The following is a 72,089-nucleotide window of genomic DNA, read 5'->3' on the forward strand; positions in this document are numbered from 1 at the left end:
ATATATGTAATTCAATTCAAAATTCGATTAATAATAATATTTTCTTTAAATGTCGAAATTATATTTTATTAAAATTCGTTATTTATTTCATTACTTATAAAATTTATGATTTATAAAATATTAAATTTTATAATTATTTATCGATCTAGTACTAATTCAATTATTTACTATTTTTAAAGAAATTGGACTCGGAGCTCAGGACGAACGAACCAACGAAAATCCTTAGCAAAATCGTGGAAGTGAGGTAACGGCTATTGCTAGTACCCGCAATCCCCTTATAAATATGATTTATGAAATTATGACGTTATGATTGAATTTATGAATTAAATGTTTTGATGTGTTTCATGGATTGTGGGATGAAATATGATTTGTTTGAATTGTTTATTATAATATGATTTGATTGAGTTTTCTCATAAAATTATGTTTATGCAATGCTTTGAAAGAAATAATATGTTTATTGATCCCAGGATCAAAATGATGTTTTATGAGCTAAATGAGTTATGTTATTTCGAACTGAAATACAAGCCAAGGCTTGGTAAAATTATACAAAACATGATAAATGAAAGTGAAAGACCTGGTTTGTCTGGCGGTATATAAACTACCATCTTCCTATCTACCGGTCATGCATGCACCACGGACACCTGTCCACCCATGGATTACGAGCCCAGGCTCCCATGGTTTATGAGCCCAGGCTCAGGGCCCAGGCCCCATGTTACGATGAGCCCAGGCTCTTATGGGCCCAGGCCCAGTGGAGAATTCCTTCACGGTTCGTACTTGCCGACAACTAGCATGTTAAATTGCAAAGTTTATGAATGAAGTGAATATGATGTTTTATTAAATGTTTTACTTATTCTATTCTCCCTGTGTTATTAAATAAAATGAATTGAAATGAATTTACGCTGCTAGAATAGTTCGTTACTGAGTCTTCGGCTCACCGTTTTGTTTTCCGTTTTAGGTACTGCGGGGAATGATGGGCACGAGTAGTGGCGAGGAGTTTCACTTTAATATTATCCACCTAGTTTATGTTTACGGTTCTAATAGTTTAATAAGTTTTAATTAAAGACTTTAGTAAGTTATGTACTTTCATCTTGGTAATATAAAAGATTATATATATTGTTTTGGAGTATTTAAAGGCTTATGATTGATGTTTGCCTTGTAATTTCCGAAAAGGAAGTTACGGCAGGTAATGTCCCGACCAATTAGGTTAATTCCGCTGCTAATTATGCTTTAAATTATTGAATTAGAGGTCGGGGCGTTACATTATTATTATTAGTATTATTGTAATTTTAATTACTATTATAATAATAAGTGTTCTGGTGTTGAAGTAGGTGAAACAATGGGCTTCGTGGAAGGCCCTTTTTAGTGTGGTGAAGATCTTGGTAGCTCGAATGAGTGTGTCCGAATACAACCTGCACAATAAACAAGTTACTAGCCTCGGGGGTGTTTCCGAGGAAAGCCCCTCCGATGCCTAAGTAAGAACAATGCTCAGATTCTAGAGAGAGAAGTTCTCTAGAAGAGTAGTCTTAAGGCGTGAAATGGACGTACCTTGGTATGTGAGCTCTGGCGGCTTATTTATAGTGTTTGTACAGTAAATTCCCTTAGGTCATTTATTGCAAGTGGGCCTTGGGCCTTGTTTGGCGGCTGAATAGCCTGTTTGGAATATAGTGGGTTTGATGTTGTTGCTATGAGCCCTTGGGCTTTGGACTTAATGGCCCAATTGGTATCCAATTGGGAGCCCAAACAACATGCCCCCCAGACCCGGCCCATTTTGGATTAAATGGGTGGGTTTCCAGCTCTCAGAAGTCCAAAGGTTCCCTCTCTTTTTTCAAAAAGAGGTTACTTTTGCATTGATGACAAGTGTTGGAACTTGTTGCGAGTAGTGGAGATCATGGGTTTGAGGGAGTCGATGCGTCCTTCCTTTCTATAAATACGGGGCACGGCTTCTCTTTAAATCTTTACTTTCTCTCTCTTTCACATAAACCTCCTCTTTCCGGCGATTGCAGCTTCCCCAATTCCTTCAGATCTACGGCTCTGCGTTAACTTTTGTCTTCGGAAACTTGGTTCGTTAGCTTTGTCGGCAAATTCCGCTTCGGAAGAAGGTAACTTGCTTGTGAATTTCATTCTTTTTCGTGCTCTTTCTTCTACCCCTCCATCTGAACCCTAGTTTTAGGTTTCTCAACCATGTCGAAAAACAAGGGTAAGGGTAAGTATGTCGTGGTTTCTTCTGATGAGAGAGAGGATGTCTTCTCGGAAAAGGTGCAGCTTTCTTCGAAGGGTTGGCCTTCGGAGAAGCCGGCGAAGAGAGTATCTACTGGTTGGGATGCTTCCAAAGGTGGAGCTATTGGTGGATCCAGTGGTTCCGATCGTGCTGCCTCTGGTAAGAAGGCTGGTTCTTCGGGTCACCGTCGTCCTTATCCCGAGTTTCCCGTTCACTGGACCGAGGCTGATCCGAAGGGCAAGCTTGCTCCGATCTTGCATGAGACCACCAAAATTGATGGTCCTTTGGAAAAATCAGTGGATGGTAATTGGTTGGTGGAGGCGAAGCTGGGAGCCTATCATCGGAAAGCTGAAGAGCTATATGGGATTCAGCATGCTTTGGGGTATTGGTGTGAGCTTCCCGAACAAGAGCGTCCACGGGTGACTCATCCGCCGAGGGGTTTCATCTCCGTGTACACCCATCAGTTGGAAAATGGTCTTCGCTTTCCCTTGGATCCGTTCATCTCCGAGCTCCTGGTGTCGTACAACATCAGCTTGGCCCAACTTACCCCCAAGTCCATGAGGCACATCATCGGATTTCGATGGGTGTGCGATTTTGTTAACTTTCCCTGCCCTGTCGCTGTTTTTAGGGATCTTCATGATCTGTCTTTCAACCATGCCTCCAAGGGCGATGGGTATGGTTGGTGGACAATCGTCAACAAGAAGTCCCGAAAGAGGGGTGAGCCGAACTATATTACGGCTTACCCTTACCTCAGCTCTGACCACAATTGGAAGACGGAGTGGTTGCTCGTTCGCGTTCCAACGGATCCGAAGCATCCCAACTTCTACCGCCCTCCTAAGTGGTTCGTAAAGGCCGATCCCGACATGGTGGGGGTGGCTGCTCCGAATCGGAATCATCAGCACTACGTGGATCTCCTCCAGTGGTTTTTGGCTCGGGAAGACAATTACAAATTGCCGTCTAGCTGGCTTCCGAACCTTAACTACATTCTGCGGGAGGACATTCTTGTTGTCGCCGGTCTCAGCAGGATTTTTGACAGGGGTAGGTGTCTTTCGGCTGGGACCGTGTTTCAGTAAGTTTGGCCTCCTCTTTTTTTTCGATTTACTGACTTGTTTCTTAATTTGTTTTACAGAATACGGTTTTAGTCGCGTTGACCCTGCGATTCTGGGCATTTCTTTGGATCTGCGGACCATTCACAACTCGACTCCTGAGTACAAGTTCGGGAAGGAGAATCCTCGCAATCCTCGTCTGAAGGATTACGTGCTATCCTCTTCCGCCCTTGCTCGAATTTCTGAAGTTCGGGCTGATCCATTTGATTCTGCTTCCTCTCCTGAGGCCGTTCCAGTGAAGACCGTGCCGCGTCCTCTCCAGACAACTTCGGATCCGGTGTGTGTTTCCACCTTTCCTCTTTTTCTCTTTTTTTTGTTTTTATTCGTGCTTCGGTTGGCCGTCGGCTAACGTCCTGGTCCTGACCCGTCTTTTTAGGGTCCTGGAACTGACGCTGCGCCGCGTGCCGTTCCTTCGGTTTCGTCCCCGGCTCGGATAGATAGCACTCTTCTAAGGAGCCGGGTACTTCGCTTTCTGTTTTGTTCTTTCTTTCTCGTCTTCCTCTGGTCAACTGACGTTTGGTTTCCTTTTTAGGATCAGAAGAAGAGGAAGGGTAGTACCCTTTTGAGGTCTTCTACGCATCCGAAGAAGGCGAAGGCGTCTCGTGCTTCGGAGGAGGTATGATTTTCTCCCTTGGTGCGTTTTTCTTGTGTCTATGCTTCTTTTTCTCCCTTTTTGAGGCTGACCTTTGGTCGATTCCTTTTGCAGGGAACGATTTCAGAAGATATGCCTCTTCCCGACGACCTTCTTGATTTCATGCCTTTGCCAGGGCAGAAGTTGAAGAGCGCGGTGGTTTTGGAACCGCCGCCTGTTGATCAGCCGTTGGCCGAGGAGGCCGATGTCCCTTCTCCGTTGAAGCCCCTCACTCCTTCGGGGATTGTGATTCAAGATATCACCAGGGTGGTGGAGGCGCTCGAGACGGAGACAATTCCTGGTTCGGACGTTCCTCTCACGGCCGAAGCGGTCGATAAATCGGCTGATATCCCCTTTGAGGAGGAGAAAGGGCCAGAGAAAGTGACGGTGGATCTCACGGGTCCCGATGATGATGTTCCTGAAGCTTCGGGTGCTGAGAAGGTTGTCCAAGCTGCGGATCTCGCGAAGGAGCAGCCCGAGCAGGGTCGAGGGACAAAGAGATGTCGCGAGACTTTGAGCTCCACTTCTACTTCGGCTCTAGATAGGCTGATCCATGCTGATCCTTGCTCGGACGTTCCGCTGAAGCGAATTTCCGAGGAAGTGAGGGAGGCGATGGCTCGATATGCTCGTCCATCGACTATGGGAGAGGACCCCTCGGTCCATGCTGGCTCCATAGTTGGTCCCGAAGCTGCTCGGGAGAATCTTCTTCGGGCCAATCCTCAGTGGAGAGTCCCTGGAGCCGAGGAAAGGAACCCAACCATGATGGCGCAGTATTTCCTGGGCGAGGTGAGTAACTGAGTTTATACATTCGTTTGTTGTGCTTCTCCTTCGTTTCCGTTAGATTCTTGCTTTAACTTGTTCTTCTTCTTCAGGCCGCTTATTGGTCCTCGTTTGCTGCGGAGTGCAGTCTGGTGGAGGAGAGGAAGCTGAAGAAGTACCAGGCGGCCTATGCTCATAATATCCCTATCCTGGATCGGAAGGCCGAGCAGATCTTGGACGAGCTTACCGAAATTAAGCAACTGTACGTTAAGTACAGTCGAGAGGTCTGGGATTTATCCGAGAGCGTTGGCAAGGAGGTCGGTAAGCTCGCCTTCCAGGTCGAGGAGGATGCTGAGAAGATCTCCAACTTTGAGAAGGAGAAGGTAGATATGTCTGCCAAGTTCGCTGCCGAACTTGACGCAAAAGACAAACTTCTCAGAGATGTGGAGTCTAAGCTGAAGGACAAGGAATCAGAGCTTTCCAAGGAGAGGGATCTGCTCGAAACCTTCGTCAAGAATCGGGAGTTGGTCCAGAATGAAGGAAATAATGCCCTTGGTCCAAGTATGCATTCTATGTTAAGTCTAATAAATGCGGTTCAGTATTAATTAACAAGTTAATAATTCAGTGAGATCAAGTGAGCTGAATGCCTAGCTAGAGGCCGCTTCAGTTCAAGTGGAATTAATGATATTAATCCACAGCTTACTCTTGACTGAACCCGTAGGGTCACACAAATAGTACGTAAACGGATCAAGTATTTAATGGCATTAAATACTCTATCTATGGATATTCGGAATCGACGGATCTTGGTTTCAGTGGGAGCTGAAATCGTCACAAGCAAGAAATGAATACTCCGGAAACGATGATATTGCCGGAAACGGAAATATGGATCGTATCGGAAATATAAATACTATCCAAGTCGTAGATATTACCGGAAACGGAAACATGGTACGTATCGGAAAATATTATCGGAAAAGGAAATATTGCCGGAATCGGAAATATTGCCGGAAACGGAAATATTGTCAGAATCGGAAATATTATCGGAATCGGAAAATAATTCCGGAAACGGAAATATTAAATATTTGTTCGAAACGGAAATTAATTCCGGAATCGGAAATATTAAATATTGTTCGTATCGGAAATGAATTCCGAAACCGGGAATTTTATTGGAAGCGTATCGTACGAATAAGCATCGGACGAGGCCTGCCGGACGAAGGCCCAGCACGAAGCCAGGCCATCGCCCAGCAAGCAATGGCGCGCCACAACACAGCCCAAGGCTGCGGCAGGCCTACCGCAAGGCAGGCCCAACGCGCAGCTTAGGCCATGGCAGCCTCGTGGGCTGCGGTAGCTCGCATGGGCTTCGTGGGCGTGTGGGCTGTGCGCGGGCATAGCCTGCATGCTTGCGGGTCATGCTCGTGTGTGTGTTTGTGTCCATGCATAATTCCTAAAACTATTAGGATTTGATGTATGATTAAATTCCTATTCCTATTAGGATTATTTAATTAATTAGAGTCCTTGTAGGATTCTAAGTTTAATTAAATCGTATCCTACTAGGATTCCAATTCCCTTTCCAAACCTCTATAAATAAGGGCCTAGGGTCATAATTTATACGTACGATTGAAGTATTCAAAGGGTAAGTTTTTGAAAGAAAATTCAGCCACACTCTTGCAATAATAACCGAAATTCCTAAGCACCTTAAGGGCGATTCTAGTTGGTCAATCTTGAGGCGGATCCGGACGTAATGTGGACTATCTACGGAGGGACGACACTTGGAGTCCTAAAGACTTGTTCTTGTTCGGTTCGGGCGCAGCTAGGGAAGGCACGCTACAACATGTATGCATCTATTCTATGCTAAATGATTATGTGTAAATAATATGCTTTCCTGGCTTTATGGTTTTTCCGCATGATTTATGAATTGTCATATGTATCATAACCTAATAGTGGTATCACGAGCCTCTTATTATTTTCATAATCTAAATTGCATAAACATGGTTAAATATTACAAATTTGCAAGAATTAAAAGGGGTGATTAATTTTCGTAATTGTTAATTAATTGCAAATTGCGTTTATTTAATTATGCGTACGCAGTTTTTCGGCAGTTTCTTCGTTACTCATCCAAATCGAGTGATTTTTGTGCCAATTCCGCATGTAAAAGGCATTCTAAAATTTTGACAAAAAGAAAATTTTTCGGCCGAACCCAGAATTCTCAAATTCGAAGCCTAACTATGACTTTTCGGAAGTTTTAGTTTTTCGAACGCAAAATTTTGTAAATTTAAGATGTTAAATTCAATATTTGCGATTCTTGTTGATAAATCTTGAATTTTTGATTGACCTACTGTATATGTTTAACAAATTTGAATGCCTAGCCTTGTTAATTATGCAATCTAATTTGTAATGATGATTAATTGTTGAAAATTGGAATAATTTAGAATTAATTTGATTTTCATAATTAGTTAATAATTTAATTAGATACCTATGATTAAAAACCACCATAGAAATTGTAAATTTGTGTTAAATTTTAAATTTTTATGACCTAGACTTGAATCCATGTTAATCGGAAATCAATTAATTAATAAATTTTCGATTTTTCGCCCTAAAATTATGAAATTAATATGATTTATTAATTTGTCATTAATTTTGAAAATAAAATTTTAATTTTTATTCAATCGCTCATAAAACTTGCACACACAAAGCAATGGACGCTACGTGTTACCCTTAAGGGGTGTTGTATAGTGCGGGCGTGCGACGACGAGCAAGGGAGCTCGTCGCCCACGCGGTACGAATGTAGCGAGCAAGGCGATGGCGCGCGAGCACAAGGCAGCAGCCCTGCCTTGTGTCGAGCGCTGTGCGCGATGGGCGATGGGCGAAGCAATGGCACGCTGTGGGCGCGCGAGCGAGCGAGAGCTGGTCGCCCAGCGATCGCTGCTCTGCGCACCACAACGCGTGGCCTCGCGCGAGCGAGCGAGCGAGCGATGCGAGGAGCATCGTAGCTGCTGCGATGCCAGGGCAGGCAGGCTACACGCAAGCGTGGCTTGCCTTGCTGCCTTGCGCGTGGCTGCTGCGATGCTGTGCCATGGACCTCGATGGGTCGTGCACTCGACGGGGCTTGGGCGCAAACCCAAGTGCTCGTCATGTCACGATTGACGAGTTTTAAAATTTTAATTTGAAATTTTCAGTTTACGTAATTTTAATTAATTTTAAAATTAATAATTTAAATTGTTTTCTTAGATTTTAATTTTGAATATTATAATTATAATAAATTTCATTTATTCTAATTATTTTACTAAAATTAAAATCATGAATTAATTTAAATACGACTGAAAAATAAATTAAATAAGCGGATTCAATTATAAATTTATATGAGCTTTAAATTTTAATTAAATTTGTATGTTTCCGGTTAGACTAGAAATACATTTTTTATGTTTATAATTAGTAAAGCATATGAATTTATTGGTTTAAGTGGGAGCCCTTTTAGTCATAAACTCTTGATTAGGTCTACAAATCCTTAAGGTTAAAACAACTTGATTAGAATTAATAAGGACTGAACAATTTGTAGATTATTGGTGCCCTTGATTAATTGCTGCAAATGTTTATGTGATGCATAATGTGTTTTACTAACCAGCTATGTGGGCCATTCATGATAATGAATGGGTGAATGGTATATATTGTATATGTACTGTTTTGCAGGTTATGAAGTGACTAGTATGGCCCAAATAGGATAGAAAATATGGTATGCGTACCATTAATTTGAATTTAATTGGTCTAAAGTACCAAAATTGTTTTTCAATTCAAATATGGTCTGCGTACCATCAAATAGTTGTAATTAGTTTAATTATAGCTTATCCTATTTGAAGAAAATGGTGCCTCCCACGGAGATTTTCAAGACGGACTTTGAAGTTGAAGCTTCAAGATGAAGTCGGGCCATACTAGATCACATTTATCTTATGCATGCTTTAAGTTATTTATTGCTTTAAATATGTCTTAATTATGCATGAGATTGCGGCTTGATTATGTTGCATGATTAAGGATTTTAGTTCACTTAAAATCTAACCAACATAGTAAGAGCCTTAAGTTCCAAACTTAAAAATTGAGTTAAAAGGTGCCATGCCAAAATATACACTCACTTGGATATCCTTTACATCAATCTAGTAATAGTTTTCGCTCAGCGAGGTGTTACTTATTGGTCCTAAAGGGGCAAGGTACACAAATAATTGTGAGTACATGTTAGTTTTGGTGAAACTCAACGATATAAGTAATGAGTCCTTTTATGTCATGGCAAAATCGATAGGTTTACCTAATAAGTTCTTAGGCCTGCCTATCAACCAAGAATAGTTTCTAGACTATTAGCAAAAGGTTTTTGCTTACCTAAGATGTTTTAGAATTAAGTCGACAAACTGTGCTTAATTCTTCAATGATTTTAGGATCTTGGAATCATTTTATTCACACCTGCCGGAACACATAACTTGAATAAAATGCTTAATGAATATTGAATTATGCATGTATGCTAGAATTTAAGTTTATTAAGAGAAACTGTGAATGGTTATTTATTTGTTTATTCTTTTCAATTGTAGTTTTAACTATGGCAAACAACAATTCATTCAACATTCAATCAATTCTCGAAAAGGAGAAGTTGAGCGGGAAAAACTTCCTTGACTGGCAAAGGAACTTGCAAATAGTTCTTATGCAGGAAGAAAAGGAGTATGTCCTGGAAGAGGCGATGCCCGAAGCCGCAGGCGATGGGGTCACTCAGGCATCCATCAATCGTTGGATTGATGCCAACAAGGATGTGAAATGTCTAATGCTCGCCACCATGAGTACAGATCTGCAGAAAACGTTCATCAACTCAGATGCTTTCACGATCATCAGTGAGTTAAAGAACATGTTCCAAGATTTGGCTCGAGTCGAAAGATTCGAGACTCATAGGCAAATTCTTGAGACCAAGCTTAAGAAAGGCGAGCCCGTAAGTCCACATGTTCTCAAAATGATTGGACTCATTGAGAATATGAGTCGGCTGGATCAGCAATTCTCTCAGGAAATGGCTGTAGACACCATCCTCCATTCTCTTCATAACGGGTATGATCAGTTCAAACTGAACTACAGTATGAATAGTCTGGACAAAACGCTCACTGAGCTTCACGGTATGCTGAAGACCGCTGAAAAGACGCTCAAAAGTGATAAGCAAGATGTGCTTATGGTGCGTGGGGGCAAGTTCAAGAAATCTGGAAAGAAGAGGAATGCTAAGAAAGGTGGCAACAAGGCCAGCCCAACTAAGCAAACTGGCGCCAAGTCTGAAAAGAGGAAGGTCAGTCAACCCACTTCTGAATCCGAATACTTCTACTGCAAGATGAAGGGGCATTGGAAGAGAGATTGCTTGAAGCTAAAGGAAGATCAGAAGAACGGAACAGTCGTTCCATCTTCAGGTATTTTCGTTATAGACTGTATACTTGCTAATTCAACTTCTTGGGTATTAGATACAGGTTGTGGCTCACACTTATGTTCCAATCCACAGGGACTAAGAAGAAGTAGAAAGTTAAGCAAGGGTGAAGTCGACCTACGAGTGGGAAATGGAGCACGGATTGCTGCATTAGCTGTAGGAACTTACTATTTGTCGTTGCCCTCCGGGCTAGTTTTGGAACTGGAAGAATGTTTCCATGTTCCAAGTCTTACTAAAAACATCATTTCAGTTTCTTGCTTAGATGCTAAGGGATTTTCCTTTTTAATAAAAGACAATAGTTGTTCGTTTTATTTTAAAGAGATATTTTATGGATCTGCTAGATTAGTCAATGGACTTTATTTATTAGATCACGACAAACAAGTTTATAACATAAATACCAAAAAGGCCAAAAAGGATGATTCAGATCTCACCTATCTGTGGCATTGTCGATTAGGCCATATAAACTTGAAACGCTTAGAAAGACTTCAAAAGGAAGGAATTCTAGAACCATTTGACTTAGAGGATTATGGTAAATGCGAATCATGTTTACTTGGCAAAATGACAAAGCAACCTTTCTCTAAATTTGGAGAAAGAGCAACTGAACTATTGGGTTTAATCCATACAGATGTATGTGGACCAATGAGTACAAATGCTAGAGGTGGTTTCAGCTACTTTATCACTTTCACTGATGACTTCAGTAGATATGGTTATGTCTACCTAATGAAGCATAAGTCTGAATCCTTTGACAAATTCAAGGAATTTCAGAGTGAAGTAGAGAATCAATTAGGTAAGAAGATTAAGGCACTGCGGTCTGATAGAGGCGGTGAATATCTGAGCTATGAATTTGATGACCATCTGAAAGAATGTGGAATTCTGTCAGAGTTGACTCCTCCTGGAACACCACAATGGAATGGTGTGTCGGAACGGAGGAACAGAACCTTGCTAGACATGGTCAGGTCAATGATGGGTCAGGCCGAACTTCCAATAGAATTTTGGGGACATGCACTAAATACAGCTGCACTCACTATAAATAGAGCTCCGTCTAAAGCTGTCGAAAAGACTCCATATGAGTTATGGTTTGGAAAGCCTCCAAATGTGTCTTTTCTTAAGATTTGGGGATGTGAAGTATACGTCAAGCGATTAATTTCAGACAAACTTCATCCAAAATCTGACAAATGTATCCTTGTGGGCTATCCAAAGGAAACAAAGGGGTATTACTTCTACAATACATCTGAGAACAAGGTGTTTGTTGCTCGAGATGGTGTCTTTTTGGAGAAAGATCACATTTCCAAAATGACAAGTGGGAGAAAAGTAGACCTCGAAGAAATTCGAGTCGAACAAAAAACTCTAGAGAATGCTCAAGATGACATTCAGGATGAAACTCAGAGATCTTTAGAAGAATCTGGTGAGAATCATGGTCAATCTAGAAATGTTACCCCGCGTAGATCGCAAAGATATAGATCTCAACCGGAAAGGTACTTAGGTATTTTGACGAACGAGAGCTATGACGTTCTATTACTTGAAAGTGATGAACCTGCGACTTACAAACAAGCTATGACGAGCCCTAGCTCCAAGCAATGGCAAGAAGCCATGCAATCTGAATTAGACTCCATGTCTGAAAACCAAGTATGGGATTTGGTCGATTTGCCAGATGGCTACCAAGCCATTGGAAGCAAATGGGTTTTCAAACTGAAAAAGGACAAGGATGGGAAACTTGAAGTTTTCAAAGCTAGATTGGTTGCAAAAGGTTACAGGCAAGTCCACGGTGTGGATTACGATGAAACCTTTTCACCAGTTGCAATGCTAAAGTCTATTCGGATAATGTTAGCAATCGTTGCATATTACGATTACGAAATATGGCAGATGGATGTCAAAACTGCTTTCTTAAACGGCATTTTAACAGAAACTGTGTTTATGACACAGCCTGAAGGTTTTGAGGATCCAAAGAATGCTAAAAAGGTATGCAAGCTAAAGAAGTCAATCTACGGATTGAAGCAGGCATCCAGGAGCTGGAATATACGTTTTGATGAAGCAGTCAAGGACTTTGGTTTCATCAAGAACGCAGACGAATCTTGTGTATACAAGAAGGTCAGTGGGAGCAAAATTGCTTTCCTAGTATTATATGTCGACGACATATTACTTATCGGAAATGACATTCCTATGTTGAACTCTGTCAAGATTTGGCTTGGGAAATGTTTTTCGATGAAGGATCTAGGAGAAGCACAGTACATATTGGGCATCAAGATTTACAGAGATAGATCTAAAAGGATGATTGGACTTAGTCAAAGCACTTATATCAATAAGGTGCTTGATAGGTTCAAGATGGCGGACTCCAAGCGAGGCTACCTACCCATGTCTCATGGAATGACTCTAAGCAAGACTCAGTGCCCAAAAACACTTGATGAGCGTAGACGAATGAATGGGATTCCATATGCATCATTGATTGGTTCAATAATGTATGCTATGATATGTACACGCCCAGTCAGACCTAGGAGAGGCACATTGGACTGCTGCCAAGAATATTCTGAAGTACCTGAAAAGGCACAAAGAGGACTTCCTGGTCTATGGTGGAGATGATGAATTAATTGTTAAAGGCTATACGGACGCAAGTTTCCAAACCGACAAAGATGATTTCAGATCACAGTCTGGGTTTGTCTTCTGCCTCAACGGAGGTGCAGTAAGCTGGAAAAGTGCTAAGCAAAGCACCATTGTGGATTCTACAACTGAAGCGGAGTACATTGCTGCACATGAAGCATCAAAGGAAGCTATTTGGCTAAGGAAGTTCATAGGTGAACTAGGTGTAGTCCCCTCTATTAAAGGACCAATAGCCCTGTATTGTGATAACAACGGAGCTATTGCACAGGCAAAGGAGCCTAGACACCACCAAAGAGTCAAGCATGTACTTCGTAGATTTCACCTTCTACGAGAGTTCGTTGAAAGAAAAGAAGTCGAGATAAGCAAGATTGGAACTGATGACAACATATCAGATCCATTGACTAAGAAGCACAACTCGCACACTGCAGCTATGGGAATCAAGCATATTGGAGAATGGCTTTGATGTCCTTATTTAATGTTTTAAAGTTTTAGAGTTTAAATCTTTGTAAAACATTATTGGTTAATCATTCACAATAAATGAATAGAATTCATTTTTCTATTTAATTTGTGGTTTATTAAATGATGAGTCCCTTCAATTTGACGATATATTCAAGATAGACTGTCAGGACCAGTCTTGTGACTAAGAAATGTCTATCAAGTGAACTTGAATGTCAAAAGTTGAAAATGGTCCCTGGTTGGAGTTTTCTATAAAATTGGACGCATAGAAGACGTTAGACGACTAGAATGCAAGATGACTAGTAGTTCTGTTTCTTGAACTATGTGGACATGGCAATGTCATAATCATTTGCATAGATACTTACTTTGGGAAGACTAGTATCGGACAGACCTATGAAACTTTACTGTAAGAGATGAAAATCTGTCATAAGTAAATTTCATTAAAATTATTAGACACTAAATCCTCAATACCTGAGTGATTTGAGATTACTTGTTTGAGAACTGGTTGCTTTGACGTTGACCAACCGTCGCACCGTAAAAGGAGGCTATAAAGGCAACGCTCAGGTAATCACCTATCAAACGAAGTCTAATCTCAAGATCGCAAGATTGGGATTGTCCTCCCATAAATCGGGATGAGATGCTTAAAAGTTGTACAAGGCCACTCGGAGAGCTAGAAACTGTGAAATGCATGGCCGTGCTCGGATGAATCATAGGCTATGATTATCTGTTTATTTGATCAGTTGAACTCTGAAACCGAGAAACACCTCTGGACATAATAAGGATGACAACTCTTACCTTATGTTCAAGAGCAAGCATCGAGCGACGAAGGAATTAGGAAATGCACACTTGTCCCTAAGGACAAGTGGGAGACTGAAGGAAATAATGCCCTTGGTCCAAGTATTCATTCTATGTTAAGTCTAATAAATGCGTTCAGTATTAATTAACAAGTTAATAATTCAGTGAGATCAAGCGAGCTGAATGCCTAGCTAGAGGCCGCTTCAGTTCAAGTGGAATTAATGATATTAATCCACAGCTTACTCTTGACCGAACCCGTAGGGTCACACAAATAGTACGTAAACAGATCAAGTATTTAATGGCATTAAATACTCTATCTATGGATATTCGGAATTGACGGATCTTGGTTTCAGTGGGAGCTGAAATCGTCACAAGCAAGAAATGAATACTCCGGAAACGATGATATTGCCGGAAACGGAAATATGGATCGTATCGGAAATATAAATACTATCCAAGTCGTAGATATTACCGGAAACGGAAACATGGTACGTATCAGAAAATATTATCGGAAATGGAAATATTGCCGGAATCGGAAATATTGCCGGAAACGGAAATATTGTCAGAATCGAAAATATTATCGGAATCGGAAAATAAATCCGGAAACGGAAATATTAAATATTTGTTCGAAACGGAAATTAATTCCGGAATCGGAAATATTAAATATTGTTCGTATCGGAAATGAATTCCGAAACCGGGAATTTTATCGGAAGCGTATCGTACGAATAAGCATCGGACGAGGCCTGCCGGACGAAGGCCCAACACGAAGCTAGGCCATCGCCCAGCAAGCAATGGCGCACCACAACACAGCCCAAGGCTACGGCAGGCCTGCCGCAAGGCAGGCCCAGCGCGCAGCTTAGGCCATGGCAGCCTCGTGGGCTGCGGTAGCTCGCATGGGCTTCGTGGGCGTGTGGGCTGTGCGCGGGCATGGCCTGCATGCTTGCGGGTCATGCTCGTGTGTGTGTTTGTGTCCATGCATAATTCCTAAAACTATTAGGATTTGATGTATGATTAAATTCCTATTCCTATTAGGATTATTTAATTAATTAGAGTCCTTGTAGGATTCTAAGTTTAATTAAATCGTATCCTACTAGGATTCCAATTCCCTTTCCAAACCTCTATAAATAAGGGCCTAGGGTCATAATTTATACGTACGATTGAAGTATTCAAAGGGTAAGTTTTTGAAAGAAAATTCAGCCACACTCTTGCAATAATAACCGAAATTCCTAAGCACCTTAAGGGCGATTCTAGTTGGTCAATCTTGAGGCGGATCCGGACGTACTGTGGACTATCTACGGAGGGACGACACTTGGAGTCCTAAAGACTTGTTCTTGTTCGGTTCGGGCGCAGCTAGGGAAGGCACGCTACAACATGTATGCATCTATTCTATGCTAAATGATTATGTGTAAATAATATGCTTTCCTGGCTTTATGGTTTTTCCGCATGATTTCTGAATTGTCATATGTATCATAACCTAACATAGAATGAGGCCAACAAGGTACCTGTTCTTCAGCAGGCGATCCGAGAGAAGGACGAGTGGATTCGGCAGCTGGAGCAGAGCCGGGCTGAACTCTATACTGCTGATCAGTGTAGGTAGCAGTACTGGAATGGCATTTTGGGTGCTCGGCGGATGTTCGCGAAGCACATGCCTCACTTCCCTTGGAATGAGAAGATTCCAAATTGGATGAGGGCCAAGGACCATCTCGAGGAGTGCCAGGCTGATCGAGATGAAGCCAAAGCTGCGCGGCTAAAGGCTCTCGAGGAGGCTCGGATCCGCAAGGCGGACTCCGAAGGCGACACCACCGCTGGCGGCTCTTCTAAAGATGCTCCTCAGGGGGGTGGTTCTTAAGCTCCCAAGAGCTAGGGATTCGGGCAGTCGTCTTCTTCAGAGTCGGTTGGTTCCAGTTGAGGGCCTCTGAATATGTGCTTGCCTTTCCCTCTTTTGCCTCGGTGTTGCGCTGTACTATAAATAATTTTTTGCTTTCTGTGTACTTCGGTAGCCCGATTTTAGTCTGTTGATGGCTGCCGATTTAGCTTTTTAGCTCATTTTTGTTTCAATTTTTTCGAGGGTTGCTCGCTGTGTCGAGTTGTAGTTGGTATGACTGTATCCGTTCCCCCAAATCTTGAATGAAAAATGACTTTGCTTCTTCGCTTTACTTTCTTTGTGCTTCCGAAGTATTTAGCCTTTTGTTTGTGAGTCTTTCAAATCCGTAGATTCGTTGAGGGACTTGGTTTGCTTCTGAGCCATTTCCCAGTGTTGGGCATGCTTAGAGTCTACTTTTGAGCTCATCAGATCCGTGAACCCGTTGAGTCTGCTTTTGAGCTCTGCATGCTTGGAGCCTACTTTCGAGCCCTTTGTCGTTTGTAGGTGTGTCTAGAGTCTGCTTTTGAGCTCATCAGATCCGTGGATCTGTTGAGTCTACTTTCGAGCTCTTTGTCGTTTGTAGACATGTCTAGAGTCTGCTTTTGAGCTCATCAGATCCGTGGATCTGTTGAGTCTACTTTTGAGCTCTTTCAATGTCTACTTCCGTTCTTCCGAATTCTTGTGGTTCGGAAACCTGGGCAAGAAATCGCAAGTCTGACTCTTAGCTATGAGCTTCGAGGATCCGTGGATCTGAGCCGAACTCTTTATAACTGTATTCGAGAGACTTTGTTGCGAACGGAATATCCCTAGGTGCCGCGAATCCGAGGATTCTGGACGGTACCTTGCGGGTTGTTTTGAGTTAGCTATCCCTTGGGTTTTTGGACCCCCAAGGGGTAGCTACTTCGGGTTGATTTTAGCTTCGGATTGATCAGATCCGAAGATGCATGTATAAAGACATAGTGATGAAAATAAAAGACATAAGGATATGTTTAATGAAACACATGGTGCCAGTGGCTTTCCTCTTCTCATTAAACGACTTACTTGGATTACAAAAGGAAAGAAGTTAGATCATACAAAATATTTCTTGAGAACATCGACATTCCAATGGTTCTTCAAGATCGTTCCATCTAACTGTTTAAGCATAAAGGTGCCAGTCCTCTTTTCGGAGTGGATGATGTATGGTCCTTCCCATGTTGCCGAGAGTTTCCCGTGGATCTTCCCCTTCTAAACTGCAGCAGCGTTTCTGAGCACTAGGTCACCGACCTTTAGAGGTCTGGCATTGACTCTTCGGTTGTAGTGCTTGCTGACTCTTTGCTGATAAGCTGCGTTAAGAGTTCTGGCCTCGTCCCGAGCTTCATCTAGTAGATCCAAGGATTCGGACAGAAGTTGATCGTTGCTTTGACCATGGACTCCATCATACCTGTTGTATGCCTGGACCCTTAAGCTTTCTGTTTCGATCTCTATAGGGATGACAACCTCGGAACCGTAAACCAAGTGGAAGGGCGTTTATCCTGTGGCTTCCTTTTCGGTGGTCCGAAGGGACCAGAGTGTTCCTGGGAGCTCTTCTAGCCATTTGCTTTTTTGTCCTCAACTCTGATCTTGAGTGCATTAAGGATGAGCTTGTTTGCGGCTTCGGCTTGGCCGTTGCTCTGAGGATGGCACACTGCTGAGTAGGCGAGGTGGATACCGAACTGTTTGCACCATCTTTGCAGTGGTGTGTTGTCAAATTGCTTCCCATGGTCGAAGACTATTAGCCTCGGTATTCCGAACCTTGTGATGATATTTTGCCAAATGAACTTACGGTCCTGCTGCTCCGTGATGGAGGAGACTGCTTCGGCCTCAATCCACTTACTGAAGTAGTCAACCCCCACAATCAGCCACTTTTTCTGGTTCACAGCCGAGGGGAATGGACCGATGATGTCCAAGCCCCATTGTGCGAATGGTAAGGGGTAGAGTGTTGCTTGCAGGGTCTGAGCTGGCTGGTGGATTGCAGGTGCGAACTTTTGGCACTTCTTGCATTTTCTTGTCAGCGCCTTTGCTTCGGAAACCATGGTGGGCCACCAAAATCCGGCCCTTAGTGCCTTGTGTGCCAGTGCCCTGCCTCCAATATGATTTCCACATATGCCGAGGTGGATTTCCCTTAGGATATAATCGGCATCAGTTGGGCCTACACATTTCAGCAGTGGGGCTGAGAATGACTTTCTCATGAGCTCTTCGTTAGCGTCAATGATGAACCACTGGTTGAACCTTTAGCTTCCTTGCTTGCAGCTTGTCTTCGGGAAGTTCTCCCCTCTCCTTGTATGCAATGACTGCGTCCATCCAACTTGGCTCGGGACGTACATTGCAAACTGTAGGGGGTGGCATGTCGATGCTCCTTTCTTGGTGTGCTTCTACATGGACTGACCTGTTTAGGTCAGAGAGCGTTGAGCTTGCGAGCTTGGATAGTGCATCTGCTTGTGCGTTTTGACCTCGGGGAATGAGTATGACTTCGAAGGATCTCAACTTTGACGTTAAGGATCTGGTTGGCTACGAGCTGAGAATCAGTCTTGAGACAAACATGTTCGGCCTCAAGAGATAAGCACAACTCTATCCCTGCGATTGCTGCCTCGTATTCGGCTTCGTTGTTGGTAGCTTTGAAACCGAACTTTAGGGCATACTCTATGCTTTTTCCCACTGGGGGTATCAGTACCACTCCGGCTCCCGAGCCGTTCACTGTGGAAGATCCGTCAGTGTATACCTCCCATGTTCTCTTGGTGTCATCTAGCACCTCTTGATATGAACATTCGGCCAAGAAGTCTGCGAGTGCCTGTGCTTTGATGGCCGTCCTCGCCTGATACTTGATTCCGAACTCAGACAACTCGAAAGCCCAAGCAGCCAATCTTCCCGACCTTTCTATCTTGTCTAGCACTTTCTCCAGTGGCTGGTCAGTTAGCACCACTATTTGATGGGAGTCGAAATAGGGTCTTAACTTCCGAGATGCTACCACCACTGCGTATGCTACTTTCTCAATGAGTGGATACCGAGTTTCGGCATCCGTCAGGGTTCGGCTGGTAAAGTAGATTGGCTGTTGCTTCTTTTCTTCCTCTCGGAGGAGCACTGCGCTTACGGTCCCGGGGCTGATTGCGACGTATAAGTACAGTGTTTCCCCTTCTTTGGGCCTGGCTAGCGTTGGAAGTTGAGCTAGGTGAGCCCTGAGCTGTTGGAACGCGTCTCTTTGCTCTTGTTCCCATGTCAGCTCGGGGTCCACCTTCCTCGGGACGCCTTTCTTTTTGATGGGTTCTGCTTCTCCTCCTGGGAGGGTCTTAGGTTTGAGAGCTTTGAAGAAGGGTGCCCCTTTGTCCGAAGCTTTTGATATGAATCTTGACAGTGCGGCTAGCCTGCCTGTTAGCCTTTGCACGTCTCTCTTTGTCTTCGGCTCGGGCAAATCTAGCGCGGCCTGGACCTTGTCCGGGTTTGCGTCTATTCCCCTTTCGCTCACCATGAATCCGAGGAACTTCCCTGACTTTACCCCGAAGACACATTTTTTCGGGTTTGATTTCATGTTGTATTTCCTCAGGTTGGCGAAGGTCTCAGCCAGGTCCTTGATGTGATCTTCCTCCTTCACGCTTTTCACTATGGAATCGTCCACATAAACCTCGACGTTCCTTCCCTTTTGATCGGCGAAGACGTGATCAACTAACCTTTGGTAGGTGGCTCGGGCATTTTTCAATCCGAAGGGCATCATTCTGTAGTTGAACACTCCCGCGCTCGTGATGAAGGCGGTCTTCGCTCTATCGTCGGGGTGCATGAACACTTGATGGTACCCTGAAAAGGCATCCATGAAGCTCAGCAATGCATGGCCACTGGTAGAGTCTACCAGCTGATCTATCCTCGGGAGAGGGTAGCAATCTTTTGGGCAGGCTCGGTTCAGATCTGTGAAATCGACACACTTGCGCCATGAGCCATTCGCTTTCTTGACCATGACCACATTGGCAACCATTTGGGGTACATGCACGGCTCGATGAAGCCTGCCTCTTGTAGTTTCTTCACCTCTTCGGCGACAGCTTTGTTCTTCTCCGAGGAGTAATTTCTTTTTTTCTGTTTGATTGGTCGAGCTTAAGTACTGACATCCAGCTTGTGACAGATTATCTTCGGATCTATCCCTGGCATGTCAGCTGCTGACCATGCGAAAATGTCTTTGTGATCTCTCAGCAACTGAATCAGCTCTATTCGAAGTCCCGAGCCTAGGCCTCTGCCTATTCGGACATTCCTGTCTGAGTCATCCTCGAGGGAGATGTCCTCCATTTCTTGATCTGGTTCGGGGGAGAGGGTTTCTGGTCGAGCATCAACCTCTGCGGGTTTTACCAGACTGCTCGACTCCGCCTTTCTCCTCTTGGCCTCTTTTCCCTCCCTTGGAGGAGGGCTTTTTTCATTTTCGTCTTCAGAGCTGTCTCCTAGCTTCGGTTTTCGGTTGGCCGTGTGACAGGTTGATCTTGCCACCTCTTGGTCGCCTTTTATCCGCTCGGCGAAGCCTGCGTCCGAGACGTACATCATCATCTGATGGTATGTAGATGGGACTGCTTGTATTTTGTGGATCATGGTTCGTCCCATGATGACGTTGTATACTGAGTCGCAGTCCATCACTAAGAATTCTTCTCGGACGTTTCTTGCCGCCAGGCCTTGACCGATTGTAACAGGTAGGGTGATCTTTCCTCGGGGAATAGCTGCGGATCCGTTGAATCCGATCAGTGGGTAACTGACCTTGGTCAGTGACTCTTCTCCCTCTTCGAGGATGAGCTGTTCGAAACAGTTCCTGAAGATGATATTGACGGCGCTCCCTCCATCGACTAGTACTCTGTGGACGTTGTGGTTGTTGAGATCCATTTCGATCACCAACGGGTCGTCATTTTTGTACTGGGTCCCGAGGCAATCATCAGCAGTGAAAGTCATGTTCGGGGGTGTAGGCTGATTCTCCCCTACATTGCTGAAGTTGACTCGGTGGGAGAGGGCTCTTAAGTGCTTCTTGCTGGCGTTGCCGGATCTTTGTCCTCCGAACACCACGAGGATTGGTTTCTTCTTTTGCCCCTCGGTCTCATGGACCCTTCTCTGGGCTTGCTCTTGTAGCTTTCCAGACGTTGCTTTTTCTTTTTCTTCTCTTTCCGCCCTTCGGTCGAGCAGGTAACCCTTTAGGTAGCCTCGGCGAATGAGGTCTTCGATGTTATCTTTCAGCGAGTTACACTCCTCAGTGGTATGGCCGAAGTCATCGTGGAACTCACACCACTTGTTCTTGTTTCGGCGAAGGGGGTTTGATCTGAGCTTGTCTGGTAGCTTCCACTTTTCATCGTCCTTGTGGAGGTTGAAAATTTCTCTTCGGGGTATGGTGAGTGGAGTATAGTTGGTGTACTTGGGTTGAAATTCACCCTTCTTCCCATCCTTCTTGGGGCTCGCTTCTCTCGCACCCACCTTCTCTTTCCCCTTTCTTGAGTTGCCCTCGGGCTTACTCTGATTTGTTCTGTTATCTTTCGGATCCGAGGAGCCTCTTAGCCTTGCTGCTGCCTTGTTGAACTCTTTTGTTCTGATGAACGCATCTGCCATTTGGAGCACGCCCGCTATTTTGGAGGGGTTTTTCATTGTCAGTTTGTCTCGGAATTTCCCCTCCCGTAGCGCGTGCTTCAAGGCGAAGATTGCTACGTCTGGCTGCAGGTTCGGGATGTTGGTGGATTCCTTCATGAATCTGGCCATGAAGTCTCGCAGGCTCTCGTCCTTTTCTTGCTGTATAGAGGTTAGCTCGGCAGTGGTTCGTTCTGGGCGATTGTTGCTCACGAACTGTACACAAAACCTCTTCTTCAGCTTCTTCCAACTTTTGATCGATCCCTTCGGCAGCGATCTAAACCATCCTCCCGCAACTCCTGTCAGCGTGGTTGGGAAGTATTTGCACCAACAGGCTTCGGAGTAGGGACTCAGAAACATCTGCTGTTCGTAGGAGATGACATGGTCTCTCGGATCTGTGATTCCGCTGTAAGTCAGATGCGCTGGTAGTCTCACTTTGGGAGTTGTCTCCATGACAATATCATCCGAGAATGGGGAAGATGCTGGAGTCATGACTCTCTTTCCTAGCCTTGCCCTGATACCTTCGCTCCTCGAGTTTCCTCTAAGGGACTGCTCGGGGGCGTGTAGGGGGCTAGGAGTTCGGTCACTTTTCCTTCTTCTTCTCGACTGGCCACTGCCTTCGGGTTGCCTGCTGGACCGACAGGGACTGCCCAGCCTGTCATGAACCGAAGGTCGCAACCTGTTGTGGACCGAGTTTCGGATCCGAGTGGGATCACTTGCTCCGCTTTGAAGGGCTTGCGGTGTTGGAGACGGTGTTTCAAACCATTCTGGCTGCTGTGCAGCTCTCTGCTGCGTGTCCCACGTGCTTTCTCTCCACCTTGTCATCAGGTGTGTTCCCGACATTGTGGAGAGATCTTGCTCGGGTCTCGCAGTGTCTCCATCTGTTGGGGGCATGTTCAGCAAGATCTGCCTCCTGGATCTCCTCGCCTCTCGTCGCGCTGCTGCCTGCGCTTGTTCTTTCTCGTTGAAGAGGAAGTTTTGCATTATGGTCATGGCAGCAGCGAGCTCTTCTCGGGAAGGGAGTGGTCTACTGGTGGTGGCGGTAGCCCTCGTTGGCTGCGATCTCGCCTCTGACTGCCTCGGCGCCTCTGCATCAGATTCTGAATCTGTGTGCACAAGGACGTCGTCATGATTTTCGTTGAGATTTTCCATTTTCTGAGATAAAAAAACGGAGAGTTTTTTCGAAGCTTTCAAGTGTTCTCCCCACAGACGGCACCAAATTGTTCCGGTGTTGAAATAGGTGAAATAATGGGCTTCGTGGAAGGCCCTTTTGAGTGTGGTGAAGATCTTGGTAGCTCGAATGAGTGTGTCCGAATTCAACCTGCACAATAAACAAGTTACTAGCCTCGGGGGTGTTTCCGAGGAAAGCCCCTCCGATGCCTAAGTAAGAACAATGCTCGGATTCTAGAGAGAGAAGTTCTCTAGAAGAGTAGTCTTAAGGCGTGAAATGGACATACCTTGGTATGTGAGCCCTGGCGGCTTATTTATAGTGTTTGTACAGTAAATGCCCTTAGGTCATTTATTGCAAGTGGGCTTTGGGCCTTGTTTGGCGGCTGAATAGCCTGTTTGGAATATAGTGGGTTTGATGTTGTTGCTATGAGCCCTTGGGCTTTGGACTTAATGGCCCAATTGGTATCCAATTGGGAGCCCAAACAATAAGTATTATTATTGTAATAATTATAATAAATAAATCATTAATAGGAGCTTTTCCTCGTGTTAATTGGTATGCTGCGTTTGATTGTTCTTTAGAAGTTATGGAATTTTCAATACACCAAGAAACTGCATGTCTAAATATCCAAATTCAGATTAAAATCAAATTAAGAGTAATAGAATAGCAATGAGATCTTGCACGCACAAAATATACAATAAATTCATTGTACATTGGAATAATATTTACCTTTTTTTTTTGTTATTTTTAATATATTTTTATTAACTTTTATATATGAGAAAAAAATTAATACATAAATATTTTAAAAGGGTTAAATAATTACCTTTATAAATTATTAGAATTTTGAAGAAATAATTTTATTAAAATAATAACCACTTGTAAATAAAAATTTGAGTCTAAAAGGCTCACGAAACTCCTACTAGATTTTAATAATTCATGATGCATACATGCAGTCCTCCACACGATAGCAAACGGCACCGTACGCGTGGTACTCCCTCCGTCTTTTTTTTTTCTTTACGTTTGATGTTATTCACGCGATTTAATGACTATTTACGGTGCATTGAGATTCTCTACTTATTTTATTTAAACAAGAAAAAATACGTTTATTTATAATGTTTTCACTTTTATAAAAAAATCTGGCATTGGGAAAATGAGAAATTAAATATTTAATGTCCAATGGATTTAATTGGTTAAAATAATATTTGGGCACAAATTCTGATAGAATATTAATGCATTATGTGATAATATAAAAAGAAATATAAAGAACAAAATGAGACACACGAAATGGAATACGTAAAAAAACAAAAAGAGACGGAGGGAGTACTTCTCTCTTTAATTCTAGTCGACCTGTCTTCTCTGCTATTTCCTATGGTTTGATTCATCCAGACGTATACGGAGTATATTTGGAATATCAATTTTTTATTTTTTAATAATAATTTCCATTTTATTGATAATTAGAGATGCTGGGGTTCGAACTTTGGAGGAAGACTACTGAATACGCTAAATGACTTGTATTTTGAATTAAAGCGACTAGCTATAGTAATGTATAAACAAAAAAAAAACATGGACCAAATTATTAATCAGATTATTGAGTTCAATTTTTTTTTTTTATATAGGCAGATTATTGAGTTCATATGTGATAAGAAGTTTATTAAAATTAGGAAACCTAGATATGTAGGGTTGTGAGGTTATCTATCTAATACGTAATTGTTCTGGTATCGGAATCAAGTGATGTGGTAGGGCCTTCAGATCTTGAGCGTGGAGATGCGTTTCTGCAAGATGAACCTCGAAATCGGCCTCCGACGCCCAACATTAGTACTGATATATGGTATAGAAAGAGAAAGGAGAGTGAGAAGCCCATTTACCTTCCCCATAAATGAGTATTTATAGGGGTTTGCAGAATATAGGTCATGGACTTGGGCCTTGGCCCACTTACACTTTGGGCCCATTTTATGGAGAGTATGTTATCTTGGGCTCATTTTATGGAGAGTATGTTATCTTGTACTTAGATTGGGCCACGAGAGTATCCGTACAACTAGCTAGCTCCCTCAGAGTAAGTACAACCGTCTAGTAATATATTGACAAGAATTAGGAAACCTACCATAGGTAGGTTATCTATCTAGCTTGTACTATAAATATACGGAATAGCTTGGTGTTTATTAATAAGATAACAAATTATGTTGAGGAACGAGAGGATAGAATATCAAATGAGATAATATATGGAGTAGTTATAGGTGTTTATTAATAAGATATCAAATTATGTTGAAAAACGTTAGGATAGAATATGATATGAAATAATATATATGGAGTAGCGCGGTATAGGTGTTAATTAATAAGATATCCAATTACGTTGAGGAACGAGAGGATAGAATATCATATGAGATAGAGTTGTGTGATAATAGGATTTAGAAAACCTAGAAAGAGTAGGATATATAGTTTATAATATAATATAATATAAATAGAGGCGTACGATGATGATGATGATGATGGATGGATTTGAAAGTGCGAAATATAAGCGGTAGTGTAGATATGTTGAGCAGTTTACCGGATGAATTGTTGATTCGGATACTTTGTTTAATTCCTACAGAAGATGTTGTTACAATATGCATGTTGTCAAAGAGAATGATGCGTATTTTACCTTGGATTACGACCCTAGATTTCAATGATTCATCTTTGTCTTATATTTTGAGTGTAATCAAACGTTTTTCATCACCTTTCAAGTTCAAGACTTTTGTGTTTGGTGTTCTCAATGCATACAAATTTCCTTACCTTACCAGGTTTCGACTCCGATTGGGCGTCACGTGGGACACCCAATGCTTTAGTGATTGCATACATCAATGGGGAGGTTGTTGTCCTCACTTGAAATCGACGGAAATTATTTCGTTGATCTCTTTTCCGTTATCCCGTTTTGGACTCAAGGAGATTGACCTCCATATTCAAGTGTGGAAACCAGGAAACACTCTGCTCCCCTCGGAAATATTCACTTGTGAAACGTTACAGGTCAGTTATTGTTATTGGTAGAAGATGTACCAGGTTGCATGTAGCTATGTATGTAATCGGGCCATTTTGTATTTTTAATACTACTAAAATTACATTTTTATTGTTTAAAAGCACATATATACCGTGACAAACAGAAAAAACACAATGATTTTGATAACCTACCTTGTTACAGGTATTGAAGCTTGATGTGAACCTTGGTGTCAATCAACTTTCCACAATTCGTCTTCCAAACTTGAAACTACTACACTTGCGCGTATGTTCAATATCCGAGGATGGTTTCATAACAAGACTAGTTTCAAGCAGCCCTTTACTCGAAGAACTAACAGTGGAAGTGATGTACAAGTATGATCGTTCCACAACTATCTCTTTGCCGGTTCTTCGGAGATTACGTTTAAAAGTGGAAAGATGGGAAATGGCCGGTACTTCAATATTGGTTATCAATACTCCTAAATTGGAGTATCTTGACTACACTGATAATTTTGCGTTATACTCTATTTCAAACATCAACTCTCTTGTAAAAGCTAACATCAAAATCATAAATGACTTTCCAAAACCTGAACTTGCTTTCCGCCAGCAAATGCCGAACCTCGTTCATCCCTTGTCTAATGCTCACCATTTATCTTTGCACGGCTCGTGCACCACGGTTAGTCTCAAATCTCAATCGTAATATCTCAAATCGTGTGCAAATAAAAGTTATAACAAATTAATATTTAGAAAATATATATCTATACAAGTCGTAGTGTGAATAGTGTAAGGGTAGTTTACATGATTGATACACTGATTTCAATCTTTGGTTGCAGGAAATGAACATAGTTGCGTTAAATACCGTGTTTCCCAGTCTGAAGTATCTAGAGTTGGATTGCTCGTATTTTATTTCTTGGGAAAGGGTGTTGTTGCCCTTCCTTAAGTGTTCGCCAGTCTTAGAAACACTTGTTTTATCAAACGTAAGTGTTTTTTCCCCTTTTCATTGTCATTTACAAATTGTTGTACTTTATGTGGTTGGTTGTAATTTTATCATACTATTGCATACTGATTCCGTTTTCTAAAAATAATCTCTATACTTTTCGTTTTAGCCTATTTCATAATATTCTTTACATTTTGTTTTATTCTATTTGTGACTAATAAAATTTATTATTTTATCTGTCTTACGCTTACAATATTTATAACTTTCAACTCAAATTTTATTACTTTATTTATTCACTCACTCCGTATTTTAAAAAGAGATACACTTTCCTTAAACGTCCATTTGTTCTATTACATTTAAATCTAAAATAACAGGTAAAAAATATTCCTCCATTCTTATTTATATGACACAATTGAGTTTTAGACACTATTCACAAATGATCTTTTGACTTCGTTTTGTGATTTATACTTAAGAAAAAACATAGTCGTGTGGGGTCTTGTTAGATTCGTCTCAATAAATATTTTTTAAATATCAACTTTTTATAATTTTTTCGTATCTATAATTGAAGATATTAGTGTTTGAAATCGTGCATTGGCAAACGTGTCTAAATTATTGTGTCATATAAATAATAAGAATGGAGGAAGTATAATATAAATGCGATGCGTGCGAATATAAGAAACAATATAAGTTAAATAGAGTCGAACGCATATAAACAAATTGATTAAAATTTATTTAAGGGGCTAGATTGTTTTTTTTTTTTTTTTTTTTGTGATTTTCCTATTGGATATGTTGTCATTATATTCTCTATTCTATAAACGTGGAGGATATTTTAGAAATACAAAAGGAACACCAAAAGTAGATTTACTAAAATAACATTCACCTCTTCACTTATACGGAGTATATAACAGAGATACTTACTTACATCATCTTTTTACTATAATAAAACTAGTGTGTGGCCCGGGCGACGTCCCGCTCGCTACATTGAATAGTTAAAATTCTCAAATTCTTATATGAGACTGTCCTCACCATCAACTGATGGTGAGACCAGTTCACACTTGTGAATTTAGGTATGTTACTTTTTTTATAATTTTAGGAGAGGTACTTTTTTTAGTTTATGTATGTTACTTCTATAGTTTATACATGTTACTTTTTTTATACGGAGTAGTTTTAGGGAAGATACATTCTTAGTTTAGGTATGTTACTTCTATAATTTAGACATGTTACTTTTTTTTTTTAATAATTTTAGATGAGGTATTTTTTTAGTTTAGGTATGTTACTTCTAATAGTTTAGACATGTTACTTATTTTTTATAATTTTAGATGAGGTACTTTTTTAGTTTAGGTATGTTACTTCTATAGTTTAGACATGTTACTTCTATAGTTTAAACATGTTATTTTTTTTTTATACGGAATAGTTTTAGTGGAGGTACATTTTTAGTTTAGGTATGCTACTTCTATAGTTTAGACATGTTACTTTTTTTTATATATATATATATATATAATTTTAGAGGAGGCACTTTTTTAGTTTAGGTATGTTAGTTCTACAGTTTAGATCTGTTACTTTTTTTTTTATAGTTTTAGAGGAGGTACGCTATTGGTTTCGCGCTCGTCACACCATCAAGTTGATGGTGTGACTGGTCTCACAGGAGACGCGCTGGTTAAAATTTTAGATTTTTCTTGAGCTCAATATTTGACGAAATGCATGTATACCATAAAGTGAAAAACATCAATTAAGTTTGTCAACTACAAAGATACACTACTTCATTTATCATGCAAAGTAATTTTTCAATTAGATAATCTTACAATTTGTATAATTTGTTTTCTAGTGGAACTAAGTGCTTTAAATTAATAACACCAAATTAGATATAAGCAGTCATGCAAGGTATTTCTATAGTTAATGCTTATGAGATTCATGACATCATGTTTGTTCATAGTTGTCCTAGTTCTTTATTATTTTTTAAAAATATTCCATAGAAAATAAAAAATCAAATAAAAATTTAGTTGGTTTAGACTTCATGTTAACATTTATTTATAAATTAATGTGAAGAAATAAACCACAATTGGTGGTTGGTTAAGATGGTAATGAGAACCTTTTAATATATTAGTATAGATAATTCAGCCACTATCCGACTTTCATCTTATTTTAATAAATTCAACTCACTCTCCTAAAACTACGTGTCAGTCAATGTGTATCTCTTTTTAAAATACGGAGAAAGTATTTTTCTTACACCTACCCACCTTTTATACATTTCTTTTATTTTGAAATGGATCCAATCCGTAAGTACTACTCCCTCCGTTTCTTTTTGTTCTTTACGTTTATTAACGACTAATTGATGTACATTGAAATTCCTCTACTTTTTTTAAAAAAAAACAAGATAAATTACGTTTATTTATAATGTTTTTACTTTTATCAAAATTCTAGTAGATACAACCGGAAGTTAATTTAGAAAATACGAAATTGATCAATTGTCTTGTATATCACAGGGAATCCCAAATAATAGTTGGTATCCGGAACCAGAGAGAGTTGAAGCAATTATTCCCGATTGTTGTCGATCTTATCTCAAAAAGTTTGTGACAAAGAATTATGCTGAGAGCGAGTGGGAAGCAGAATTTATCAAATTTATCCTGAAAAATGCATTAGTTTTGGAAGAATTAGTCGTATACCGACGTTGTCTTCAGAGATCTTGGCTAAAAGTTGAAGATCATAAGATGAAGATGGAGAGTACATTGAGCAACTTACCAAGGGCTTCAGCTACCTGTTCAATTCAAGTTCAATGTCTACACAAAAATCACCTCTGGCTACTGAAAAAGAAAAAAAAGACATGCATTTTACCACGAAAATGAACATTTTGTTTGTAATCTTTTACGTTCTATATAAACAAGTAAACATGTACTCCCTCTGTCCCTTAATACTCGCACCGTTTTAACTTTTTGCACTATTCATATAATTCACTTTGATCCTATTTTATTTTTAGTATATGAAAACAAATGTTAGTATATAATATATTGTTGGCTTCATCTTTATATATATTTTCAAAGTATTAATATTTTTATAAATTTTTAAAATATGTAGTTAAAGATATTGTTGGTTAAAGTTGTGCATTGGCAAGCATGTCTAGTCAAAACGGTGCAAGTATTAAGGGACGGAGGGAGTAGAAATCAAGAACCGTTGAAATTAGTAAGAGAAATTTCGATTTTCCTTGTTTTCCACAATTTTTCGTAATTGGTAGGGCATCCAGATACGACAGTGCACACAAAAAGCTAGCTTTACCCAATTGACTGTTGGTTTAGTGGTGATTTGAACTTAATTTAGTAAGGAGGATTGCGTATTCGATCCCCGCAACAACAATTGAGAGAGGATTGAAATATATCCATCCATAACTCGCTCCGTATCCAAATTAGCCTTAAGGATGAACCAGTTGGTAACAACAACAACAACAAAGCTAGCTTGTTCTTGAATCAATTAACCCACTTCAATGTTGAGGATCCATACATATATATTTTCCATTTCTCTGCTAATCTCTGAAACAAAATATAAGCAAGTATTAAATCATTAAGAGTGTAACAAAGTTTGCTGATCTCTGAAAAGAATGTTAAGCATCAAAGCATTACAGAGCTAATTACCAGCTAGGTCGACTATTGATCGATGTTTGTGATAAATACACTGTACTTTTAACGTAGGCCCAAACCACCACTGCACCAACAAATTAAGACTCCAGCGACATATTGTGCGCACGTTCCTACATGGTAAACGCGTGTCACCATTAATCGATGGCAAGACTTGTAGTTGGAAGTTCTTGGTTGGGAAGCAAAAGAAAAAAGTGTAAAAAAGTGTAAATAGTAATATTGTCCCACATTTGAAAGAATACATTCTTTTCCTTCTTGGACTATATATGAGGTAGTGGGGGTAAATCTTGTTTAAGAAAGTGTAAGATGGCTTGGTTGGACACATAACATATGCGCGCGGTGGCCGTCTGAATCGAGCCTTGGTATTTCAGGTAATGCGATGCGTGGGTATGGAGTGGGTTTTGTAGGCCTTACCTATTCTTTATAGATGTATTTAGATATAGGTTTTCTTTTTAGGAAAATGATTGGAGTAATACCATCGCTACATCTATATTCCTACATTTTACTATACTATATTTTAAAGTTATTACGAATATATTAAATCGTGAATTAAGCCTCTTATGTACTTGTTTTTGTATAATTTATTTTAAATTGGTTATTGTTATCCCACTTTATGGACTAACGACATAACTGCTTTGACGTTTGATCCTGTCGTGTCGTCCAGGTATTGTCATGACGCAGGTAATATCAGGCCAGGTGAACGCGTCGAGTAAGACGACATGCGACAAGGCTTAGGCGACACAGGACCAGCGACGAAGCACTAACGACAAGGAAGTAGCGACGATCGACAAGACGAGCGAGTAGAGCTAGGTCAAGATCCAAGCCCAGAAGCCCAAGACAGGCCGCGCCGCAATATAAGTGGAATGAGTCCTAGATTTGACCGAAGACTACGGAGGTCGTTGGAGACTGGAGGAGATTGTGGGCAACGGCCAAGAGGAGACCCCTATCTTCTCGGGATCTTCCCAACCAACAAGGTCGTTGGAAGTCTGAGTATAAAAGCGTAACAGCAGCATACCAGAGGGGACAAGTTAACTCAAGCACTCAAACTCTCAAGCTATCAAGCGCTCACATAATTCTTGTATTTGCTCTTTAATTCTTTGTATTGATCCTTAGAAAAAACATAAACAATCAGATAGAATACTTAGTGGATTGATAGCCTCATAGCTATCCGCGGTTTTTTACCTTATTCCTGGGTTTTCCGCGTCAACACTTATCTGTGTCGTGTCTCTCTTGTCTCTCTTTATTTGATTCTTGCTTAGTTAGTGTCGACCCGAGCCAAAGGTCGCCCCTAGACGAAATTTGGCATAAACAGTTTGGCGCCGTCTGTGGGGACATTAACTAGGTTTCACACAAAATCACCCTTCACACCATGACTACTGAAGAGATGACGCTCGCAGAGATGAAAGCAGCCTACGAAAAGGCCCAAGCAGAGCTGGCCCAAGAAAGGGCCTCCATTGAAAACCTCCAGAAGGAGCTCGACTCTGTGAAAAGTACCAAGCATCAGTCACGTTACAAGCCAGGTGCAAAACCGAAGAAGTTGATATTCGAGATGACTGACGACTCCGAGGACCTGTCCGACGGCGAAGAGCCACATGGAGAAGAAGATGAAGCAACACTGGACCCCGTAACCAAGCGCCTGAATAAGATGGAAACTCACATGAAGAAGCAATGCTCGCTGATGCTGAAACTGATGACCAAGCTGCCAGGGGCACTAACGCCTGTGGAAACCGAACCGACCGACGGGTATGCAGCGTCGCCATTCTGTGAAGCGATCGCCAGGGTGACGGTCCCACACAAGCTCCGACTCCCTACCTGGACCACCTTGTACAACGGAACGTCCGATCCATACAGACACGTCAACGTCTACAAGCAGCGAATGTGGCAGATCGGCATCCCCTACGACCTGGTCGAGCCCGTCATGTGCAAATCATTCGGAGGAACCCTTGACGGAGCGGCTCTGGAGTGGCTCATGAACATAACACCTGGATCCATCTACTGCCTGTCCGACCTCATCAACGCCTTCTGCCAGCAGTCGCCAGCAGTCGCCAGTTGGAGAAACAGACGAGTGACCTCTATCGGTTGGTCCAAGGACCTACCGAGTCGGTACGCGATTATTTTAACCGTTTTAATTGTGAGAAAATTAGTATAAAAAACTGTGATGTCAGGACAGCCATCGAAGCATTCAAGAGAGGTCTCATCCCCAACTCGGAGTTGTACCGGGAGATAACCAAGTATCCCTGCGCAACCTTCGAGGAGGTCAGATCGAGAGCCACTGCCCAGATGCGGATCGAAGACGATGAGATTACACGAATGGCTTCTCAGCGACCAACAGGGGCAGCAGCGACAGGAGGTCGTACACCCCGAGGAGCAACAACTGGAGACACCAGCCGTACAACCGCCAGAACCAGGTACAAAATGTCAATCAATATGATGATGCTAACAATGTTTACAGGAATGAACGGGTCGTTTATCCCCCCATCTCCGACTATGGCTTCAACGTCGACATCGGAGGCGTGGTGAACGCCCTTCAAAATGTAGGTGGTACCGTTAGATGGCTTAAGAGGAGCGACATACCAGACTCCATAAAAGACATGAGCAAGTGGTGCGACTTCCACCGCGACAATGGCCACACAACCGAGGAGTGCATCTCCCTCAAAAAGGAGGTAGCTTATCTATTAAAAAGGGGCCACCTGAAGGAGCTGCTGAGCGACAAAGGGAAGGAGACGTACAACAAGGACAACAACCCCCAGCCTAGCCCAGCACCAGGCGGCGACCGACCCGCCCCGCCCACGTTCAAAAAAGTGGTAAATGTTATCTCTGGTGGTTCAGATATATGTTGACTAACTTCTTCTGCAGCTAAAAAAATCAACAGAGGCGAATCTGAAGCCGTCAAAGAGGGGCAGACCGAAGAAGAAGTGGCACTCGACAAATCATTAGCAGCAATGATAATAACCTTCGACGACTCAGATTCAACCGACGCACAACAGGAACATCACGACGGGCTAGTCATATCGCTCCCAATAGGCAACGCTCTAATCAAAAGGATATTGATCGACAACGGCAGTTCAGCAAACGTACTGTTCTTAGAGGCTCTACAAGAAATGGGACTTAAAGAAAAGAATATAATCAGAAGGTCGACGGTCTTAGTAGGGTTCAGTGGAGAATCGCTACGGACAGTAGGGGAGATATCACTGCCTACGTACGCATAAGGTGTTAATGTGATGACCAAGTTCAACGTCGTCGACTGCCCATCGGCATACAACGTCATCCTGGGACGACCATGGATCCACAAAATGAAAGCAGTGCCATCAACATACCACCAATCAATCAAGTTTCCAACCAAATGGAGGGTCATGGAAATTAAAGGACAACAAAGGGACGCGAAGAAATGTTATGAAACGGCGCTGAAACCATCAAAGTCATCTATCTAGCAATTACAGCCAGGGTCGACGGTAGACGATCACAACAGATCGATGAGATAATATTAGACCAGACGAAGCCAGACCAAGTCGTAAGGATCGGAGCGTCGCTGCCTGACAACATCAAAAGTCAGATAGTGTCATTCCTAAGAGAAAACTCGGACTGCTTCGCTTGGTCGCACGAAGACATGACAGGAATCAGCCCGGACGTCATCACCCACAAACTCAATGTCGACCCCAACTTTAAGCCAGTGAAATAGAAACGTCAAAAGTTTGCGCCTGAAAGGAATAAAATCAAAGACGAAGAAGTTCAAAAACTGATAGATTCCGGGAAAGTCAGGGAAGTCAAGTATCCAGATTGGTTAGCAAATGTCGTCGTCGTCAGCAAAAAAACCGGAAAGTGGAGATTTTGCATCGACTTCACAGACATCAACAAAGCATGCCCCAAAGATCCGTTCCCTCTGCCGCACATCGACGCCTTGGTCGACGCCACAACCGGACACGAGCTACTCACATTCATGGACGCCTACTCAGGATATAACCAGATCCTTATGAACCAAGACGACCAGGAGAAAACATCTTTTGTAACAGATAGAGGAATTTATTGTTATAAAGTCATGCCTTTTGGTCTTAAAAATGCAGGTGCGACATACCAACGATTGGTCAACAAGATGTTCAAAGACCAACTTGGAGACACAATGGAGGTCTACATCAATGACATGCTAGTGAAATCGAGGAAGGCGGACGATCACGTGGAACACCTACGACAATCCTTCGACATATTGAGGAAATACGGTATGAAGCTTAACCCAACTAAATGTTCTTTCAGAGTGTCCGCAGGAAAATTCTTAGGATACATCGTCACCCAACGAGGAATCGAGGCCAGCCCCGACCAGGTGCGCGCAATCATCAACATTCAATCCCCCAGGAACATAAAAGAGGTACAGCGCTTGACAGGGAGAGTGGCGGCACTAAACCGTTTTATTTCGCGGTCGTCGGACAAGTGTCGTTTATTCTACGACGTCTTGCGCAAAAACAAGGGTTTTAACTGGACCGAAGACCACGAAACAGCTTTGCAAAACCTCAAAAAATATATGATGTCGCCACCCCTCCTGTCCAAGCCCAAAGAGGGCGAAGTCCTACAACTTTATCTAGCCGTCAGCTCAACAACGGTCAGTGCTGTCCTAGCTCGAGAAGACAAAACGCAACAACTACTATTTACTACATCAGTAAGTCGCTACTAGAAGCAGAAACCAGGTATTCCTCCCTCGAAAAACTCATTTTAGCACTCGTTACCGCAGCCAAAAAGCTAAGGCATTATTTTTAAACTCACCAAATAGTGGTGATGACTAATTATCCAATCAAGTCTGTGATGCGTAGACCAGAACTAACAGGTCGAATGGAGAAATGGACAATCGCGCTAGGAAGCTTCGACATCAAATACCAACCGAGAACGGCTGTAAAATCGCAGGCCCTAGCGGATTTTGTGGCAGACTTTAGCCCCGGCTTGGAGAAGATAGCGGACGACGAAATCAAACTCATCAATAACATAGAAGAAATATGGACACTCTTTGTCGACGGTTCATCTAACTTTCGTGGTGCAGGTCTAGGCGTCGTACTAAATTCGCCACAAGGGGACATGATAGCACAGGCCATTTGCTGCGATTTCAAGGCGACAAACAACAAAGCAGAATACGAGGCACTAATCGCTGGACTGACGTTAGCCGAAGAATTGGGGGCAAGCGGACTCAACATCTTCAGCGACTCACAACTAATCGTCAACCAGATTAACGACGACTACGAAGCTAAAGACCTAAAAATGACCTTATACCTCGAGAAAGCAAAAAAGCTAACCTCCAAATTTAAACCCTTCTCCATTAAACAAGTGCCACGAGACTTAAACACACAAGCCGACGCCCTTGCCAACCTAGGATCCGCACTCAGAAAATCACCATTTTCGACCATACCTCTGGTACACCTACTGTCGCCCGCTATTGAAAAAGACATACCACAAGACGCCAGCCTCGTCCTATCAACCACAAACACGGATAGCTGGACCAAACCCATTCTCGACTACCTAGCACACGAAACCCTACCCGGCGACAAGCTCGAAGCCAGGAAGATACTCTTCAAAGCATCACGATATGTTATTTTGCAGGACATACTATTTAAAAGATCAGCGAACGGAATGTTGATGCGATGTGCAGAAAAAACAGAATGGGAAGGAGAACTAAAGCAATACCACGAAGGAGAATGTGGCGTACACGAAGGAGGACGAAGCTTGTCAACCAGGATCAAAAGAAACGGATACTATTGGCCAGCAATGCTCAAAGACGCGATGAGGTACGTAGCTAAGTGCGACAAATGTCAACGACACGCAGGTATGACACATAAACCATCTGAATTCTTACACCCCCACCTTAACTCCATGGCCTTTCATGAAATGGGGAATGGACATCGTCGGTAAATTACTCGTCGCCCCAGGACAGAAGGTCTTCATGCTAGCTCTAACGGATTATTTTTCTAAGTGGATAGAGGCAGGCGCGTTCCAACAAGTAAGAGACAAAGAGGTGTGTTCGTTTATATGGACTAACATTATATGCAGGTTCAGAGTACCATCAGAAATCATATGCGACAACGGATCACAATTCATCAACGACAAAACCAGAGCTTTCTGCAAGACATGGAACATCGAACTAAAGACGTCGACGCCAAGATACCCCCAAGCAAACGGACAGGCGGAATCCAGCAACAAAACAATCATCGCATCGCTAAAAAAGCGACTTGACGACAAGAAGGGGCGATGGGCAGAAGAACTGCCATCCATTCTATGGGCCAATAGGACGACGCCTAGGACGGCGACGGGACAGAATCCCTTCTCACTCGTTTATGGGTGCGAGGCAGTGCTGCCCCCCGAAGTGACATTGCCCAGTGCACGATATGGACTCATGACACCAGAGCAAAACGACGTGGAACTTAGTGAAAACCTCGACAACACAGAAGACTTCAGAGAGGCAGCATTGATAAGGATGGCGTCGCAACAACAGATCGTGGCTACATGCTTCAACAAGAACGTCAAAGTAAAAAATTTCAAGGAAGGCGACTGGGTGCTGCGTAAAGTATTTCAAAACACAAAGGAACTAAACGCAGGTAAACTCGCACCAGCTTGGGAAGGACCGTACTTGATCGATAAAATCGTCGGAAAGGGGGCATACAGACTCGTCACCAAAGACGGCAAGTCGGTCCCCCGAAGCTGGAACGCCACCCACCTTAAACTTTACCACTTTTGAACAACCGTCGTGTCCAATTTTATCAGTCTTCGCCTTGTCGCTCCTATCCTTTATTTATTTTATCGCTTTATTTTCGTTTAAAATCTTAAGCATCGGAGGGCCGTTGGCATCCCCAACGGCCAATCCTCCTAGCAACGCATGTTTCCTTTTGCAGAAGGCGCCGGATAACGAATGTCAGCCAGAATCGACAACATACGACAGAAAACACATCCCAAGTAACAATGGAGGAGCAAGCGACGCAGGTACTATTTTACATACACATAATTCCACCGTTTTAACATCTATCCTTTGTAAAACACCTGCTACACGACGCACGACAAAAAACTTCGAGATACAACGAAAAAATCACAAGAAACGCACGAGTACAAAAGAAACACACACTTGTCATAACAAACTACAAACTGCACGACCCCTGAGGCCACGACTCCCAAAACACAAACCAAAACACAACTCACAAATTATCCAAACACCTCGCCGCCGCCATCGACGATGAGTAAAAGCATCTAAAACAAAACACAAAAATTATCCAAAGCACCTCGTCGTCGCCATCGACGACGAGTAAAGAAACTTAAAACACAACACACAACAGAAAATGTTCAAACTACAGGTTACTATATTCCTTCTTCCTGGGTAGAGGCCACAATCTCTTGCTCCGGCTCCTGCTCTGGGGGCACGACAGCGTCAGTCACGACCGACACCTCCATCGACGCCACCTCCAACGTGTCGCCCTGGGGAGCGACGACAGAAGCTTCACCTTCGTGCTGCACGGCTAACACCTCCCCCTCTTGCCCCGAAACAGGAGCATTCTCCGCCGACAAGACAACGCCCACCTCAATCGCCTCAGTACTGGCAGTATCGGCCGTCTTCGCCAACTCTTCTGAGTCCACCACAGGCACCGACAAATCATCCATGGTACCGCCATTGGCCAAGTAGTCGTCCACCTCCTTCTGACACGGCCAAATACTGGTCTCCCCAATCAAACAAGAATACATCATCTGTGCCCTCGTCCTCCATATAGCCAGAGCCTCGACATCTTTCGCCTCCTCCTGCAGGGCATCGTACAAGCTCCTCAACCCATCTAATTCCTCCGTAGTCGAGGCCAATTCCCCCTTCACTTTCTCCAACTCCTTAGTCGCGTCGGCTATTTGCTCATCCTTACCCTTCAACTGATCACTCTTCGTCTTAACCACCGCAGCGAGGTCGACAACCTTCTTCTCATCAGCCTTCCACTTCGCCTCCCACGACACAGCCGCCTTCTTCGCCGTCGTCGCCTACTTTCGTGCATTTGTCACCTCGTCGCACAACAACGAACACTGCCTACGCACAGCCAGAGCAGCCTGCGACGCCTGCGCAAGAATAATACCAAAACAAATTAACATAACGAACATTTTACACCCGACAAATTGACATAACACACATTTTTCGCATGAAGAACGAAAGTTAAATAACACTCACCCGCAGGCTAAGTTCAGCGGCGTCCGACGCGACAGGAAGAGGATCCACCTCATGATATCGCTGGTACGTCGTAGGTAGAATCAAGCGATCGGCGAAAGGCCAAATAACAGTCGTCTCATCATCGCCCAAGAAGCTTGGGGGCAAAGTGATAACCGTATCCTCGACGGAACTCTTCTCGGCAGGACACTTCTTGGCCGACGCAGTAGACACCTTACCAACGTCAACAGCAGTAGATGACGCCTTAAACGACTTTGGAGGCGACGACGAAGCAATTGGATGAAAACCTTCAACTCCTATGACGACAGGCGTATCAGCTGACGAGCCTATCGCAGAGAACCGAGGTACGACCGTCATACTTTGCCCACCAGAAGTCGAAGACGACCTTAGTCGTTTCCTCGCACGCTCTTGAATCTCGCTCTGAGACATCCTCGACACCGGCCTGGACGACAAAGTATGCTCTGCACCCAATACAAAAACACCAAGTTCAAACATTACCCAAAACAAAAAAACAAATGCCAAAACTAAACAAACATCAAATACCTGAGTTGTCAGCCATATCGCCTACTTCTCCTTCGGTGGACGACGAGTTTTCCACTACCTCTACAAGCAAATCCAACCTTTTCCGACGACGAGTCAGTTGACCCGATTCCTCGTCTACCTCCTCCTCCTCGGCGATGTCGCCTGATTGGCTCGCCTCTTGTTCGTCTAAAAACTCTCCGTCACGACTAAAAGACCTGTCCTCGACAGAGTAGCCCAAGAACTTCTGATACTTGTCGTGTGAATCAGCATTCAACTCAGTCAACGACGACACCTTGACAACTGCAAAACAAAACCAAGTAAGGCGACGTTCAGTAAAACGACGAGAAACAAAGATAAAACAACACATTTACCTTTCGTCGTCCACCCTTCAACAAAAAACTGCCCTTTATCTCCCAGGGAGTCTTTGCTTACATAGACAAAACGACTCTGCCAACCCCTGTCGTTCACAGCTAAACCAACACCTAAATTTGTCTTCCCCTTCTTCGTGACCAAGGTATACCTACAACACTTTTGCAGCACTAGGTCGTAAGTGTACATCAAGTCAGCCAGATCAAACGGCATCCGCCAGTTCGCAGTAGCCCCGTGCACCACCGCGAAAACCCGCCAGATCTGGGGCATCACCTGACCCAAACTCAAATGGAAAACCTCGATAAAAGACCTAGCTAGAGGAGTGAAAGGGAATTTAAAGCCAATTGTGAACGGATACTCATACATGACTACATACCCCTCCGGACAATCAAAGGCTTCCTCGTCCGAGCCGGGAATCTTCACTTCTGCTGACGGCGGTAAGCCAACATGTTCAATAAACGCCGCCGGGTCCGCTATGGTAGAGTATATCGGGTGAAGGGACTTAACCCGAGCAGATCCCGACTCCCCCTTTCCTTTCGCCACAATTGACTTAGATCTAACCATTTTACTTACGAAATTCTACAGGAAAATCGAAAAAAGAAAGCAAATTTTACCTGAATTCGGGCAAACTCAGTGCGAAAATCAACTCCACTTTCTCCCTCATCTCTCTCCTGTTTTCAGATCTGGAAATTTTTTGAAAATCTTGGTGTGAAGAACTTTATTGCATGTCGTGAATTGGTATTTATTACTCTGGAATTTTGAACGGTTTATCCCACGAACTAGACGGTTGTAAACGGTTTGTTTTTAAAAAAAATTGAATTGTTTCTTTTGCTCTGAATGGCTCCGCAAATTCACAATTGGGGGCAAACTGTTATCCCACTTTATGGACTAACGAAATAACTGCTTTGACGTTTGATCCTGTCGTGTCGTCCAGGTACTGTCATGACGCAGGTAATATCAGGCCAGGTGAACGCGTCGAGTAAGACAACAGGCGACAAGGCTTAGGCGACACAGGACCAGCGACGAAGCACTAACGACAAGGAAGTAGCGACGATCGACAAGACGAGCGAGTAGAGCTAGGTAAAGATCCAAGCCCAGAAGCCCAAGACAGGTCGCGCCGCAATATAAGTGGAATGAGTCCTAGATTTGACCGAAGACTACGGAGGTCGTTGGAGACTGGAGGAGATTGTGGGCAACGGCCAAGAGGAGACCCCTATCTTCTCGGGATCTTCCCAACCAACAAGGCCGTTGGAAGTCTGAGTATAAAAGCGTAACAGCAGCATACCAGAGGGGACAAGTTAACTCAAGCACTCAAACTCTCAAGCTATCAAGCGCTCATATAATTCTTGTATTTGCTCTTTAATTCTTTGTATTGATCCTTAGAAAAAACATAAACAATTAGATAGAATACTTAGTGGATTGATAGCCTCATAGCTATCCGCGGTTTTTTACCTTATTCCTAGGTTTTCCGCGTCAACACTTCTCTGTGTCGTGTCTCTCTTGTCTCTCTTTATTTGATTCTTGCTTAGTTAGTGTCGACCCGAGCCTAAGGTCGCCCCTAGACGAAATTTGGCATAAATAGTTATCTGAGGTAGATTTAGTGGAGGGTGTAGACACTAAAAATTTGTAGTGTATTACAATTGAATTAAATTAATTAATTTGGACTGATATCATAATATTAATCCATTTTAATTATTTAAGCCCACCTAAACTAAATACCCGAATCAATCAAATACAATTTGGGTCACAAACGTTTGGGCTAGTCCATGTTATTAGCCCAAATAAACAAACCAAGTGGACCAGGTTAAAGACTCTCAAGTCACAAAATGGGCCCAAGCCCAAACCTATCAAGTCCAGTAAAGGAGTCTTCATCTCCTATAAATATTACTCTTCTACTTCAGTAGCGAGGGGCAGAAAAATTATTATTCTCAAGAGCTCATAAAAACTCTATTAGAATTTTCTCTGAAAGTAGTCAATAAACACATCAAATCTATGTCGACTGCTTAGCCAAACTCAAATTCAGGTTGACATCATCAAGCGGACGTCACCCTAAACTCAAACTCAGGTTGACGTCATCAGACGACTGTCACCCTAAACTCAAACTCAGGTTGACGTCATCAGACGACTGTCACCCTAAACTCAAACTCAGGTTGACATCATCAAACGACTGTCACCCTAAAACCAAATCCAGGTGTCATACACGTGTCACCGTCAGCTGCGGAACATAATCAGAGGACTTAGTTTATTTTCTTGTAAACTGTAAAATACAGAGATTGTACCCAAACATTCAAATATCAATAAAATTACTTTGTTACATTATTTTCTATCTTATTTGCCTAGACTAGAAAATTTGTGTAAACAAATTTTGGCACGCTCGGTGGGACTATCTCTCCCTCTCATCTCTATTTCCATGGATACAAAGAAAATTGACTCTCAACCCGTTGGCGTGACAACTGTCACAGTTCAGGAGCGAGTTGCAGCATTGGTTGCAATGTTCCAAAACACTGGTATCATTACAAGGGGAATGAGGAAGAAGAATACTGCCTCTGCTGTAGCAGATCTGCAAACTGCATGTGTTCCTACCAAGGCGCGCAAACACCATGCTTTTTCCTCAGTTCCTAAGGTGTTTGTCACATCTTCCTCTCCAAGGTCGCATGAAGCCCGTGTATTCGGTTCAACGTTTCCACCTGAACTGGAACAACATCCTGTTGCTTCTCTTAAATTGAAGCAAAACTTTCTTGGAGCTTACGATAAGATGGTCATCCACAATAGCCCACTCTTCGAATTTTATGACGGAGAGAACAACTCTGAAACCGGTAGTGTTTCTCCGACTACGACATTCGAAGAGGCACCTGGTTCCGAAGATCCCTTTGAGTTCTCACTTGAAGACCCTGCGTCTGTAATGGTGATTAATGCGAAAAATATGGAGGAGCAACTTGTTGAGATGAGGGTTCTTCTCGAACGGCTAAAGGCAGACGGAGAAGAAAAGGATGCTAAAATCAAGCATCTAACTAAGAAGCTGAACAAACGTCATCCAGACGCCACTTCAAGCCACGGGAGTTCTGAGAGTGATTGTGATAGCTCTGACTCTAGTAGTCACTCAGTTGGCTCTGTCAAGATCAATGCTCAAAAAATACAAGACATGATAGCCAAAGCTGTCAAAAGTGAACTGGGAGGAGGCTCTCATGGCAATCAGCGTTACGTGAAACCTTATACAAAGAGAATTGACAAGCTGCGGATGCCAACAGGTTACCATCCACCAAAATTCAACCAATTTGATGGGAAGGGTAATCCCAAGCAGCATGTCGCACACTTCATAGAGACATGTAACAATGGAGGTACAACGGACGACTTGCTCATTAAGCAATTTGTTCGTTCTCTCAAAGGGACTGCCTTTGATTGGTACACTGGTCCGCCCGCGCAATTCATTGACAGTTGGGATCAAATGGAGACGGAGTTTTACAAAAGGTTCTTTAGCACTCAACGCGTAGTTAGCATGACAGAGCTAACGCAAACTGAACAATGGAAGGATGAGCCGGTCCTTGAGTACATCAACCGTTGGCGCGCGTTGAGTCTGGAATGCAAAGATCGTCTAATTGAAACTTCTGCTGTAGAAATGTGCATCAATGGAATGGACTGGGATCTCCTTTATATCTTACAGGGTATAAGGCCGAGATCATTTCAAGAGTTGGCAACGAGGGCTCATGATATGGAGATTTCCCTCAAAAACAAGAAAAATGGGACTTCTTCTGAAGAAAAGAAAGAGAAGAAGGAATACACTAAGGTTGAGAAACCTTTCAAGAGTCTGACTAAGGAGACTATGTCAGTAACTACTAGTTCAGCGCCTATCAAGATTTCAGGAAAGGCAAAGGAGGAATACAAGGCCTCATCTTCCAGATTTGTCAAGAGTGACAAGCCTACCTTGAAAGAGTTGCAGGCTAAGAAGTACCCCTTCCCAGACTCAGAATTGCCTGGCATGTTGGACGACTTGCTTAAAAATAACGTCATAGAACTTCCCGAGTCCAAGCGACCTAAACAAATGGGAAGAACTTCCGACCCTAAATACTGCCCATATCATAGGTTGGTGAGTCATCCCATCGAAAAATGCATAACTCTTAAGGAGAAGATTATGCAACTTGCTAAAGATGGGAAGATTGTTCTTGATCTAGATGAGGCGGTTACAACTAATCACGCTTCAGTAGTTTGTGAATCATTTCTACAGGCTCAAACCCTACAATTTGGAAGTTTGGAGCCAGTAATTGTTTACGTGATCAGACCAGCAGTTCAACATGATGATGTGTTGCCAGTTGAACACGAGGAGGATGACGAAGGGTGGACGGTCGTCACAAGGAAGAGACCGAGAAAACAAGTACACAGGCCACAACCGCAACCCCCTCGTTACAAGAAGAAACAACAAAAGAAAAAGAGCGTCAAGCGCTCGAAAGAAAAAAAGAAGTTTAGGGGTGCTAACAAACAGACTGTGCTCCCTATCGATATGCTTGAACAGGAGCCTTTGGATCCTGTAACTTTGGAAGAATTTTTTCCAGAAGATTACTTTACTGCAGTGACTGTCAATACAGTCTCATTCATTGAGGGTGAGGAGGAACTAGTCGGTGAAGAGGCGACATCCATAAAATTCACCTTACCACATTCTGAACCAGTGGTAGACTCAAAAGTTGCCGCTATCTTAGCAGCGTTTCCATCACGTATGGGCTGGAAGCAAATTTTCCACTTGCCTAAGGAATTGTGTCAACAGGTGGCCCTTGCGCTCCAACACCCAGAATTGTATGTTGACAAGGTAAAGGATGCTGGGGAGCCTGCAGAAAATTCGGCCAAATGTTTGTCCTGTAATACAGCTTTAGCCTTTACAGATGATGATTTTCTCATGGGGTCAAAGCCCCACAATCGACCTTTGTTTGTGTCTGGCTATATTCGTGAACAAAAAGTTGGTCGCATCTTAGTCGACGGTGGATCCGCTGTCAACATTATGCTGAAATCCACAATGATTGATTTAGGGATAAGAATGAATGAATTGTCAACCAGTCGGATCGTCATTCAAGGATTTAACCTTGACAGCCAGAGGGCAATAGGCATAATACGCCTCGAACTCACCATGGGGGAGTTGACATCACCTACCCTTTTCCACGTGATTGACACAAAAACGTCTTACAAGATGTTACTTGGACGCCCTTGGCTTCATGAAAATGGTGTCGTCGCCTCAACCCTTCACCAATGTCTCAAATACTATCGTGGATGTGAAAAGAAAATCAATGGGGATGTCAAACCTTTCGCCAAGGCCGATTCCTATTTCGCTGACGCCAAATTTTTTGAAGATGAAGGAGCGTCAAGTGAGATACTGCCATCTCAAATCCTCTCTACAGGCAAGAAGGATGATGAGAAGAAAGTTGATTCATCCTTAATCCCTAAGGAACCTCCAATCCAGAGGAAAGAACTTCAGAAGGAAAAGGTGACTAAAGAGGTTGTCACTCAACCCATCCAAAGGGAAAAAGCGTCGTCGACCGCCCCTATCTTGCGGTACATCCCAAAGTCGCAACGCAAAGAAGGAGAATCACCATTTGCGGAATGCCAGGCCTCTAAACTTGAGGGAATGGTGGAGAAGAAAGTTGACGAAGTCGCTTTCCAAGACTTGAAGAGTAAAACAATCTTTCCCCTTGCTAAGGGTAAGAAGAATAAAATCATCAAGTCGCATACAGTTGAAGAACCTTCAGGAGTCAAGGAGCTAAATAAAGAAAAGTTTGACCCAAATGCATATAAGCTCCTGGCGAAGTCGGGATATGATTTTGAAAACCCAACACCTATGGGTAAAGTCATTGATGCTAAACCTCATGGTCTCAATGACACACAAAAGAAACTTCTGGAGTACGGTGACGGGTTTCAAGAATCCAAGACGGGGGTAGGATTTAAACGCCCTACACCAGTCAAAATCTCGATATGGCGAAAAGTGAACACCTCATCATCACAGTATATAACTGCAGAAGAGGTTGAAGAAAATGAGGCTGAAAGTGATGATCAGTCGGAGAAAACTTCTGTTTTCGATCGACTGCGTCCACCTACAACTAAGAACCATTCATCTGTGTTTGACATGCTTGGTGGACATGGTAATGTGAGGAAAATATCATCAAGTCCTTGGCCAAAGAGGAAAGGATCTGTCTTCAATCGTGTCGGCACGTCATCCACGCTTGGCGACCAACCAAGACAATCAGCACTTAGTCGCATCAGGAAAAGAAATGATGATGCAAGGGGAATTGATGATGCGAGAAGTGTTGTTCCCTCTCGCATGAAACGCACTCAAGACATAGACATCACTGAACAACAACCCCTAAAAGCAAGGGTTCGTACTGTGGTGTTTACCAACCAAAAGATATATGATGAAAAGATGGAGACAAGTGAGGCTCCCAAGACACTAAGAGATGGGGGCAACGGTAAACACTCAAATTATATCCCTTTGTCCTCGCAAATCAACTTGAGAGAATGAATTGCATGAAAGCCATCATTCATTCGACGACTTGGGGAAAGATATCAAGAACCAGGGATTCGACAAAATTTAAAACATGAAGATTGGAGAAAGCTTCCAAGCACCAACCTTCAACTAAAATTCAGTGAGATTGGAGTAAGCTCAAAGGCACCAACTCGTTCCTCAAACTTTTGGAGAAAGCTTTCAAGCACCAAAGTTTTGCGAAAAAAAGGGAAGTGGAGATTGGAGAAAGCTTGCAATTAGCACCAACCTTCAACTAAAATTCAGTGAGATTGGAGTAAGCTCAAAGGCACCAACTCGTTCCTCAAACTTTTGGAGAAAGCTTTCAAGCACCAAAGTTTTGCGAAAAAAAGGGAAGTGGAGATTGGATAAAGCTTGCAGTTAGCACCAACCTTTAACCAAAATTCTGTGAGATTGGAGTAAGCTCAAAGGCACCAACTCGTTCCTCGAACTTTTGGAGAAAACTATCAAGCACCGAAGTTTTGCAAAAAGAAGGAGAGTGGAGATTGGAGTAAGCTCAAAAGCACCAACTCATTCCTAGAAGTCTAGAGAAACGCGCGTCTGTCATGCGTATTCAACAAGAAGTTCGACCTTGATCTTTTTAAGCGAAATACATGGTTCTTGTAGTTAGACGACCTACAAAGTCGTTGATGCAGAAGGACAACGCGTAGAGCCTATCAACGACAAGTTTATGAAGCGGTACTACTCATGAAAAGTGAAATCTTTGTAAACTCCTAAGTAAGAGGATAAACTGCTCGCTCGAAAAAAAAATTGTCTATTGAACTACGTTGGCTTGATCTTGCAAGGTAACTTATCAATTATTTTGCAAGTACGTAGGCAGCTTGAGTAACAAAAAAAAAGTATTCAAGTGCAGCCACACCACAAAAAAAAAAAAAAAAAAAAAAAAAAAAAATCACAAACATTGCTACACTCCTGGCCCGCAAGAGTCTAAACTGTGAACGGCAAAATAATTATATATTACTACACTACTGGCCCGCAAGAGTCCAAAATGTGAACGGCGAAATAATTAAACAAAACATGCTCAACTCAATCAGTAAGGTAAACCAAGTAATACAAAAATATGCGCTTTGCAATAATCGTGAAAAATAACATAGGCAAAAGGCGGAAACAAAATAAAGAGTTAAGCGACATACATCAAAGGAAGAGGAGTAACCAAGCACTCATGTGACTTAACATCCCCGATAGGTTCATCCGGAACGGCTTGGTGACCTATCGTGACAGTATCATCGCTGTTGTCTCCTCGCAAACAAAAGAAAGGACTGTCATAAATAAGATGTCAAGTTCACTGAACAAGCCATGTGACTTAACATCCCCGATAGGTTCATCCGGAACGGCCTGGTGACCTATCGTGACAGTATCATCGTCGTTGTCTCCTCGCAAACAAAAGAAAGGACTGTCATAAATAAGATGTCAAGTTCACTGAACAAGCCATGTGACTTAACATCCTCGATAGGTTCATCCGGAACGGCCTGGTGACCTATCGTGACAGTATCATCGTCGTTTGTCTCCTCATAAACTCAAAAGGGGACCGTCATAAAAGATGTTAAGTTCACCAGACAAGTCAGGTGACTTAACATCCCCGATAGGTTCATCCGGAATGGCCTGGTGACCTACGGTGACAGTACCGTTGTTATGCATTTAACATGCAAAAACAATACGCATATACAAAAAAATGCAAGCAAAAAAAAACAGAAATAGAGACTAAAGGTGTACAAAGTAAGCCTCGCAGTTCAATATTCCAAGGTCTTAGACGACCGTGGTTGAACAAAAAATTGTATTCCAAAATCAAAATATTGCACAAACCCAAAGTTTGTATGCTGCTGCCCAAATTTGATCGACTACACTTCAGATAAAAAACACGCATATACAAAAAACAGGAGAGGATATGCAAATAAAGAAAGGAGGTATACAAAATACAGTGTTACGCATTAGGGAGGTATACAAAATTTACCTTGATTTGCGAGCAATGTCTAAGACGAAAGGAAGACGTCGAGGTACCTTGCTAATCTTTAACTACGACTCTACGAGTCGCACACAAATAGACAAGCTGTCAAAGAAAACAAGATAAAGATGAAACTGTTATGAAATATTATGTGGATGTCCATTAAAACCCTAGTATCTTTCTGGAACATTCTAGATCTAGGGTTTATTGTTTTCCAAGCAAACCCTATTCTATTGTATGTATATATACCTTATTGTACATGGAATTTATTTTATTTTTTTTTCCAGTTATATCAAGGTCATACAAGACTATTATTCAAAATTTAAGACATATATCTTCATTATAATTATGTTTCATTCACTTGAGGGAATGGACAAAGAACATAGGATGTGATTGATGTGCAATATTTATGGCATCAAGTTGCAATAATTCTAAAATAACACAGTATGCTATTTTAAATAAATCATTACAAACTTTTCTATAAGGCGGTCTTACACAAAAGACCACTTTGGTATCATATAAGTCAAGCAATGGAACCAATTAGTTAAGCACTTGAACTAATTAGTTAAGCAATGAAATCAATTAGTTAAAAAAAGGAATTAATTAGTTAAGCAATTGAATCAATTAATTAAGTAATGTAACCAATTAGTTAAGAAATTGAACCAATTAGTTAAGCAACTAAAGTGGTCTTTCCGGTAAGGCGGTCTTACACAAAAGTTGCCGATAAATCATACCCCGTCTTTGAGATGTCAAGCATAACAAATAAGGAAAATCTAACCCACGTCTTGCGGAAACTATAATCTCCAAATGATTAGCTTAGCGTCATCAATAATAACATGATAAATAGCATAAATAAACATAGTAATCAGTTAACAGAAAAACTAAACTTCCTGAGACGAACAATTATAAGACCAATATGGTGTTATACAACTGGATTTTGATAATTAAAATCCAAATTAAGGTTATAGATATGGTATTCTTCATACCAAAATTAAAGAAACAGAACCTTATATCATGTCAATATCAATGAATCTAAATTTTCTAATGACATCGTTCAATAGCGGTTTGAGGCGTTTGACGCTTGACTCATCAATAAAAACTGAAACTGAGTTTTACGCATTTATACTAGCAGTAAAACATGTAACAAAAGCATAACCTAAAAACAAACCCTAAATATTGCAAGTCATAGAACAAAAACAAATCAAACATGATAGTTAATGGATAAAACCATATGTATGATGAGGCAAGCGATGACATTAATACCACACAATACAAAGAGCTAATAATATACATATAACAAAAACGAAAGCAATACTTAGAATTTGACTTTTAGGTAGGAAGAATCTGACCTCTGTAGGTAATTGGCTATAGGCTCAACGTATGATTTTCTTTATCGCTTATCTATTGATCTTTATCGATTAGGTATAGTTGTGGAATCGATAAAATAATAAATCTGAAATTTTAATTTTGGTAGATAGAGTCTATGGTGCTGATAACGTGTTGTGAAATACATTGAAACGGGAGGTGAAATTGGGAGAGAACAACTGTGTAGCTTATTTTGTTCTTTTCCTAGGTTGATTCTATGTCATGACATGTGTACTAGGTTAAGGTGAGGGCACAGAATGAATGTGTGCTACGGCCACTATTTAAAGGGCTGTGCCGCTCTACTGTTCGCAGACACAAAAATGAATGAAATAGTGAGCTTGCTTGAGTTTTCATGGAGTATTACAACCTTATGCAAATGTCTTCAGTTCAAGTCTAATTAATTTGGTTCATACGGAGTATTTGAATGTTTTGAAATGGGTCATGTGCGCATATAGTATGAATGTGTTTCTTTTTGCCTGAGTCACTTCTATTATTTTCGGATTGCGGTTGAATTGGGACTAGTTCCTAGAATTCCTACTTGTATCCACCGTACTAAAAAAAAACTGCGTAAGTGAACTTTGTCCATGTAAAAACTACTGTAGACTTCCTCCAAGATTGTTTAATATACTCCGTAGTTGTATCACATTGTCCACCCTGCATTTTGGGCTTGTATGGTATGGGCTTGGATAATTATCAAATAATGTTTTACCCCCCTCCCATGAGTCACAACTCACCTTATCAGTAGAGATGGCCAACGTGGCGAATTGGCGGGTCGTGGGTGGGTTTGGTGGATCATGAGTCGGGGATAATTGACATACAATCGCCTCAGTTAAATTAGGGTGGGTCGAGTCGTAGACTGTGTCGGAAAAAATGGACACAGTACATGATGGGTTGTGGATTATATAAAAATTTCTTTGGTCGGCTTCATCTAAAACAGGGTAAATAAAATTTAAACATGGTAAATAAAAACGAAAATGATAAAGAAGAAAAAGATGAGACTTGTTTCTCATCGATTTCACAGCAACATCAAGAAAAAAATATGGCAACATTATCGACAGCAATAAAACACATGATAGCACAATTAGGTGACTCCAATAAATGATATGATATAGAAGAACATGAAATAGTATCAATAAAAAAAAAAATGGTTGAATTTGATATAATAACGATGCAAGTGGGGTAGTTGACAATAAAAAAATGTAAAAAAAAAACGAGTGTAAAAGTTATCAAAATACAATTACTCCGTACTATTTTTGATAGAAAGATACCTAAATACCTAATACATATAATAAAAAAAATGTGTTTTGATTTTTGGAACGGCTCCCACTCTCCCTATTTGGTGGTTAACCAAAGATTTTTGCATAAACCTCTATAATAGCACTGTAACATGTTTTTTTGCTTGTTCATTCTCTTCGTGTCTATATCAACACTCTTGTTTGAGTTCTTTGGAGGCAATAAATGGTCACCTGAATGCAATCCTAAAACTAGAGCTGGCAATGGAATTTTTAACGCACCAAGAAATTGCATGTCTAAACATCCAAATTCAATTTCGAACCACCATTAAGATCTTGCACGTAACAATCGCGATACTGGTTACCTAGTTTTCTTTTTTAACTTTTAATAAGTTTTTATTAACTTTTATATTATGAGAAAAAAAAATTAATGGATTTTTTTCTTAAAAGAGTTAAATAGTTATTTAAAAACAAATAAAGGAATAATTTTGATTAAAATAATCAAAAGGTCTTGTGCGCACAAGGTGTACAATAAATTTATTGTACACCAAGATAACTTTTACCCATTTTTTTATAACTTTAACCTAGTTTTGATTAACTTTTATATTAGTAAAAAAATTGATAGATAAATATTTTAAAGGGTTAATTAGATGATTAATTGTATACAGTGATTTTGAAGAAATAAATTTTACTAAAATAAAAAAAATTATCACTAAAAAATAGATAACTTTTACCTATATAAGCCTAACTTTTAAGCATTTTGAGTTAATTTTTACTTTGGCGTACAATATTTACCCTTTTAAATAAGAATTCGTGTAAAATAATAACGACGTGTAAACAAGAATCATTTCGTTGATGTAATTACCAGTTAGGCCGACTATATGTTTGTGAATCATAGAATACATTGTACTCTTAACGCAGGCCCAAACCACCACTGCACCAATAAATTAAGACTTCAGTAGTTCAGTGACATAGTGTGTGGACGACGTTTCTATTCCCTCTATTTCTTTTTGATGTATCCATTTAGAATCTGGTGTGGTTTTAAGAAAATTGGAATATTGATTTGTATGGGTATAAGTGTAATGATTGGGTGTAAGAGAAATGATTGGGTGTAAGAGATTGTAATAAATAAAGGAGTGATAAAATAATAAAAAAAATAAGGTAAGAGAGAGGAGTGATAATGATGGGTGATAAAGGAGGTGAGAGAGTGGGTATATGGGGAAGGGAAAAGAATTAAATATTATGGGTGGGGAAAATTAGGTGGGAATATGGGTAGAATCTTTAGGTATTTTGGTAATTAGATAGAAATGTAAGGGTATTTTAGGATAAAATATATGTCCAAAAATAGAATAGATTCTAAATGGATACAACAATATGAAACGCTTAAAATGAAAACGGATACAACAAAAAGAAACGGAGGGAGTACATGGTAAACGCGTGTCATCATTAATTGATTGCAAGACTTGTTATTTAAGTTCTTGGTTGGGATTTGGGAAGAAAAAAATAATAGTGTAAAAGAGTGTGAATGTGTCCCACAATGAAATAATACTTTCTTTCCTTTACTATTACTAATTGTTGGATCGTGCGCAAGGTATACAAAATTATTTTTGTAAAAATATTACTTAAAAGCTAGGAACTTACAATTTATGGTAAATGCTGGAAATGACATGTTAAAGTTAGATGTTGGATTTACATTTAACCGGAAATAGAATACATATGCGTTTTAATTGATAGTTCGAAGGTACAATATATAGGAAATTATACCCAAAGAAAACAATACATTTTGTATAGCAATGGAAGGGTGAAACCGTAAATGCTCTATTGTTATGAATAAGACAAAATAAAACAAAGAAGGAAATGAGGGGCATGCACGTAAATGCACTATTGGGTGAATAGTAATCAAATTATGAAGCTTTATAAGTGTTAGGAAATATGGGGTTGTGGACGTAAATCTTGTTTGACAAAGGGTGAGAGTGATTTGGGTGGATACGTAATATACGCACGCATTGGTCGTCTGGGTTTGAAAATTATTACGTGCACTTGGATGCACCGTACATCCAACGGTATTTTAATGTAGAGGGTCCATGGTACATCCTGGTGTACCCATGGTTGTTAAACTCCCGATTCGGATCTTACGATCCTAAGATTCTACGATCCAAAAACACGCCACCGATCCAGATCTTAGGTAGAATATTAATATGTGTAGGATCTTACGATCCTACCTCGATAAAAATTTTGAGTGGTGGGATCTTAATACGATCCTACGATTCTACAATCCGATCCAACTAGACCTGATCAAGGTGAGCCCGACCCTTCGGCCCGCCCGAAATTTTTACGGGTTTGGGCAGAATTATTCGGCCCGTTTTCCCGGGCCTGACTATGCCCGAAAATTTAAATTTTTTGGGCGGGTTTGGAAAACACAAAAATACACTTTTTAGTTATAAGTTTGGCCCGCCCCGAAAATGGCCCGAAAAGCCTGGTATTTTAGGCCCGAAGATAGCGGGTTTGGGCACAACTTTTTGGCCCATATCTTGGCCCGACCCGATATCGGGCTGATTTTTTATGCCCAGGCCCGGCCCGGCCCGCCGTTTGATCAGGTCTAGATTCAACATACGGTATTTCAAGATAACAAATTTTTTATTACTAAATAGTTCGCAATCACATATCATTAGAAATATCATACTTTTCTATCAATAAATTAGTGATAAAAAAGTATCTTATTCACTTAAAAGTACATGAATTCATATAATTTCAACAATCTTGCGCATATCTTATTAATTGCTCTTGAATATACACAAGTATTAATTTTATGTAAACAAAAAATGATATTTAAGTTTTAAGATTACCTGATTACATGATTGTACGTATGTACATTTCAATTTAATAATATAACCATTACTTTTACTGTTTAGTAGGATCTTACGATCCTACGATCCGATTCTACCGATCCGATCCTACCCCCCTTCATCGATCCAAGGTAGGATCCCGATTCTGACAACCTTGTATGAAACTATAACATAATTCTATTAAATTTAGGACTCTATTAGATTTCTAAACTAACACAACTCTAGTTTCCTAAATATTTCGTATATATTAAAACCCTAGATATACCATAACTCTAACATTGTTTGTATCTTTTACCCCTTTCATATTCTTAAAATTAAAACTTTTCTTATTTAAAGTTAAAACCACTCCAACTTCTTCTCGACTGCTTTTTCTTTTTTTCTTGGGTAAGATTGATTTTATTTGAACTGCGTTCCATCTTTTCCTTTTGAATTTTCCTTTATTTCTTACAGTTCTTAGTTCTTACCTCGCACTTTTTTCTCTTGATTTTATAGTCTATTTTGTAGGTAGTTCAAGTCTATCAAGATATCGCATTTAATTAGTCGCCGATTTCCGGTAAATTGAGGTGCGTTTTTCTAAAGTTGGAGTTTCTTTCGTGATTTGATTTGCTTTTGTTGGATTTCTTTCGCTTAATTAAATGATTTAAGTGTTAATTTAAACAATATTTTTGTTGGACAAATTAAATTTGTTCTTATGTTCCATCAAAACAAGAACAAATTGATTCTTAGAATTGTTAATACTCCGTATGAACGTAAGTTGATCTAACATGTAGTTGTCGATCGAAATCCCACGTGTTGTATTCTAAACCGTACATATGAACATCACGCAGGCCCATGCGTGGTAGTCGATAAAAAATAATAAAAAAAAAAAAAAAAGTAAACAAACACTTCCTCTCCAAATCCTAATTTTTTTTTTTGAAACAAAAAACTATACTGAGTATTATTCAATTTCTAAATTAGAATACTTCATCCGTTTATAATAGTTGCACCGTTTTGACTTTTACATTTGCTAACGCATAAGTTTGACCATCATGTATTAATAAAAATTATAAAAAGTTGATACTTATAATTATAATTATGTATTAATAAAAATTATAAAAAGTTGATATATTTAAAATATATAGTTAGACAAACCTAATAATACTTTGTATAATAATTTTTAATTTTATTTATTAGTAGAAAATTGAGGTCAAACGTAAGGGAAGTGAATAGTGCCAAAAGTCAAAATAGTGCAATTATTTAGGAACGGAGGAAGTATTAAGATTTTCCTACCGTTCTTGTAACATGTATAATAGTTTATATAATTAAAATATTTTAATTTTCAATTGAAATCATGGCCAATAAGCATGTCATATCATTATTGCGACCTTCATCATTTTCGTTATTTTCATTGTGGATTGATGTTGTATATCTGGGGTTCTAGTAGGTTTAGGAAATTAGAGTTGTATTAGTTTAGAAATCTAATAGATTCCTAGAATAACACAACTCTAGTTTGCTAAACATATCAGAACCCTAGATATACCATAACTCTAACACTTTGTTTTAGTTAGTTTTTATTCCTAATTCGTGTGACACAAATTGAGTCTGAAACACATGTTGTTAATTTACAACTAGCAGATAATTCATTGATCAGATTAATAAGCAGGGATGTTTCTATCTTCAGGTTATTTTCGCACGATGATGGATAGAAGAAATAATACTGGTAATATAGATATGTTGAGCAGTTTACCAGATGAATTGTTGATTCGAATACTTTCTTTGCTTCCTACTACAAAGGATGCTGCTATTATGTGTCTTGTTTCGAAGAAGATGAAGTGTCTATTCTCATGGATTACGACCCTCGACTTGGATGATTCACCTATTTCTCATTGTTCGCAACATCCCTACGCAATTGAACGATTCTCCGATTATAAGATGTTTGTGGATAGTCTCCTAAATTCCTACCAATCTCCGTATCTAAGCAGGTTTAGACTTCGTGTGGGTGCGAACTTTGCTGCTAGGTACTTTCACGGTGACAAGACTCATTTTTGGAAGAGAGACGATTGTTTCCCGGAAATAAAATCCACGCAAATTAATGCGTGGATCTCTTTTCCGTTAACCCGTTGTGGTCTAAGGGAGCTTGACCTTCGCATTCAGGTGAGAATTTATTAGCATTTAAAACATATTTAATAGTTTAAATCAGGTTGGCAGGTCTGGTGGGTCATAGGGTTAGGTGGGTTGGGATTTTTAACGGCGGGATTTTTAACCTGTCGTAATTAGGTTGTCATTAAAGATACAAATTTTTGTAGTGACTGCATCAAAGCGGTCGGTAATTTTTAAATATACCGTCTAACTGTTCAGCGGTCAATAAATTTAAATTTACTTTCTAGTTTTGGGTCGGTCGGTAAATTTCAGTCGGTAATTAACCGATTTCTTGTAGTGGGAGGACCAACATGCACTTATTATTCTTCTTGCTTATTCACCAACTTGCGTCTTTTTCACTTATAAAAACTAATGCTTATATTTATGTTGTGAACTTTGAAATTAAATTTAACTTAATCTTTGGTGAAGGATCTGGATTTTGTTGAAGAAGAAGATATGCTTTCACTGTTTCCGAATTTGACTAGCTTGGAGCTTGGTTGTGATGTTTATACTACTTGGGATAAATTGTTGTTGTCATTTCTGAATGGCTCCCCTGTCTTAGAAACACTTATTTTCCCAGAGGTTAGTCTTTGATATCTATTTATTTTAAAATCTCTTACAATACTCACAATCTCCACATTGACCATATTTGGCTATCATTGACGTAAGAAACAATAATGATGGTTGAGGGCCGGACCGGCCTCTGGCACGAAAAAAGTACGGCCCGACACGAGCACGAAATTGTGGGTCGGAGGCCGGGTCTGGGCCGGTTTTTTTGGGAAAAAAAACACGACAAGGCACGACATAACAAATCACACTAAATTCAGTAAATTATGTTAGGCCCAACGACCCGACTCGGTAAGAAAGCATGTGGATTTGGGCCTTGTTTTGAACTTTCAGCTCGGCCCGGCCCGACGGGAAGCCGACCGGGCCTGGCTTGGACCTGGCCCATCTAGGCCCATTTAAGAAACAATATATACAATTATATATAGTCAAGTGCGAGGAGGATGCCAGTACTCCCTCCGTCCCAGATTAGTTGTTACACTTTCCTTTTTCGTCCGTCCCATATTAGTTGTTACACTTCTAAATTAGGAATGACCCCACAATTATTATATTGTCTCTCTCTTTCCACTATATTTTTTTTGTCCCCACACCCTCCCTCATTCAATTAAAAAAATACCCCACTAACTCCTATCACATCTATTTTTTCAATAAAATAATAATTGATAACCAAACAACCACTTATCACCTAAAACTTTGTGCAAAGGTAAGTGTAACAACTAATTTGGGACGGAGGGAGTATATATATTGTATTACGATATTTCTAACTTTAATTGTGGCGCGTTTATTCTGCAGGGTGTGATCGTATGTCATGATACTAATCATTTCGCGTATGGTAAGGAGGTAGTAGAGTTGCAACAAGAATTTTTCAGAACAACACAAGAAGTTATTCCTATGTGTTGCAGATTCCATCTCAAAAGAATTGTGATTAAAAATTACTTTGGGAATGAATTTGAAATAGATATGATTCAATTTCTGCTAACACATGCATTAGTGTTGAAGGAATTAGTCGTACACCGAAGCGTGAAAACTTGGCATCCAATTGTAGATCAGAAGTTGCTCAAGACCACATTGAAGAAGCTACCAAGAGCCTCTGTCTCTTGTTCAATTCAAGTGCATTGATCAGTTGAGCTGATTGATCACAGCTTTCAAGTAGTGAATGAATTTTGTACTATTTATTTTACTTTCTTAGAAACGTTAGTCTTTTGTCTAGAGTTTTTAAAACGGAACACCCGGTCACGGTTCGAGTCTAATTAATTTGGGTCATACCTCCTACCCTATTTTGTTTCAAGTATATGAAAACAAATGTTAGTATATAATATATTGTTGTCTTCATCTTAATTAATACGGATTATATATTTTCATAATATTAATATTTTATAAGTTTTTACAATATGTAGTTAAAGATATTGGTAGTCAAAGTTGTGCATTGACAAGCATGTCCAGTGAAAATGTTACGAGTATTTCGGAACGGAGAGAGTATTTGATAATGTTTTGTAATGGGTCATTGTCCCCATATAGATTTAAAGGTGTTGTTTTTTGCCTGAGTCGCTTCTATTATTGTCAGATTGCGGTTGGATTGGGACCAATTTCTAGAACTCCTACTTTTTCCTATCGTACTACTCCCTCCGTTTCTTTTTGTTTGTTACGTTTGGAACGTATAATAAATATTCTTTTTATTTTTTATTAAAAAAATAAACCCAAATAAAACCTCACTCCACTAATGATTTCAACAACCAATAAGATTGTTTTATTATTAAAATGAACCAATAATGAAAAAGCACAAAGATTGTTAACTTAATATACTTGGGAAATTGCAAAGATATTTAATGAGTTGAAAAAATTGGATCAATTAAAATTAAAAGATGACACAAAAAATAATAGTCTAATAAGTTTATAAAAGGAAAGATTCTCCCACGTAACAAACATTGTGAAACACCCTAAAAAGAATACGTAAAAACAAAAAGAAGCGGAGAGAGTATATATTAAAAAATTAAATAAAAAAAAAGTTGTGTAAGTGGGCTTTGTCTAAGTAAACTAATGTAGAATTTCTCCAAGATTGTTTAATAGTTGTATCACATTGTCCTCTCTGCATCTTGGGCTGGTTTAGTATGGGCTTGGATATTGGATAATACTTATGAGTTGTAATTTTAAGATAATTTTTTTTTTTAATTGAAATTTCTAAGACTTCTAATCTGATCACATTGTCAACGGAGGTTAATCATTTAATCAAGCGACTAAGTTTGTGGTGTCAAAGAGTTTTCCTTGTCATACTATGCCGTTTTGGTTTCATCTTTTGATCTTTTCCCTAAGAATAATGTTATAGGTTGGCCTTTCAAAGGATCTAACCTAGTTTTTCTATCTTTATAATAAACACTGAACATAAACTATATAACTTTTAAAATTATTAATTCACAAAAATCCATAAATAATTATGGGTTGGTTTAAAGTTCTCAATGGAAAAAAGTTCCCCATTTATATAACAGGTCAATATGAGCGGTGCTACCAGACGTAATCCTTTTCGGATTACCGTAACAAAGGTTAGCAGCCTAAACACTTTAAAAATTAGGAGAATAGTAAAGAGGTGCCCTCCCCTAAAAGTGTCCCTAACGAGGTCGTCTAGTCATCTTCACTGGACCAATCCGGCAATATGTTGCTTGATCGAAAGAAGTACGGTTCTTTTAAAACTTATTTCTCATTTTGCATCAGAATAAAATTTACTCTGTAATTACCAAACTACCATCCACATATGATCGGATAAGTTTATTCAATTTCTTTTCGCAGAGAAAGACCGTTGATCTGAGATAACGACTTCGCGAAGGGAACTTAATATAGACTATGTTTTCACTATAATAGATTTGGCATCTTCAACGATGGTTTAACCGTATAACCTTAATATATACTTCCTCCAATTCTTTTTAGTTGCAACACTTTGTTTTTCACACTTGCCAATGTATATCTTAAACAATTAATATATTCAATTACCGATAAGTAAAAAATTATAAAAAAATGATTTTCGCAAAATATACATTAAGATGAATCTAACAAGATCCCACATGAATATGTTTTTCTTATAGTATAGATCATAAAAAATAAACAAAGTAGATTATGTGAATAGTACAAAATACAAAGTGTTGCAACTATTGTGAAATGGAGGAAGTACTATGTTTTCACTATAATATAAACATGAATGATACAGAGTAGTCAATAATTAAGTTTCATTACGACGGGAACAAGTTTTAAAAGAACTACTCCCTCTATTTCTTTTTGTTCTTTACGTTTGGCATTTCGCACGTTTAGTATGAAGAGTTATAGGGTCGAGGAAGCAGTGGTGGAGCCATGGTAGGTTTAGGGGGGTTCCTTGACCTCACTTGAATTTCTTTATTTTTTAAGTTAAATTTTCATTATTTTTTTAAAAAAAATAACATAATTTTAGTGAAAGTTTCATCAATTTTTAAATAGTGACCCCGCTATCTCGAATTTCTGGATCCGCTACTGCACGGAAGGAAAAGAAAAAAAACGAATTCCTTTCCATTTTATTACAATAATAATAGAGATGATGACATTACATGAAATACATAAATTAATGATGGACGATGATAAAGGTCGCAAGTTGCGACAACGTTTAGTTGTCGCAATCTTACGTGTCGCAGTTTAATTGGTACATATAGGCGCCACGTAGGATATAGTCATTATAATATTTTTACTATCAATGCAATATTTCTACTATGAAAATATGTAAATAAGGTAGTCGATATGAATAAGGAAACAAATTAGAATATTAAGATTTTCCTACCTTTTTTTATAACATGTATAATAGATAATATAAGTTTAAATATTTTAATTTCTAATTTAAATCATGACACATACGCATGCCATGTCATCATCGTGACACGGCTTAAAGGTCGCATGTTGCGACCTTTATCATTTTCGATTAATGAGAACCTAAGATAACAATGATGATTCCCTAATTAAAAATAAAGATATCAATGATGAAATTGATAACAAGTTACTCAAAATAAAACAGCCATTGGTAAGGTATGGTGGATGAATCGGAATCGGAATCAGGAATCGAAATCAGAATCGGGAATCGGAATCAGGAATCGGAATCGGAATCGGAATCGGTTCATACAAGCACAACAGGGCTGTAGACACATAATGCCATAGTGGCACGGCTACAGTATAATCCGGCACAACAAGGAGTTTTAAAGCAGTCTTCAAATAAAGCAGCGCATTTAAGTACTCCATTTTGTGCTACTGAATTTTCAATTATCACCACTATTTCTTCCTTCACTATAACAGTAGTTGGTAAATTATATTAATATCTTTCATCTCTTGCTTGTCTTGAACATCAGAAGTCACCACCATTTCAAGGGTATAGCTTCCTACTCCGGACCTCGCAAATGCAGGACCTGATAGAAACATACAATAATATTCATTCATTTCAATGTGGAAAATTAATATGGGACGGATCGGAGTATCGATCAGTACGTACAAGTAGACCTGTCAAAAATCGACCCGATCTGAAAATCGACCTAAAAATATTGGGTCTTGAACAAGATTTTGTGACTCGTAACCTGATTTTATCTGAACCCGAGTAATCCGAAAAGTAATGGGTTAAAACCCGAACAAACTTGTTTTTACCCGACCAATTGAAAATCAATATACTTATAGTAATAAATGAGAATATGAGGAATTTTAAGCATGCATGATAAACACGTTGTAGTTACAATTGTTGGGTGTAATATGATTTTAATTTGAACTATACGTCATGATATTGTTGAATTCGCCTAAATATAAACTTGTATAGGAAAATTTGTTAATTTGTGCCATATTTTGTATGTTTATTACCTAAATTAATGAAAATATAATACGCGTATTAAAATCTCTAAACCCGTTGGGTCGACCCGAACCCGTGTTTTAAACACGTATTTGTAAACCCAAACTAACCGAACCCGAAAATAATTTTTTTTACAACCCGATTCGACCGATCCGATTAACAGGTCTACGTTCAAATCTTATATTGAGATATTGGAAAGGGTTTTTTTGCCAAAAATGACCTTTTATAAACGTTTTTTTGCGAGAAAGGACCTTTTATGACGAAATTGGTGAAATGGGACCTAAAACATAAATTTTTTTGTTGATTGGGACCTTTTATCGGTTTCTTGGAGTTGACCCAAGATTCCGGCAACGACTTTGACACGTGTCAACTAGAGAAGGCCACGTGTCCATTTAATGATTAAAAAAAAAAAAAAGTTGCCATAATAAGTTTCATTATTTGTAACGACGTACGGATTATTATCCATAGAGTAATCCGATAGATGTAAATCTATACCTGAAGCAAAGAGGACGAACATAGCAAGGATGACCAATTTCTCCATATTTGAGTAGAGGACGTTATAGAGAGCTTAATTTGTTTTATTTATTTATTTATTTATTGATGTGGTTTATTCATACTAGTAATACTTGCATTTTAATTATAGCCAATCAATTGCATGTCCAAGAGCCAAGTTGCATGGAAAAATTCATATTTATCACCGATAATTGGATTTTTAAAAGGGCAAAACATGTTAATTATTTATATTCTCGTACTACCATCTGGAGTTGGCGTGGGTGGTTAAGGGTTTCTTGCTCCTTAACCAAGTTCTCGGGTTTGAGCTTTGAATATGGAAAAAACCACAGCTGGGAGGGATGCTGCCCATCGAAGTACCCATGCAAATTTCCGCAAGAGATTAGTCCGCCAAAAACGGTGGAATCTCCTCGTACTAGAGAAAAGAAAAAAAAAGAAGTATTCGTACTACATGTATATCCATATCCCCTAAACCCTAATCTTTAATCACTTTTATGTTTTTCATATTGTTAATTTGCAACTTTGCAAGTCAATGATTTTATCACATCTAGCTAGGTTTCTTATCTTACTCTAATAATATTTGACTAATTAATGATAAGAAGATGACAAAATTAATTTGTCACAACGTAAGCAATTTTGAAATAAGAATCTTTCATGGATTTGGATGGTTTTTAATTTGGAGTACGTAGTAGTTGAAGAAACTTAGCCACAAATTTGTTAAAACTTCAACTTCTAATTGAAAAATAACGGTTTTTGTTTTAAGGAAGCAAATTTTGCTCCTTCTGGTTTACAATTTTCTCTGTATTGAATTCAACTCTTTGGTTGCAGATACAAACGTCTTGGCGATTATAACCTAGTACGTATGCATATTGCATATATAAAGGCTAAGTTTGCATAGTACGTATGCATATTGCATATATAAAGGCTAAGTTTGTCATTCGTGTGAACTTGTCAACACACTTCACCAGTGGCGGTGCCAGGAATTTTCCGTTCAGAGTTCAGATCAAAAAAAAAAAAAAAAGTTAATTGATCAGATTTTTCAAAAAAAAAAAGTAAATAAAAATAAAGCCCTCCTAAACTATTGAGATTTTTTATTTATTTTTTTAAAAAAAGAACAATAACCAAAAAAAATAGAGAAACAAAGGATGAACAAAACTAGAATAGAAAAGCAAAGGGTCTTTAGGTAGATTCGATCCCGCGTCCACTTGATATTAGTCAGGGGGTTAAACCACTGCGCCAACGCTCCTCATCATCAATAACCATGCACGCAATTTTATATAACCTATATTTATTTTATTCATTTTTCCAGATATTCGAAGTCCAGTAGGGGTTCAGTTGAACCCACTAAACCCCTACTGGCACCGTCACTGCACCTCACACTAACCGCCGTAAAATGCAACATACAAGAAGAACGACAACAAGTGTAAACGAGTTTTCTCCCTAGAGATGTTGATTTTGACCCATATCGTTGAAACTGTGAGCTTTATCAACTCAAGGAGCCGAACTTGGCTGACAACGACCTATTTAATCTTAAAATTATGTTGACCCTTTAAGGGTCAACCCCATTTGTGTAAAGAGTCGAATTTAACCTTGTAACTTTGAGGTCCAGTTTGACCTTGTAACTTAGGGTCAAGTCAGGCTCTTAATGGAACGCTGCCTCATTGCACGAGTCTTCCAAACCCTCCAGAAACTAAATACAAACTAACTTAGGGTCGAGTTGTGGATAGACTTTTGTGTCCGTCATGGGTGACAAACAGTGTTAGAATATGTCTTGAATCGATCAAACCCTTATTGCAACACCCAAACCTGGTATATGTTATTTTACACAAGGGTTATTTGTTTTGGGCCTATTTTCATATTTTGTTACTCTATAATCTGTACTACCAAGAATCCAGGATCAATAAAACTTTTTCCCCCTCTCCCTGTGAACGTAGCTAACATATAGTTAGTGAACCACGTTAGATCATTTTATTCTTTATTTCATTTACGTTATTTATAATATTTCTGCTTGATGGAATGAAGGGCCGGTATTGTCATCCATCCTGACCTAAAGTTGCCAAAACAGTTATTTACGGAGTACTTTCTTAGAAACACTAGTCTTTTGTTTTTAGCTAAGTCGGATCTACTATCAGACACGATTCGAGTCTAATCAGTTTGGTTTATATCGGATAATGTTTTATAATGGGTCTTTTTGCCCATAATCAGTAGTATATTGAATGTGTTGTTTTTTATCGAGTCACTTGTGTTATTTTCGGATTGCGGACTTGCGGTTGGATTGGGATCAGTTCCATTTTGTCAACCGTGCTAAAACAGAAGCTACGTAAGTGGCTTTGTGCAAGTAAACTACTGTAGTCTTGCATCTCCAAGAATCCAAGATTGGGCTGGTTTAGTATGGGCTTGGATATTGGATAATAGTTATGAGTTGTAAACTTGTAATTGTAAGTTTTTTTTTTTATTAATTGAAATATCTAAGACTTCTATCTGATCACATTGTTGTCGGGAGGTTAATCAAGCGACGGACTTCGTGACGTCAAAGGGTTTTTCTTGTCATACTATGGCTCTTTGATTTCTCCTTTATATCATCCCCCTATCTTAAAAGATATTGTAGGCCGGCCTTTCCAAAAGTCTAACCTAGTTTTTCTTTTTTTAAAAAAATAAAAATTGAACATAACCATGACTTTTAAAATTATTAAATCACAAATGAGCAATTGATAATGATATCAAACGGGCTCAAGATTAAATGATTTCACAAAGTACTAAACCCATAAAATAAAGCTGCATTGATTTAAACTAATTTTGTAATGGGATTTTTTTCATTCTTACAAAAACTTAATATGAACGGTGCTATCATACGAAATCTCTTCAGGTTATCTCAATAAAGGTTAGCGGCCTAAACACTTTAAAAATGAGGAACATGGTAAATGGGTACTCATCTGGGTACTCCTCCAAAGTGCCCCTATTGAGATCGTTGAATTATTTTCATTGGACAAATTCGGCAAGAAGTTAATTGATCGACGTCATGTATATTTACAGTTCTTTTAAATCTCATTTATCATTTACTACAAATTAAAACTTAATTACCAAATTACCATCTACGTAGGATTGGATAAGTTTATTCAAATTTTTTTTCCCAAAAGGACGTTATCTCATATAACACTATTGTAGACTATGTTTTCACTATAATAGATTTGTCATCGTCAATAATGGTTTAACCGTATAACCTTATCTCAGATAACAGTTTTATTTTTAAAAGGAAAATTAAAATAAACTTATACGATCCTACATAAATGGAGACGGGAACAAGTCTTAAAAGAAGTACAATTCAGTTAATCGTTTTATCGTTCCGTTAATCGTTCGTGAATAGATCGGTGATCTGGGTAGTAGGAGATTTCGTTAAGTTGTTGGGACTTGGTAGTGTTGCCCCCCAAAAATTGAATTCCCCGAGGTTTATGACTAATCACGAAAAAATCGTGAATTATTACTTTGTTTTGCGGACGTGGAACACTCTCAGTCGTACATGTGTGGCCCCACAAATTATTGGGTGTCAAAGAATATGCGCACCCCAATTTTAATACGGAGTATTTTATATGCTTCTCTGTTTCTGCAATTGGACCAATTGCCCTTCTTATATTTCCTTATCAATATATTCCGGCTTCCATGATAATATATTTGGTGCACACATTTTCATCGTTATATTTACGCTAGTTAATATCTGAATAATGCTCGATTTTTAATTACATGCACAAACATTTCGAAATATAGTCAATACAATTGGTCATCTTTTACTTATATTTCTTTTCTTTTTTATAAAAGAAACTCCATCTTGGGAAATTCTTTGTAATTCGTATAATTCAATATGTTTTCACAAAAATAAGCATAACAAGGATAAAATTAATAAAAAAGATTAATATGTAGAAAAAAAAAGTACAACTCTCACTACAAGAATTCGTATCTTTTATGACAACCTAATAACGAAGGGTAAAAATCCCGTCGTAAAAGGGCTTTTGCGACGGGGACAACAACCCAACAATGACGGGAACAACCGTCGCAATTGTCTTTTACGACGGGTTAATGACGGGATTTTACATTAACGACGACCCCCTTTAATGACGGATTCGCGACGGAAAATCTGTTTATAAACAATTATTGGCTTTTAGCGACGGGATTTCCCGTCGTTAATAGTATAATTTGTTGTAGTGTCTTATGAGTGATGAGTTCCTCAATTTAATCTTTAATCAGGTGTACAAAAAAAGTAAAATCATAATATGAGACGCAAAATATTAGCAACAATAATATTGGCCAAATTATACTACTTACTATGTTTCAATATAATGATTATAATTTATACTTTGAGTTTTGACCATTATATCGAAACCAAGTATATGATGAAATGGTGAACTACCCTAACTAGTTACGTAAATTGTTTGTATAATTCTTACACTATGGTGGGTCTTGCTTTTCTTATGTGATTAGAATAATTTTTTTGGAATTATCCTAGAAAAGTACCATGAATTCAAAATCATACACGAAAAGTCTTAATACAAACTTTGCACTAATTGGCTATAAGAAAATGTCAATTAATTCGTAATATGAGATAGAATTCCCACTTTTGTCATATTATGTGGCTTTATTTGCACTAAAAAGGAAAATTATAATAAAATATATTTATGAGTTCTAAGGGTGCCTATGTGTTCCTTTTATTGGATGAAACATAAACTTATATGAATTTATCTAAACTTAAATTTATTTAGAATGAATTGAACTGAACTTATTGGACATGATTAAACATGATGACTTGATCATACATGGTGGTAAAAGATTGAATTTAAGAGAGTAAATTTATATAACATGATTAAACTTAGACCATAGTTATCAAACACATTGGTTTGGTGTTGAGGAGAGATAAGTGAATAAAAAATATTAAAAGAGGTAGAGAGGTGAGTGAGAAAGTTAGAGAGAAATTGAAACAAAAAAAATTTGGTGTTCATGAACACCAAATGGAAACCCAAAATATTGCTTGGAAAGATTGACATGTGTCATATGGGGACCAAAATCATTGGTTTTCTATTTTTTTTTTTCAAATTGCAATGTGATTTATGACATAGATTTGTTGTGTTAAAAATATATATCTATTGCAATTTTACAATGCCTATAAAATTAATATTACAACTCAAAAAAATAAAAATAAATTATAAATGTCTTTAATTTTTTGTGCTCTATTAATAGACACCAATATTGATCCACCTTAAATCACACAAAAAAATCTTCATTTTCTTCCCTCTTATTTATTTTTATGTGTTGTTAACAAAAACTTAAACAATGTATAACAACTCATTTTCTATGAGAAATAACAATCCTCAATCGTCCAAAAATATCCAAAAATTCCCAAACATATCCAACTTTACAAACTTATTCACATTCAATTATATACCTTAACAAGTGAAGTTTTACTTAGTTTAATTTTTAAGTATTTTTTAATTAAATATTTATTAGCCGATTATAAAATTTAATTATAAAAAATTTATATGTCACTAACTTAATTAATAACGATTAATTATGTCATTAATAATTTGTTTATATACTTATTCATAATAATATCATGAGATATAAATGTAGGTGGGGTATGGATGATGTAGGAGAAAGATGATATTTTGGTGTTTGATAAATGTTGTTAAATGTTATTGATGTTGAGTTTGATGTTGGGGAGAGAAAAATGGAAAAATAATATATTTTATTAGGTTGAAGACCAAAACCAAGGTGTTTGATAACTATGCTCTTATTGATGTGGTAGAACCTAATTGCAACTTATCAGAGCTTATTGTACCTATTTTTTTTTTATTTTTTTTTAAAAAAAAGGGAGGGGGGGGGGGGGGGAAGAGAATGTAGCCAAAGTACAATATAGATGTAGAATCAATTGTCAAAACATTTATGATAACAAAAAATCACAGTAGAATCGTATGATTCTGAAGACTTGTGCAATTCATACTTTCATAGCATGATAGAATAATCCTATTTTAACAAAAAAATATAATAATAATAATAATAATAATAATAATAATGTTTTTTTTTCAAAAAATGTGGTTCATGTGTGGTTTACATTTTAAGCAATATTGCTGACCAATAATACCGGATCAAACAGCCTTTCATTTATTTTTTTACCAAACATTCAAACAACAACATCCATAAGTTTGCTATAAAATTGGTCAATGCAATTTTTCCAACCTGAATGTGGTCTTCACCAAGGTGACCAATCACCCTTTTTCTATAAAAATTATTCTTCCACAATTTTATTTTTATTTTTATACGGAGTAATTAGAATCACATTAATCACCAATAATTTCATCAATTATATATTGAATTCGCTACAAATAAATCGGATCTATGATTTGGAATTCTAACCTCTTATTGAAGAAGTTTTTTTTTTTTTGAGGGAAAACTCTTATTGAAGAAGTTCGCTGCAACATTGGACGTAATACATTTTTTATGCATAGATTTTAATTCAAAAAATTAAACTAAACATTGTATATTTTGGTACTTTAACTTGTTAATTTAGTAACTCATTTTGACCCCCCAAAAAAAAAAAGGTACAATACCACTTTCATTGCAAAACTTTTACGTCCAAATTAGTTAATTTTAATTGTGTACTTAAAATATTCGTCATTTTAATTATTAACAATATATTTACAACGGAATGGTATACAAAGTCTACCATATACCTCGATGAATATAATCACATGGATACTAAAGATAACTATGCTTAAATGTGGCATTAAAAATTATGGAAAAAAAGTAAAACAAGAACAATTTTCGAAAACGAAGAGAGTACATTTTTAAGAGTGGAATTTGCATGCTTAGATATAGAACTCTTGTAAGCGTCTAACCTTTAATGCACATTATATTCATCCAGTAATAAGTAGTGAAATATTTCACAAGCATGATACTCCGTGACCGTATATAACTAATGCTCGATCACGCTATTGGTATATCGAGGATAGGAGAACATGTGAAGCTTGTATCGTATCTAGTTGGCTAATTTCGCTATTGGTATATCGAGAATAGGAGAACATGTGAAGCTTGTATCGTATCTAGTAGACTAATGTTATATTAAGCTTCCCGATCATAAATTTAGCCTCACTATACAATTATCCCTTTTGTTTTATAAGAAATATACTTACTGGTTAATTTTATTTAAAATTATTTTTATATAACCCAAGTTAATACCAAAAAAAAAATACTTAAAAAAAATTCAATTTCTGATATTTACATTGAAAAGCGGACATTAGGAGATTAGATATGATTCTATAATTTGTAAAAGAAACTTGTGCATGAACCATGAACACATCATACAAATGATAAGGTGTGTTTGACAACTAGCCATCACAATCGTACAAGTAATTTTCGCGGCAGCAATGCACCAAAAGTTACAAATTGGGTTGCATAAGGAAATGGTTCATCACAAAACCCCAAAATAAGCAAGAAGTTTTAATTTTTTTGAGGCAAGAAGTTGATGAACAAATATCTCATGCTAGTAGGCCATAGTGGCACACACATGACATATTTTTGTAATATACTGTATCTCAAGAGCATCTAAGTACGATCAAATTCTTAAAAACTATTAGAGGTTACTGTAGAAAAATCTAAATGTGTAATGAAAAATCAAGTAATGATGTATCTAGAAATATCTTAGACATGTGATGTGGAAATATGTAATAGTAGACAAGTGTAGAGAAATCTATAAACTACGATACAACAACTATAAATATGTTGTATGTGCATAATTTGAGAGATGGGCTGATTAAGAAAGCTTTTACAAAATATGATGGGTAGAAATAAGGGTTCTACCAAAGATATAAATGAGATATATGAATGATAAAAAACAATTTTGTTAGTGCACAATGGGGTAACTTTTAACCAGATTTTGGTAACCTTACCATGTTTTGATTAATTCTTTAAAGGGTTACATGGTTATACTATACTACGTACGGAATACATTACAAGTGATTTTGAATGAATACTTTTTATTAAAAAAAAAAAACAATTTACCACTAAAAATAAATAAATTTTACATTATACCGGGATAACTTTTAAGCATATTGGGATAACTTTACATTTATCGTCATTCCGTATACATCGCTTGTAATTAAAAGTTCCTGTAATGTTTTTTATATAAATCACAGAAGAAAATTATAACGTATCGAATATTTCTAAGGTGGGAGTATCATTCATTTAAATCGGGGAAAAGGTTCTAGATTCTAAAAATTATTGAGGAATAGTATTTGAACCACTTATATATTTTCCTTATTCTAAATTCGTAAATTCTCACAAAAAAAAAACAATACAAATAAAAGAAATTCTTTATTTTCTTAAAAAATATTTAATATAAAAATGAAAAAAATTCTTATGACTATTTCTTACTTATACTTCATAAATGTTCAATTTTATCTCCTAAATGTATGTAACTGCATACCTCAGATTTCTCATCTCAAATCACGTAAAAATTGCCCCAACCTCATAAAAGTAAACACTTGACACATTTACCACAATATAAGTATAAGAGTCATTAATCTAACACATTAATCACATTATTAGTGAAAAAAATTATGAAACCTTTCTAAATCAATCAGACTGACAATTCTGCAAAGATTTTTCTGCTGCTGCCCTCATAAATCTGTCATATCTTTGTCCTATGTTTCTAATTTCAATTTTCCTACATTTCTAAAAACCCAATTTTCAGCTGAGGGTTTTGCCTTGTCCATTTCATTTCCATTTTCCCCACTATAAAGTTTCCCAATTTAATTCACCAACCCCATATTCTTTCTGAGAAGGCTTTCAAAATCTTCTCAGCCACCTTATCACCCTATCTCTTCAAAAACCAAAATAATCTTTTTTCTTCATTTTTACAGAGTTTCTTTGAATTTTTTTTATCTAGGTTTCTCTTCATTCGAGTTGGGTTTTTTTTTAACTAAAAATTCAGTTTTTTTGCAATTTTTCAAGTGATTTTGTAGAGTAAGAAAAGGGGTAGGGAGAGAGAGGAAATGGAGGCTGTTCTACAAACAAAGGGCCTTCTATCTCTACCTTCGAACCCCAAATTAAGGGTATTAAGATCACCACAGAGTAGTCTAATTAGACAAAGAATTAACACCCCAAATGCCCTTAAACCTAATCCCCTTCAAGGATTTTCAATTTCCTCAAATGGGTACCAAAAATTTCATGGGGTTGTGTCAAATTCAAAAGGGTTTGGCCAGAATTTGAGGAATTTTCCGATTTGCAAGGCCGAGGCTGCCGCTGCCGCTAATGGTGGTGATGTGCAGCCCTCATATGGTGGTGAGGCTGCAGCCCCAAAGTTTCTGGGCATAGAATTAGCCACCTATAAGAAGATTATCCCACTTGGGTTAATGTTCTTTTGTATCCTATTTAATTACACAATTTTGAGGGATACAAAGGATGTGTTGGTTGTAACAGCAAAAGGGTCTAGTGCTGAGATTATCCCGTTTCTGAAAACTTGGGTCAATTTGCCTATGGCAATTGGTTTTATGGTGTTGTACACTAAATTGGCTGATGTTTTGCCTAGGAAGGCACTGTTTTATACAGTGATGCTTCCTTTCATTGCTTTCTTTGGGGCTTTTGGGTTTGTTTTGTACCCTATGAGCAATTATTTCCACCCTACAGCACTTGCTGATAAGCTTCTTGGCGTGCTCGGACCGAGGTTTCTCGGTCCACTTGCTATTCTGAGGATCTGGAGTTTCTGTTTGTTTTATGTCATGGCTGAGCTTTGGGGGAGTGTGGTCGTTTCTGTGCTCTTTTGGGGGTTTGCCAATCAGGTGATTATTCTACTGAATTGAATTTTATTGTAGTGTATTAGTAGTGTAGTAAATTGATTAATACTGCTTTTTTTTATGCCATCTTATGTAGATTCTGATTCTGGTGTTATTGTTCTGCAACTTTGATTCTAGGGTGGTGAATGATTAGTTCAACTTTGATTTTACTGGGTGGTGTTCCATTGGTTTTAGTCCTGATATTCATTCCTTGTTCTTGTTTGATATAGTGTTCAATAATTTAGGAATAAACAATTAAGTTGTTTGGGTAGATAATCTTGATTTGTTGTGTGAAGCTCCAATTGTTGGAAAATTTCCTCAATCTTGATGTGTTTCAGTTTCACAATATTGTTTTTGCTCTTGGTTGACTAATGTAATTGAGTGGTGTACTTATCATGCTTGTTTTAGGATTTTTTTTGTATTATTTGGATGTAAATACTTTAATGATTGTGACTCATATTTTTTCTGTTGGGTCAAATCTATTGTGGATTCTTATGGTGGAAAGAATTGAGTATGCCTTTTGTGTAAGAATGTGAGACCTGAGACGACCGAAAGTTATCTCAGTACAAGGTCAGTAGGTCACCCCAAATTATAAAGTCATAACAATTGCACAATTAATTATATGAGACCGTTTCATACAAGATTCTGTTGTATTTTAGTACTCATGTCATGTAGGGGAAAATGGCACTGTGATTGTTTAGAGTTTAAAGTGTGAGACCTGAGACGACCGAAAGTTATATCAGTATAAGGTCAGTAGGTCACCCAAATTTTAAAAAGTCATAACAATTGCACAATTAATTATATGAGACTGTTTCATACAAGATTCTGTTGTATTTTAGTACTCATGTCATGTAGGGGAAAATGGCACTGTGATTGTTTAGAGTTTAGACTGTTTCTGATTCGTGATTCACGGTTACTATGCCTCAGACTCTGTGCTGGTAGAATACGGAGCTGCACTTTTGTACTCTGCTTGTCTTCTTGATGTTGAGTTTTTTTTGGGTCCTAAATCTTCTCTATTCTTGAAATAATTTTCTACTTATAAAATACGAGTTGCTTCTTTAAAACAAAACTTCTTTGCTTGAAGGTAGCAATTTCTCTTATGATGATTTTATTAGGATTTGGATTTTCTCACTTTCTGATTGAGACTCTAAC

At 39.2% G+C, this 72,089-nt stretch overlaps 5 protein-coding genes across 6 annotated transcripts in view; 4 read left to right on the forward strand and 1 right to left on the reverse strand.

Moving 5' to 3' along the window:
* Positions 1-24,812: 24,812 nt before the first annotated feature.
* On the forward strand, positions 24,813-29,356 carry LOC110787867 (FBD-associated F-box protein At4g10400-like). The gene is made up of 4 exons (XM_021992504.2): positions 24,813-25,609; positions 25,782-26,252; positions 26,410-26,553; positions 28,997-29,356. The coding sequence occupies exons 1-4, from the start codon at positions 25,100-25,102 to the stop codon at positions 29,354-29,356; spliced, it is 1,485 nt and encodes a 494-aa protein (XP_021848196.2). The 5' UTR covers positions 24,813-25,099.
* Positions 29,357-31,508: 2,152 nt separating this feature from the next.
* Positions 31,509-32,979, forward strand: LOC130472163 (uncharacterized). The gene is made up of 3 exons (XM_056842635.1): positions 31,509-32,217; positions 32,310-32,547; positions 32,592-32,979. The coding sequence occupies exons 1-3, from the start codon at positions 31,509-31,511 to the stop codon at positions 32,977-32,979; spliced, it is 1,335 nt and encodes a 444-aa protein (XP_056698613.1).
* Positions 32,980-38,055: 5,076 nt separating this feature from the next.
* On the reverse strand, positions 38,056-39,755 carry LOC130472164 (uncharacterized). Its single transcript, XM_056842636.1, has 4 exons — positions 39,194-39,755; positions 38,844-39,122; positions 38,304-38,761; positions 38,056-38,194 (listed from the first exon to the last, which is right to left on the reverse strand). The coding sequence occupies exons 1-4, from the start codon at positions 39,753-39,755 to the stop codon at positions 38,120-38,122; spliced, it is 1,374 nt and encodes a 457-aa protein (XP_056698614.1). The 3' UTR covers positions 38,056-38,119.
* A 13,343-nt stretch (positions 39,756-53,098) lies between these two features.
* Positions 53,099-57,098, forward strand: LOC130459520 (putative FBD-associated F-box protein At5g50270). 2 transcript variants are annotated; one of them, XM_056826947.1, is made up of 4 exons: positions 53,099-53,656; positions 54,754-55,226; positions 55,641-55,793; positions 56,568-57,098. In XM_056826947.1, exons 2-4 carry the CDS (start codon positions 54,768-54,770, stop codon positions 56,892-56,894), a joined length of 939 nt encoding a protein of 312 aa, XP_056682925.1. In that variant the 5' UTR covers positions 53,099-53,656; positions 54,754-54,767; the 3' UTR covers positions 56,895-57,098. The 2 variants fall into 2 exon arrangements, with proteins under 2 accessions (XP_056682925.1, XP_056682924.1); XM_056826946.1 differs by lacking the exon at positions 53,099-53,656 and having other exon boundaries at positions 54,295-55,226.
* A 12,604-nt stretch (positions 57,099-69,702) lies between these two features.
* LOC110787881 (plastidic ATP/ADP-transporter) overlaps positions 69,703-72,089 on the forward strand; it is a 6,600-nt gene continuing 4,213 nt past the window's right edge. The window contains exon 1 of the mRNA XM_021992517.2: positions 69,703-70,943. Within this exon, the coding sequence (XP_021848209.1) occupies positions 70,158-70,943 (786 nt within the window). The 5' untranslated portion in view covers positions 69,703-70,157. The remainder of the gene's footprint in view (positions 70,944-72,089) is intronic.

The sequence above is a fragment of the Spinacia oleracea genome, chromosome 4, assembly GCF_020520425.1.
Source record: "Spinacia oleracea cultivar Varoflay chromosome 4, BTI_SOV_V1, whole genome shotgun sequence".
In the NCBI taxonomy this organism is placed as follows: Eukaryota; Viridiplantae; Streptophyta; class Magnoliopsida; order Caryophyllales; family Amaranthaceae; genus Spinacia; species Spinacia oleracea.

Coding starts and splice junctions, on each gene's coding strand:
- LOC110787867 (XM_021992504.2), top strand. CDS start 25,100: ATGGATTTGAAAGTGCGAAATATAAGCGGTAGTGTAGATATGTTGAGC. Junction 26,253..26,409: donor TGCACGGCTCGTGCACCACG/GTTAGTCTCAAA, acceptor CTTTGGTTGCAG/GAAATGAACATAGTTGCGTT. Junction 26,554..28,996: donor AAACACTTGTTTTATCAAAC/GTAAGTGTTTTT, acceptor TGTATATCACAG/GGAATCCCAAATAATAGTTG.
- LOC130472163 (XM_056842635.1), top strand. CDS start 31,509: ATGACTACTGAAGAGATGACGCTCGCAGAGATGAAAGCAGCCTACGAA. Junction 32,218..32,309: donor CAGACGAGTGACCTCTATCG/GTTGGTCCAAGG, acceptor ATGTCAGGACAG/CCATCGAAGCATTCAAGAGA. Junction 32,548..32,591: donor CGTACAACCGCCAGAACCAG/GTACAAAATGTC, acceptor CAATGTTTACAG/GAATGAACGGGTCGTTTATC.
- LOC130472164 (XM_056842636.1), bottom strand. CDS start 39,755: ATGGTTAGATCTAAGTCAATTGTGGCGAAAGGAAAGGGGGAGTCGGGA. Junction 39,123..39,193: donor TGAAGGGTGGACGACGAAAG/GTAAATGTGTTG, acceptor TTTGTTTTGCAG/TTGTCAAGGTGTCGTCGTTG. Junction 38,762..38,843: donor CGATATGGCTGACAACTCAG/GTATTTGATGTT, acceptor TATTGGGTGCAG/AGCATACTTTGTCGTCCAGG.
- LOC130459520 (XM_056826946.1), top strand. CDS start 54,738: ATGTTTCTATCTTCAGGTTATTTTCGCACGATGATGGATAGAAGAAAT. Junction 55,227..55,640: donor AGCTTGACCTTCGCATTCAG/GTGAGAATTTAT, acceptor TCTTTGGTGAAG/GATCTGGATTTTGTTGAAGA. Junction 55,794..56,567: donor AAACACTTATTTTCCCAGAG/GTTAGTCTTTGA, acceptor TTTATTCTGCAG/GGTGTGATCGTATGTCATGA.